This window comes from Medicago sativa, chromosome 8 (genome assembly GCF_051527215.1).
Source record: "Medicago sativa cultivar Bolivia chromosome 8, Bolivia_mono, whole genome shotgun sequence".
Lineage (NCBI taxonomy): Eukaryota > Viridiplantae > Streptophyta > Magnoliopsida > Fabales > Fabaceae > Medicago > Medicago sativa.
Genome location: NC_140756.1, coordinates 51624885 through 51696973, shown reverse-complemented (window position 1 = coordinate 51696973; position 72089 = coordinate 51624885). Strand labels below are relative to the sequence as shown.

The window sequence follows — 72089 nt, the reverse complement described above, 5'->3', positions numbered from 1 at the left end:
TTGTGCATGCATCGATTAGTAGTTACTCGTTAAGCTTTGCGCATAATCGAATTCCTCTATAAAATAAAATGTTACTATAAGTTTATAAACCGAATGAAAAGTTTGATGAAGCTGTTTCTACGGGTTCTTCGAATTGTGAGAAGGAGGATGAGAAGAGGAGTGAGCGGCGGACGGCGACGATGAAGGAGAGAGGGGGCGATGATGGTGGAGGAGAGAACATGAGTTGTATGTTGCAGATGCTGAGTTTTTTTTTAACGAGGTTTATATGGGTTTTGACAAAACTATCCTTCATCAAAAGATGAAATACCAAAACTATCCCGCCACATAAGGGGTGTACAAGAGTGTGTTTCCGGCTAGAGTAATGATATTTTGACATCCATTTGATGACAACTTTGTTGACAACCTTGTTTTTCTCACTTCTTATTGGTCAAAAACAATGGAGAGAGAAAAAGGAAGAGAGAGGATAACAACATCTTGTGAGTATGAGAGAGAAAGTTGTCCAAAAGTTGTCAAAAAGTGGTTGTCAAAATATCATTTCTCTTCCGGCTATGGGTGTTCACTTACCGAAACTTGTTTCTAGATTAATTAAATCATCATGTGACTAGTTATTTACAAGAATCTTAATCAATTACAGGTGTAGTACCTTGGACTTTTGAGCAGAAGCTTGGTGAAGCGGTATTTATACCTCGCTGGATGCCCTCACCAAGTTCGAAATGCGAAGGTGAAACATCTCTTATCATATAATCCTCTTTACCTAAATTTAAGTTTAAAAGCACATGTATCTTTTGATTATTTGACTGAATTTAAAGTTAATAACTTTAATCACTATATTGTAAAATCTTAGAGTCATGCACAAAAGTTGCGGTAGACTTTGTGTCGCCTTCCTAAGAATCACGGGGCAAGAGAAGACAAACTTGAGGTGATTTTAATATTCCTTTTTGTCTTCCTTTCTTTTGATGTGAATTTCAAACTAAGAAAGTTGAAAAGGAGAACATAATTGTAGATAACTTTGCTTTATTTTTGGGATTAATTTTGATATTTTTCATGAAACAGATAAAAAAGATGATAATCCATGTTGTTGATCAAGTTGTTCAAGATTTGGAAGCTTTCATTAGATGCTCATCACTGGACTAAATGTTGCTTCAATCAAGCCGATTCATTTTTCCATGACATAGGTCTGCTGTTTTTATCGTCGAACATGGTAGTTCTAATTTATTTGGAGTGAAAAATAGAGGATTATTGGTATCATTATTATTATACATTTATTCTCTTGGTATTCGGTCAAATATTTGTGTATTTTCTTTTTTACACACATTATTTATTTCATGTCACAGAACTCGTTAATGGTGCTTAGATGGACCATGACTCCTATGAAATACAAATTGCCTCCCTCAAACTCCATATGTCCTTATAGAATATTGTCAACGACAACAAATAAAAATGCCAACACGAATTCCACAACAACAGCCAACACTTATCCGTCGAAATGCGAGACTTGGATTAGGCCACCAATCCAAAAATGCCGGCTAAATAACGCAAATTGGAATCCCACGATATTTTCACGTGTTTTCCATCAAAAGCGACATTTATTGAATACCATTATGTAAACCAACTTCCCGTGAATTCCACTCACCCTTGATATTCATTGGTTTAGTTACTATTCACAATGTTAAGATAGTTTTGGGACCATAAATTCTTACGTTGTCAAATTTTTATAAGATCTAAACAAAGTTGCAATTATTAACTATCGTCGCCTTTCCAAAGCCAAAGCTGTCTTTGCGGCTTTTGAAATTGCGGCTTTTAACAATTGGAATCATCTTTGGCTTGAATTGGATTCTGCTTTGGTTGTTAGGGCTTTTAAATCCAATATTGACATTCCTTGGAACTTAAGAAACCGCTGGAAGAATTGCTTATATTTGATTAGTTTCATGAACTTTTTTGTATCACACATATATTTAGAGAATGTAATCGGTGTGCCGATGGTCTAGCAAACTTAGGTTTAAATTTGGATCAGTTTTGTTGTTGGCATACGAGTTCCTCGGACCATCGGTACGGTTTATGTTCAAAACAAAATAGCTAGGCTGCCCTAATTTTAGGTTTATTTTTTACTAAGGAGGTTTGGTTTGGCCCCCTCCTCTTGTTTGTTGTTTCCTTTCTTTTCTTTTATGGTATATATTTTGGGTGGTAGTAGCTTCCTCGCTACTCCACTTTTGTCAACAAGAGCATCTACTTTAAATGGAGCCTTTCGAAAAGTTCCAGGTTGGTTATTTTAATTTTTTTCTTTAAATGGAGCAAAATCATCTATCAAACTTTTGAATAACCAAATTTAGATCAGCAAACATCCTTAGCATATAGTTTTAGGTCCTTAGTTATATCCTCCTACATGCACTTATTTACGCTCGGCCAATGCTTCCAAGTCTCTTATCTATTATTATATGCTTACGGTCCCCTTTCTTATTTGAATACGGTCCTCACTTGCCCTTTCTTTATGTTAATTTGTTGTGTTATTGCTACTCTCGTTGATTTATCATTTTAATCTTGAACTATTTTGAAATTCATATATGTTGTATCAGTTTATAAGTTTTTGCATACGTTCCTTGTTTTTTAATTCAAATGTTGTTTTTATAATTCATAATAAGATTTGATTTACGAGTTATAAAATAGTTCCTTTGATTCATGATTTGAAAACCTTAGCTATGCCGAATCATTATTTAATGAATGGACAAAAGAAGATATGCATAGATCTTGGGTGGATCGATTATAGAAAAAAGATCTTGAGTGGATAGACTATAGAGAGAAAAAAAGATCTAGAGTGGATGGATCAATATACGGTCTCAAGAATAATGACTAAAAAATTATTGTGCATTGAATTTATTCAAGAAAGTGCTTTTTCCCGATTAAGTATGTTCATAAGGTTTGATGTTTAACATTATTATGATTTATTGTTTAATATTTCTTTGATCCATTTTTGAATGTATCAAGTGCTAGATTTCTAGGAAAATCAAATGCACCGTGTTAAATTTTGGCTTGCACCCAAGAATCAAGTCAATAACTTAACATGCTCAAATTTTCCTAATAATCAACAAAGAAGTCTTCCATATCACATATATGTTTCTTCTCCTTCTTCTTCAGGTGATGAAAGTAACATCTATAATGATGACACACCTAAGAAGTTAGTCCTTTATGACTATGTGACAAATGGAGACAACCACTACTACGAAATGACATTTCACATCAGTTGAAATCGACATTTCACATCGGGTCCCAACCGATGTAACTAAAGGTGAGGTTGTATGTCAGTAACATTTAACATCGGGTAAGGAGCCGTTGTGAAAAGCAGTTTTCCACATCGGGTTTTGGTTCAACTGAAGCGAAACTGCTTTTTTCCAAATCTGAACATGCATTTCACAACGGCAGATTTGACATCCCCGAAGTGAAATCTACATATTCCACATCAGCTTTAATTGAACCCGATGTGAAATCCGTTTTTATTTAAAATTATAAATTTTTATTCATTGACTTCATTCATTTTCCCGATGCGACAAAATTCATATAACAAAATAACTTAAATTCAATGAAAAACAAGAAAAATGTCTTATATACACACTCACAAATGCAAACTCCTAATGAGTTCATATCACAAATGTCGGCAAATATCAAAATTTTGAAATTTAAGTATTCTATTTCTACAGTTCCAATCTTTACAACAGAATAAGCGAGGCACAATCCAATCTCTACAACGAATAAGCAGCACAACCTCGATTTCCATTAACATGTTTGGAAACCAAAGAGGAACTATTTTTCCTCTTTTGACATTCTTTAATGGCAAATTCTATGGTACACCCAATATATTTGAGTGTACCGGTACACTCACTCTTTAAATTAATAGTTAAATGAGTTGTTTTTTATCACTTGTAAATTATAATAACTAAATCTTATTCATCAAAAGTGTCAACGAAATAAAATTAATTTTTTTTAATTTTTATCACTCATGATTGAGAACATTGATTATTTTTTACGATAATATGTAAAAAAAAATTACTATGATTCTTATAAACAATGAAATAATGTTTTTTCTTACGAAATGATGTTCTATAAAATATAAATATTGAAAAATAGCTATTTCTTACATGAAAAATGATCGTAAATTTATAAAATTATGAAGCGAGGGTATCAATACACCTCACTTTGTGAGTGTACCGTAGAAGTTCCCTTCTTTAATATCTTAATTAACACCGTTAACACGAGGCTTGGTCAAACACACCTTATCGGAGCCCTCACTCTTCCTCTACGTTGCAAGAATAGTATTGAGATCCTTAAGTGTCGTCACCGACATCCCCGCCAACTATCGTACGAAATTAAACAGGGAAGACAACTAATCAAACTCAACACTAAGGGCTACTAAAACCACCATTTATTTAACTTCTAAAAAACAAGTACAATGACAACAACAAAATGAATTTAAAACATAAAACAAAACTCTTAAGTCAAGATCTGCAGTCAACAACAAAGACCATGTCTCTCCAAATTACGATTGCAAGACATTGCTCTTATTTACCGGTTCTAATTTGAGTTATCACAAACACGAGCACGCACATATACCGGATTTACAATAAAATCAATGACTGCAAAAGCCAATTCAAATTAAAATTGAGCCTCCAATTCAAAGACAACAATCTCAAGTCAAGATTTGAATTCAACAACAAAGAAACAATCCCGAAAATAATTTTTACAAGCCACAAAACAAAAAATACTCTACTCACTCATGGTTTTCTATATCTCTCCAAATCACAATTATACTACCATTGCTCTTATTTCCTAGTTCATAATCTCAAATATCGCAAACACAAATATATATTGAACTTCTAATAAAATCAATAATTGCAAAAGTCAATTCCAATCTTAGAATTGAACTTCCGTTTCAAACACAACACTAAAACCAATACACTTCAATTCACTGCACACAACTCTCAAGGAACAAAAATAAGGAAGCAAAATTACAAGCATTATTACACATGATCAACATAATTTCAACTAAAAAAAATCAAAGCGATTCAATCACAAAGTAAAGAGTCTAGTTATTAACAAAGTGATTCTGAATTTAGATCTTATATAAATAATAGTATTAATATTTTATTTAATTATTATAAATTAAATTAATATGTGTGTAGCGGTGTCGGTGTCCAAAGTTTTTTACATTAACAGTGTCGATGTGTCCGTATCCATGTCGTATCGTGTGTGCGTGTTGGAGTTCAGCTTCATAGCATATAACGAGAAGATGATGTAACAATTGCTACTTGATAATATTGTTATTACGTTAAAATTTTAAAATATAGCAATCATGATGGTTCCATACCTTTAGTGAAGGTTCCTCCAAATTGCCATTTCTACATTTTCCATGATCATTTTCTGCATATCTGCTACATCAAATGTGTAGAAGTGAGTGATAGTAGGCCAAAATTCTAAAGTAGAATCTCTATAGACCTCATATATCTTGTTTAGGAGTCTTGTAGTGGTAGCTTTTGGTTCTTTAAGGCCACAACAATAACCTACATCAAACAATAATAGTTAATTGATTTACTTCTCATTAATCAATAAGATGATTGGATAATAATTACAAAGACCTGAACAATGCTCAAAATGGGGCTTTGACCAAGAATTTTGATACAATAAAACTATTTACCAACCCTCTTCAAAAAAAATATATATTCACCAAGAGCATATGACAATTAGTAACTAGATAACAATACTGAGCATGATTTTTTTTCTTTTATTAAAAACAAGGCAGTAGCATATGACATACATACTTTGCAAGATATATAAGTACTTATTTGAATAAGAGATCACTTTATTAATTGATCAAATCCAATTAGTGAAAAAAACAATGGTTAATAGAAGCAACAATAGTTGACTCAAAATACAGAAAAGAATATTAGTGAAAAAAGAGACTTTAATAAAAGGGAACTAAATTCATTTAATACCTTTTGGCTAGGTCTCAACAAGGACCAAGTATTAGAGCACTAAACCAGCCACTACACGTGCAAAAATAACACCCAAACAACCATGTGACATAAACAGAACTTGCTTCAATAATATATCAAAAACCAGCCCCAAATTGCTCAAAAACTTTTAATATATCCAAGTAGCCATGAGCAAACTACCTGAGAAGCATTGTAATGTCTCCAAATTCACAAACACTACCATCAAGGATAAAAATGCTTCGATGAGACAATTGCTAACCGAAGAAGATCTAGAATTGAAAGAACGCGGACCGAAAAGAATGAAGAACCATATTATGGGACTATAGGCAGTATTTTCTTTTAAACCATACAAGGAATGAAGCATATGAGTGGATAACACACTACTTGCCCAAGTCACAGAAACATACAAGGAATAAATGCAACGTGGAGAAGTCTAACTAATACACGGTACGCTCTACAAATAAAGAATAAAAGAGCACATGAGTGGTGTTGGGAACATAGCAAAGCTGCTACATGGACCTCCACCAAGCAAGGAACAAACAAAAGATAAAATTCAAAGTGGGTGCTCAAGCTGCACAGGCATTTGACTCGCTACTTTTTGATCAATTGCTATTCAATTTTACACAATCAACGACACTAAAACCATACTACCAAAGATATAGCTTACAATAACTATAAGATATTAAGTCTACAGCTAGAATGAACTCAAGGGATTTAATGGCCAGGATAAAGTAAACCTTATAGCAGTACAACACTAGGAAAACATAGTACTAACATAGCAAAAAAACATATATCGGGGTGGCCATTATAATTTAACCTAACGTTATGAAAATGACTACCATAAAGGCACTTGTATTACCATGTAAAACAAGACTCTTTCTACCAACTAAAAGTAGATTCATATAGTGTGGTTAACTAAAGTTTGAATCCCGGCTAAAAGTTTCACATTTAGTGTCGAACACCATCTTTAAAAAAGCAAAGACCAGCCTCATCTCCGTGACGATCCGCCCATTTCATTCTTCTTTCCCAAACCACTCATCCATTTTCCATTATTTTCCCAAACTACCATCTCTACTTTGCCTCTCTTACCTTATATACCCAAACCAACCTATCGGTGGCCACATTCTCACAAAACACTACATGTCCCACCCACTCTTAATCTATCAATGAAATTAACTACCATCACTTCATCTCGTGTATTATCCCAAGGGCGAATCATCACTAGCCACTCACATTATTAATAAAACACGAAGACTAGAGTGAACTCTATGTAAATTGAAAAATGTAATTGCAAAATTTTAATAAAACATGTACATTTGTTAGCATTTGTGTACTCTATGCAACGAGAAAAACAAACCCTATATGAGAAATAAGCAATTAACAAATTCAAACATCTATATTCAAAGTGTAAACAAGCAAATTACTAGAGTGAAATTGCAATTTAGAGATGACCAGATTATAAGGCTTTTTTTAACGTAAGATTGTTTTTAAGTTTTTGTATTGTTTGAAGAGAAATTTATTCATTTTTACCCGAAATTGAAAATTATCATTACATCACATATCACGAATTAGCTAGGAGTCATTTTATTGAACAACAACGTTATTGCAATTAGATATGAAGACTCACTGTTTCGAGAGCGAGGGAGAACGACCCGACAAGATTCGAGCTAGCGAGTGAGAGAAATCCAAAACGAGTGAGTGAGAGAAAGAAAAACAACGACCGAGTTCGCGATTCACGATTCAAATCGACCATGAGTGATAGAATCAGATTGGGATGGTGATTTTTGAGATGAAGAGCGATTCAAATTGATTTCGATTTTTGGGAAAGGGTTTGGGGGAAGGGTTTGATGTTCGATTTTTGAGGGAAGAGGGAAAACGAAAACGAAATTGTTTATGTGTTTGTGCGATTCACGATTGAGTGATTGTAAAATGGGTTTGTGGTTAGGGTTTCTCGTGTGAAGGGGAGAACGTACGAATGTGAAAGGGAAAGTGAAAATTGTAAAAAGTGACACACCTATTTTCCCTACGGGTGTAATGAGACTATGTCAAATATAGTTCATCAAAATTACAAATCTGCCACCGCGTTTATCTTTCCCTACGGGTATAATTTCCACCGATGTGAAAAAGGTTCGGTGACTAATTTTCCCCTCGGACATTTATTCAACCGATGTGATATTACCACCGTGTTACTTTTCACCTCGGGTTTTGACCACCGATGTGGATACCCCGATGTCAAATGTATATTTTCTAGTAGTGAACCGAAATCAACTCCCCGATCCTCTTTGGTGTAAACCTCCAAGTTCATCTCTTAGAATTTTTTTAATAGTTGGCGCATTCACTATTCAATGTGATTCCTATTCGAAATGGAGGTTGATTCCAACAAAGAAAAAATATGAATAAATATGTGAACATATCCTTCAAAATCTTTTTGTTTTTGATAAAGCTCGGGAGTGGCGATGCGATATATTCATGTTCCATATTTCCATTTATTAGTCATAACTTCGAGACAATGATGTATATATTATTCATGATATAACAACCACATTCCCACCCTCCTTCTAGTCTTATGCACGTACAAAGTTAAGTAAATGGATTAAATAAGATAGAATATTAGCTGATATAACTTATAAATTAATATTAATTAGTTGTTTTTTAAAACAAAGGGAATGTAGCCAGAGAGGCTACAACCCAAAAATATATTATAAAGATGAGAAAACAAAGATACAAAAAAAGAAGAGTGGGGACATAAAACCAAAAACCCTCAACAAAATTAGTAGAACATATAATTAGGAAACCCAGCCTTATTCCTTACAAATTCAACATTAACACAGGGGAGGAACATTGTTGAACCAAGAATAAGAAGGAGTAGCTAAGCCTAGATTAGCAAGTTGGTCCGCACAATGATTACCCTCCCGATAAATATGAGAGACATTGAAATTAAACATAGACTAGAGAAACAAACAGTTATCCCATCTATTCCTTAAAGACCAAGGAACAATCTTTGAAGACTTGAATGCCAAGAAAGCCAACATGGAATCAGTTTCCAACCATAAATTATACCATTCTTTGACATGAGCTATCTCTATTGCTACCATAGCTGCTATAAGTTCGGAATTCAATGCAGATGTGACTCCAAGATTGATTGAGAAGGCCCCCGAGAAATGAACATCCGAATTTCTAAAAATTCCCCCGTAAGCCGCGAGACCCGGATTACCATGAGCTGCACCATCGGTGTTACACTTCACCCGATTGAAGATAGGAGGTAACCAAAGCACCTCTTTGATATCATGATGTTTAGGTGGATTAATTGTAACGTTAAATCTCTTGAGGATGACAAACTCGGCCATTGAGGAGCTAGTGCGAGTTTTGATGAGTTTCTAGATAGATAAGTACCCGAAATAATAAGATTGATAGCCGAGGAGACTTGAATTCTTTTGTCACCGAACCTTCTTTGATTCTTGCAATGCCAAATGGTATGGAAACAATGTAAAACTGCAGCTAGGTTGACAAGTGAACGGTGAGGTGACCGGCTTCTTGATAGGCCAAACCGCAAGTGCACGGTCTATCGAAGTAATAGTAGTAAGAGAGTATCGTTCCGCTAGGGAGTTGTTCAACTTAATTAACTTTTAAAGAATGATTAGAGGAGAAGAAAAATTATAAAAGAGGAGGTTCAGTTGGTTGAAGTAAATAATAATAAAAAAGAGCCTTGGGATTCTTGGTTCATCGTAATAATGAATCTTTTCACAATCAAGCCTTAAACTTATAATTCTACGTTAGTCCCAATTTCTAAAGACAAGTTTCTCTTAAGCGTATCAAAGCTTCTCTCGAAGTCAGGTGAGTGTATCCCTCCAACAATCACACCTATTCTCATGGGTGATTGCCTTTGGGACCCTTGAAGATCGAAACTTTATATGTCTCAAGGTTTACTAGACTATTCTCATGTTTCGCAATCCTTGTCTAAATTCACTTGTTCGAATATCAAAGCTCCGCGTTTGCTTTATGAATTGATATTTGAGATAATGAATTAACAATTATCAAACCCTCCACGTTCGCTTCCACAGTTTGATAATGGTTAATTCATGTTAAAGCGGTGAATTTAGATTAGAAATTAGGGTTACATAAAATTAAGGTTTAAGGCTTGACTTGATCCGGATTACGTCATTAGACTTATCCAACAATCCCAAGACAAAGAGAAGTCTACTCACTCTTGTTCATCGTAGACATGGGGAAGAAGAGAGAAAGCATAAAAATAAATAACAAGAAAGTAAAATAAATAAAAGGTGAACTTTATTAAGAAATCAATTGTCACTATTGATTCCAAGAATAAAGATGAATATTTGTGATGGAGAGCTACTCTATTTATAGCTTTACAATTGACTTAAAATCTAAGCAACTACAAGGGCTTTTCGGTAAAACTAAAACAGAGTAGCTTGGGCCCAAAGAAAAAGCAGCAAAAGGCATCTCGAGAGGTGGCACCGCCGTGCCACATGTTGGCACGGGCCGTGCCAAGCTTCGACTAGGGGGACTCTATATTTTTGTTCCGAATCTTCGTATTTTTGCTCCAAATCAGCTCCGGACTCCTTTCCTTTGCTCCAAGACACCTTCCATCCAATATTCATTCATGAAATATAAAATATACAATTGAAGTAAAAAGATTCAAAAAGGAAATAATATTGCAATAAAATAAATTCAAATCTAAATAAAACTAAACTAAATAATGCATAAAAATAGACTAAATATTGACTCATCAAACTCCCCCACACTTGAATCTTTGCTTGTCCTCAAGCAAAAGGCAATAGACATAGCAGCAACAAAAAGATTTAACATGGCAATACAATTGAAAAACTCAAGTCTCTCTTAAGGCTTAATTTCAAAGTACACTAATCACAATCTCAAGCATTCCTTACGAACCTATTCAACCCAACATCAAGTCTCAAGTGAGTGTGTGTGTGCAGTTCAACCCTTTTCTTGCTCCCGTATAAGACATATATTATGAGGAACAGGTTCTAACCTTAACACTAAAGTAACCGAGAAAAGTCCTTTCTTTATTTCATATAAGAGAGATGGGAATTTAGTTTGGATTAATTTAACAATTTAAGCGAAGGGGCTGCATTGCTTAGGGGCTATCTATCCTCGTAGGAAGTCTTTACGGAGGGGATGTCCTTTCCCCCTAGATTCAAGATCACCCTAAGTAGTGCTGCAAAATTTTTGTTCATCTCCGCGTAGGAAGTCTTTTTGGAGGGGGTGTCCTTTCCCCCTAGCTTTGATGAATCTATTTCCTCATTTGAGGGATTTGGAACTTAAGTTCAATTAGGGAGTCACCACCACAATTAGGAAGTTAGGGAGTATCCTTTCCCCCACATGTTGGTGCCATCCTTCCACCCCATTTTAGTTAACGCATTATAACAATAACAATAAAGCACATTATTTTCCCACACAAACTTATACTACTTTTACTCTAAAGAGTTTTAAGGGTCTAAGTTAACATTAAAGCTAGAACGTGCTCCTTAAAATACCTACTCATACACTTGCTCAAAGATTTCAACCGAGTGCTTTTCTCATTGGAGAATTTTTCACAATAAAACAAGATGTGGGTAGAGCAAGAACACTAAAAACACAAGAAATCGATTTCATGTACAAGAAACAACCTTTTTAAGTGAAGACAACAAAAAAATTTATGACATGATTTACATTAAAAACAAGCTACATAATCATGCCTTTCGCCATAAAAACAAAACAAAAGAATAAAGTTTAAGGGAGTTTGGAAACACTACGACTCTAGACACTTTATCCCCCCCCCTCCACCCTCACACACACACACACTTAGGGGAAGCATTGTCCTCAATGATTTAAAAGAAAAAGTGAAGTTAAATGAGAAGAAGAAGTAGAGGAAGAAGAATAAGAGAAGAAAGGAAGAGGAAAGCTCACAATTTATTGAGGTCCTAAGGAGGACCTTGGAGATTGAAGTGGTCCATCATCCTTCGGAGCATTTCATTATTTTCTTCCGTCATGCGGTTGCCCCTTTGGACATCATTTCTTAGCCGTGAAAGTTCAACACCTTGCCTTTGTTGTTCGGTGCTCATCCTCTCAACCTCGGTGTGCATCCATGCCCATATTTCATTGTCATTTAGCTCTCCGGCTTCTTGGTCATGGTGTTCTCTCTCATGGTGCAAGTTAGCACCTTCTCCTTCATCATGGTGCAAGTTAGCACCTTCTCCCTCATCATGATCTTGCTCAAGAACCTGCACATCATCACCATACAACAAATTTTCCTCCACCTCGGTGGTAGTCCGAGATGGGTTAGGAAGTAAAAACATGATAGGAACATTTAGCTTGAGTTGGTATTACATTGGTGGATGAAATTTTATGAAATTCATAGCAATGAGGGTGTCTATGTTTAGCCTATTGTTTCCCTCAATTGGTTTTATCCCCTCATCTTCACCTACTCCAAAACTCCTAGCTATGTATGTAATGATGCCACCCACCACTATGTCTCCTTTTTCGGCCGGTCTAGTACCAACGAAGTCTAAGTAATCAATCAAGTAGAAACAAGTGTTGACGGGGTGGTTATTAAGCATCGACCACAACATGAATAGCTCATCGTTTCGAGTGTTTCCTAGCTCGGTTCTACCCCAAATAGTGCAAGCCATTACCCTCCGAAGGTACCTAAGTACGGGGTTGTGAATATTGCTAGCTTTGTTGGCTCTAGTGATGAATTTGCTAAGACCGGTGATATGTTCCCAAAAGACGGCGGGTTGATAGTCAACGAGGCTTTAGACTAAGATCCCAAGAATCATGGATATACCCCTCGTTTGCAAAGCCTAAGGCATCACAAAAGTTCTGTAGAAACATGTCATAATTAATGTTCATTAGACGGAAAGAGACTCTATGATTGGGATTATCAAAATTCAACTTATCTTTAGTAAAAACAATTGAGCTTAAAAATTCATAAGTGAAATTCTCATAACCCCTCATAGGTTTCAATATATCAGTCCAACCTAGCTTTCCTATCAACCTATAAACATCATCTCTAAGCTCTAACTCATCCAAAGTATGAGAATCGGGATATCTAGAAGGATGCAAGGGCTTAGAGATTAGAATTTTGTACCTATCCCTTTGCTTGTTGTCTTTGAACTTGATGCCCGCATTCTTTTCCCGTGCTTGCCTCTTTGATGGAGGTCCTCTCGGAAGATCTCGCTGGTTCATTACCACTTCTCCTTGAATCCATTGACTCCGAGGTTGACTTTTGTGTGGTTTGGTGAAGGTTAGGGTTTGGGAAAGAATTTGGTGGAAAAGGTTGGTTTATGTTTGGGTTTGATTTTTGAATAAGGCTTCGTGAGTTTGGTTGTGGGGATGGGTTAAGAATTTGTGTTTTTTGGTTTAGGTTTAGGGGAATAGGGTTTTGGTGAATTATGGGTTTGGGTGGATGAAAGTTGTTTTTGATTGGTGGGGTTTGTTTAGAATGAAACTTAGAGTGATTTGGTGAAAGAATTGAGTGAATTGGTGAAGATTTGATGGAGATATGAAGGTATGAAGGTGGATGGTTATGGAGGTTTTTAAGAGATGTTTAGAAGATGAGAGAGGTTTGTGGTTGAGAATGAATGAAGAAGAAGAGAAAAATTGAGGTTATAGGAGGGAGAGATCGGGCACGGCCGTGCCACCTATTGGCACGAGCCGTGCCAACCTTCCGGAGTTGGGTTGGTTTTTGGCTTGAATATCGGCACGGCCGTGCCAACCTTAGCACGGGCCGTGCCAACCTTAGCACGGGCCGTGCCAACCTTCCGGACATAGGGGCTTTAAAATTTTCAGTTTTTCTCGAATCACACTTGGACAATTACCTACAAAACACTTAAAACAACGGAAAACAAACAAAATAAAGCAATTAAATGCGTGGGTTTCCTCCCACGAAGCGCTCGTTTAAAGTCATTAGCTTGACGGTTAGAAAGAGTCCTTAAAATGGATCGAAAAGATCATGTTGTGTAGATGACGCTATGAAGCGTTCTTTCACATCATGATCCTTAAATAATGCACAAGAGTAAAGAGCGGGACCTTTCATAACATTTTCCAACTCAAAGCCTACCATTTTATCACTCACTTGAAAGACAATCCTACCATTTTTAACATCAACAAGAGCTCCCACGGTCGCGAGGAAAGGTCTACGTAGGATTATAGGGACGTCATCGTCCTCTTCAATGTCAACTACCACAAAATCAGTTGGGATGTATATTCCTTCTATCTTAACGGGTATCTCATCAACAAAACCAATCTGGATTTATAATAGAGCGATCAACTAACTTTAAGAGCAACTCGGTAGGTTTCAACTCTCCTATTCCCATCATCTTAAAGAGGGACAAGGGTAACAAACTAACACTAGCTCCTAAGTCACACAAGGCTTCGTCAACGGTCTCACTCCCTATTATACAAGGTATGGCAAAGCTACCTGGATCTCTAAGTTTAGGGGGTGTCTTTTGGATAAGTGCACTAGTGTCCTTAGCTAAAACTATTGTCTTACTATGCTCTATAGCCCTTTTCTTTGAAAAAATTTCCTTTAAAAACCTAGCATATAGAGGCGTCCTAGACAAAGCTTCCGCAAAGGGGATCTTAATGCAAATTTTCTTAAGGATGTTGACAAATTTATTAAATTGACCCTCTAAGTTGAGCTTAGCTAGTTTTAAAGGGGAAGGAGCTTGGGTCACATCTAGCGGTTTCATAGTTTTCTCACCTAAAAGCTTGACACTTTCCTTCTCAATATTTTTAACCTTAGCAATAGTTTCTCCTAACTTACTACCCTCAACAGTAAATAGCATTAACATGAGCTTTAGGGTTGGCTTCGGTTTAACCAGGAAAACTCCCGGTGTTTGAGAAAGGGTGGCCACCTATTGGGCTATTTGGGAGATTTGTGTTTCAAGCATTTTAGAATGAGTGGAAATAGAATCAACCTTGGTATTGAGCTTGGAAAGAGAATCGTTCGTAAATCCGGTTTGGTTTTTAAGTTCTTGAAGTTGTTTATTTTGGTTGGCAATAGAATTTTCCAAAGAAAATTTCCAAATTAGATTTACGAGCGACTCTCCGGTTGATTGTATAGCCAGTGGTGCTACTTGACCATAGGGATTTTGATTTTTATAAAAGTTTTGATTTTGTCTCATCTCTTAGTTGTATTGAGCGTAGTTCATTTGCTCAACACCATTAATAGCACTACCTAGTTGGCAATCAACACCAACATGACCAGCTATACCACAAATTTCACAAGAAGGAGATGTAGGAGCAGAAGTGACAGCACTAACATTTAGTTTTTCAAATTTTTGGGTTAGTGCATCAAGCTTAGAAGCAAGGTGATCATAGTTAGAGACTTCGTACATACCGCCTCCTTTTTGGAGGATGAAAAACTAGCGATGGCTCTCTCGTCGGTCCATTTGTAATGATTTTGAGCCATGTCTTCAATCAAGGCATATGCCTCCGTGTAGTTCTTGTTCATTAGAGCTCCACCGGCAATTTGCATCAACGGACATCTTAGTGGTATAAGATAATGACATCTTGTCATTACGTAATTTCTTATGTATTTTTGATCACAAATGGAGTTAACAAGGAGACTTATGCAGCAAAAAGAGCCGAAAACCGAAGAAAATGCAAAGTATGAAAACGTGTCACGATTTGCTAAAAATGTGACACGATTTGGGAAGCATCGAAGCATGATTCGACATTCAAGAAACGTGTCACGATTGGTAAAACGTGACACGATTTGGTGAAGCCCTAATTCGGTTTCTTGCTCTACAAGGTAAAAACGAGTCACGATTCACTTAAAACGTGACACGATTTGGGCGATATTCCGTGCCTATTTATGCCGAAGTCTATTCCAAAAACAAGGGTTACGAATTCAAGAGAGCAAAGTGCGATTTTTTGACCGCAAGACGGCCAAGGAGGACGATTTCTTCATCCTTCCATCACTTTGCGTATGTTTTAATTCCTCTAATGATTACGTTATTTGTAAACACCATTATGAGTAGCTAAATCCATTAGAGGTTAGGTCCGAGATGATTCTTTGTAACCCTAATTGATACCTTATGTTGTGAAACTCTATTTATTGAGAATGATATTCTAGTTTTTATTCAATTCGGTTGTTCCTAATGCTTTTTATATCCCGATCAAATATAAACATGATTTTGTGAGAACGAATGACTACCGACCATAGCTTTCGACTTAGACCTATTGAATTGTTCTAATAAACATGGTTAGTCTAGGAATAGATAATCATTTGTTAGTGATATAAGGTTAACGTGCTTAAACCTTTAAAGATTATTAGACCACCTAAGGAATTAGGGGCTGTAGTTTGAGAAGAGGGTCCTAACTCAAGGGATTGATTAGGACTATTTTGTTAACTATCGTGGGATTAGAAAATCATTCATAAGAATAGGTGCATCATAACAATTAGGGGAAACATAGATGATTCGAAAGACCTAAACTCATCTCTCTCTTATTCTTAAAAACCAATTTTACTTTCGGCAATTATTTTTATGCAATCAAACGAACTTATCGCCTAGTGGAAAAACAAAACAACTTTTATACATCCTAAAGTACAACGTAATTGAATTATTGAGATCAAAACGGTCCTCGTGGGATCGATATTTTTACTACTTCGATAGTATTTGGTGCACTTGCCAAATGTCTATCAAGTTTTTAGCGCCGTTGCGGAGATCGTTGATTTATTTCAACAAGGCAATTACATTATAATTTAGGATTTACGCAATTTAATTTTCTGTTTTTAAAATTTTTGTTTTTGTATTCATTAATTATTTTTTATCGTGCGGTGGTACTAAGGTATTTTGCTGTTTATGCGAGGTAAACAGAGCGCCGATGACTTAGAGTACGATCCGGAGATAGAAAGGACTGCTAGAGCACTTCGGAAAGCTGTTCGGTTGCAAAGGTTGTCTCACTCTGTCCCACCTAGTGTACGAGAACCGATACCGGAGCCTATAACCGTTGAATCCGAAACAAGCTCTTCTCCTAAATGTTTGTCATAATGGGAGATCCTCAACTAGAGAGACCTAAGTTGGGAGACTATGGTTTGGCTAATAATCATGGTCGCCCGACTCACACTTTTCAGCCCGCTAATCCCGTGGCTTTTGATATCAAGACATCCGTTTAGAATGGGTTGAAGGAGAGGCAATTTGATGGGACCGACCTCATGAGTCCTCACCGGCACTTGAGTCACTTTGCCGAAACTTGCGAGTTTTGTGTACCTCCGGCTAATGTTACGGAGAGTCGAAGAGACTTAGGTTGTTTCCTTTCACTTTAACGGGAAGAGCCAAAGATTGGCTGCTATCTCTACCAACGGGAACTATTCAAACTTGGGATGAACTGGAGCTGAAATTTACGGAGAAATACTTTCCTATGGCCATGTATCTTGACAAGAAACAAGAGATCTAAAACTTTAGGCAAGGGGAAAGTGAGTCACTATATGATGCTTGGGAGCGATTCAACTTGCTTCTAAAAAGATGTCCTAATCATGAGTTCACCGAAAAGCAGTACCTTCAAATCTTTACCGAGGGTTTGACACACAACAATAGGATGTTTCTCGATGCTTCACTCGGTGGTAGTCTAAAGTCTAAAACCGATCATGAAGTCCTATCTCCGATTGAAATCATGGTTGCAAACGAATACCGTACCGAAGCGAAAAAGAAAGAAAGAGGAGTATTTAGGGTGAGTGATCAACCTGCAATCTTAGCAAACCAAGCGGCAATGAACAAGCAATTGGAGAATCTAACTAAGGAGTTTCAAGGCTTCAGGTTGGCCCACAAGCAACAACAAGTGGCTGCAATTAGATGTGATATGTGTGGAGAAGGACATGCTAATGGTGAATGTGTACTGAAGGAACTAGTGAGGAAGCTAACTACATAGGGAATTATCAAAGGCAAAATCAATACTACAATCGGGGCATCAACAAGCATCCAAACTTAAGCTACTCAAATAACAATGCTTTGAACTCTCAAATGCTTGTTCCTCAACAACAACAACAACAACCAAGGAAGCCTTCAGCTCTTGAGGAAACTATGATCAACTTCATGAAGATGACGCAAGGAAACTTTGAAGAGATGAAGAAAAGTCAAGAAGCTGAAAGGAAGAACAATGAAGCCTCCAGGAAGATGCTTAAAACTCAGCTGGGGTAATTAGCTAAGCAATTGGCTGAACAAAACAAAGGCGGATTCTCATGTAACACTAAAGAAAATCCTAAGAACGAGTCTTGTAATGCTATTGAGTTGAGGAGCAAAAAGGTACTCACACCTATAGTTCCAAAAGTTCCAAAGAAAGTTGATGAAGTAGTAGGGGAGGATGGTGAAGTTGAAAAAGAAAATGAACAGGGTGTAGTTTAAAAGGAGAATGATCAAGGAGTAGTTGAAAATGAAGAGAAGAAAAAAATAGAGGGAGAAAAAAGTGAGAAATTGATAGATGAAGATTCAATCTTGAGGAAGTCTAAGAGCCAAATATTGAAGGATGGAGATAAACCACAAGTTATTCCATCATATGTAAAGCTCTCATATCCTCATCTCGAAAAGAAGAAGAAGAAGGAGGAAGGACAATTCAAGAAGTTTATGCAACTTATCTCACAACTCCAAGAGAACATTCCTTTCGGTGAAGCTCTTGATCAAATGCCTTTGTACGCAAAGTTCATGAAAGATTTGTTAACGGGAAGAAGAAAGCCAAAAGATGATGAAAACATTTCTCTTTCCGAGAATTGTAGTGCTATTCTCCAAAAGAAGCTACCACCTAAGCTAAAAGATCCTGGTGCTTTTACTATCCCTTGTTCTATTGGACCGGTAGACATTGGTAGAGCCTTATGTGATTTAGGGGCAAGTATCAACTTGATGTCCCTCTCAATGATGAAGAAGCTTGGATGTGGTGAGCCAAAGCCAACAAGAATGACCATTACTCTAGCTGATCGGTCAATCTCTTATCCTTTCGGTGTACTTGAAGATGTGCTAGTCAAGGTCAATGACTTAATATTTCTAGCAGATTTTGTGATTTTAGATATGGCTGAAGATGAAGAAATACCACTCATCTTAGAAAGACCCTTTCTTGCAACTGATCGTGCTTTGATTGACATTGAGATGGGGGACCTAATGTTGAGATTCCATAATGAGCAAGTGGTGTTCAATATCTTTGAAGCGATGAAGCACCGAGATGAAAACCCCAAGTGTTACCGGATTGATGTTGTTGAAGAAATAGTAGAAGACAACTCTCGTGAACCTCAACCCCCACAACCTCTTGAAAGAGCAATTGTGAATTCAATTGAGAGTTGTGAGCTTGATGAAGATCGTGAGGTGAGTGAATGTGTCAAGCAACTTGAGGCAAGCAAGCAAGAATTAGGACCGGTAAAAATTGAAGAACTAGTTGGTAAAGACTCGACAAATACACCTACTTTGAGTGAAGAAAGAGAGAAAAATCTAGAATTAAAAGAACTTCCTTCTCACTTGAATTATGTTTTTCTTAGAAAAGATGCCTCTAAGCCAGCAATCATCACAATACCTTGACACCTTTAGAAGAAGAAAAATTGATGAGGGTGTTGAGGGACAATCAAGGAGCTTTGGGGTGGAACATTTCGATTTGAAGGGTATTAGTCCGGCTTATTGCATGCGGAAGATACATATGAAGGCTGAATATAAACTCTGTGGTTCAACCTCAAAGAAGACTAAACCCAACAATGAAGGAAGTGGTAAAGAAAGAGGTGCTCAAGTTACTCGATGCGGGTATGATTTACCCTATCTCTCGATTGTTCATGGGTAAGTCCGGTTCATGTAGTGCCAAAGAAAGGAGGAATGACGGTGGTGGCTAATGAGAAAAATGAATTGATACCCACCCGTACCGTCACCGGGTTGGAGAATGTGTATAGACTACCGGAGGTTTAATACCGCAACAAGGAAGGATCATTTTCCGTTACCATTCATGGATCAAATGATTGAGAGGTTGGCTGGTCAAGCCTTTTATTACTTTTTGGATGGGTATTCGGGGTACAATCAGATTGCGGTGGCTCCGGAAGATCAAGAGAAGACCGCCTTCACTTGTCCGTTTGGTATATTTGCTTATAGGAGGATGCCCTTTGGGCTGTGTAATGCGCCGGCGACCTTTCAAAGGTGTATGCTCTCCATCTTCTCGGACATGATAGAGAAGAACATAGAGGTATTTATGGACGACTTTTCCGTGTTTGGTAAGTCTTTTGATCAATGTTTGTTCCACCTAGATGTTGTCCTTAAACAATGCACCGAAACTAACCTTGTTTTAAACTGGGAAAAATGCCATTTCATGGTAACCGAAGGTATAGTTTTGGGGCATAAAATAAGTGCTAAAGGCATAAAGGTGGACCAAGCCAAGATAGAGGTTATAGAAAAACTTCCCCCACTGTTAATGTTAAGGGAGTTAGAAGTTTCTTGGGGCATGCTTGGTTTCTATCGGCGTTTTATAAAAGATTTTTCTAAAATTTCAAAGCCCCTCGTAACCTCTTTTCAAAGAAAATGAGTTTAATTTTGATTACGAATGTTTAAATGCTTTTTCTTTGATTAAAACCAAGTTGGTGATTGCACCAATAATCATTGCACCCGATTGGGATTTACCTTTTGAACTTATGTGTGATGCAAGTGATTATGCTATTGGTGCAGTCCTAGGCCAACACAAGAACAAATTTTTCCATGCAATCTACTATGCAAGCAAGGTTTTAAATGAAAATCAAATTAACTATTCCACAACCGAAAAGGAGTTGCTTGCGGTAATCTTTGCATTGGAAAAATTTCGTTCTTATCTAATAGGCTCCAAAGTCATTGTTTTTTCAGCATCATGGAGCTCTAAAATATCTCCTAACTAAAGTGGATTCAAAGCCTCGGCTATTGAGGTGGATCCTTTTGTTGCAAGAATTTGATCTTGAGATTCGTGACAAGAAGGGAGTGGAGAACGTAGTAGCCGATCACCTCTCAAGGTTCGAGAATGATGAGGTGACAAAGAAAGAGAAGGCCATCAAGGCCGAGTTTCTGTTGAACAATTGTTTGCTATCGGAGAAAGGCCATGGTTTGCCGACATTGCGAACTTTAAGGCCGGTAACATTGTTCCCGATGACATAAGTTATCATCGAGGAAAAAGTTCTTCAAAGATGCAAACAACTACATGTGGGATGACCCTTATCTCGTTTAAGTTAGGCACCGACGGTTTTATGAGACGTTGTGTTGCATGTGAGGAAGCTCATAGTATCATGTGGCACCGCCATAGCTCGGCTTATGGGGGCCACCATAGTGGAGAAAGAACAGCTGCAAAAATCTTGCAAAGTGGATTACGGTGGCCCACCCTTTTCAAGGATTGCCAAGACTTTGTTGCACGATGTGATAAATGTCAAAGGACAGTAACATCTCAAAGAGGAATGAGATGCCCCTATCGGGAATCATTGAAGTTGAACCATTTGGTTGTTGGGGCATCGACTTTATGGGACCTTTCCCTTCCTCTTACTCTTTTCTCCATATTCTTGTTTGTGTTGACTATGTCACAAAGTGGGTTGAAGCGATACCATGTGTCGCTAATGATGCCAAAATTGTTGTTAACTTCCTACGAGAAGAACATTTTCACTAGGTTTGGAACACCTAGAGTCTTAATTAGTGATGGGGGAAGCACTTTTGCAATAATTTTCTTGACAATGTGCTCAAAAAGTATAACATCGGGCACAAAGTTGCAACTCCCTATCACCCACAAACAAGTGGTCAAGCGGAGGTTTCAAACTGTCACCGAAACAGATTTTAGAGAAGACGGTTGCGTCAAATAGGAAAGATTGTTCTAAGAAATTAGATGACGCATTGTGGGCATATATGATTAAGACTCATCTAGGGCTTTCACCCTATCGGTTAGTCTATGGGAAGGCATGTCATCTTCCGGTTGAGCTAGAACATAAAGCATACCGGGCCATTAAGGCCTTAAATTTTGATCAAGAAGCCGCCGGTAAGAAAAGACTCTTGACACTTAATGAACTTGAGGAGATGAGGCTTAGAGCGTATGAAAATGCGCTCATCTATAAAGCCATGACTAAAAGGTATCATGACAAAAACTTAGTGTCTAGGGATATTAACTGTGGGCAACTAGTTTTGTTGTATAATTCCGGAGTTGAAGCCGTTTCTGGAAAGCTCAAGTTAAAATGATCTCGGACAGGTTCGTGGTAAAAAGTGTGTCACCTCATGGAGCCGTTGAGTTAATGACACCTGAAGGTGACCGAAGTTTCAAGGTGAATGGGCAGAGAGTTAAGCCATATCCGGTGGCGACCTACCGAAAGCAAGGGTAGGACTTATTCTAACAGACCTCTAAGGGTCGTCGTCGGTCAAGCTAGTGACGGTAAAGAAGCGCTTGGTGGGAGACAACCCACATTTTATTGTTCGTGTAGTATTTTAACTTTTATTGCTTTCAAAAAAAAAATTCAAAAACACAAAAAGATTTTAGCCGAAACGAACAGAGGAACAAAAAATTTTCAAGTCCAATATTTGGGCAAATCGTGACACGTTTTGGGTAAAACGTGACACGATTTTGCCTCCCCGAAGCTCTTCAAAAAAATTTCTAAGTTAAAATTGGTGCCATTCGACATTTTCAAAAACGTGTCACGATACCGAAATCGTGACACAATTTTGGCACTTAAAAAATTTTCTAAGTCTCAAATTTTTTCGAGCGAGAAAATTTTCAAAATCGAGCAATGGTGACACGTTTTGCCCAAACGTGACACGATTTCGCAGCTTTTAAAATTTTACCTTTACAAAACCAAATCGTGACACGTTTTTGGCCAAACGTGACACGATTTCCCCACCTATAAATAAACCCAACACGATTTTCATTCCATTCACTTCCAAAAGTAGCTAAACTACGCCAAAATTTTCCCGAACCCTAACCTACGATTTTCTAACCCTTTTCTACCACAAACCTTCATATTTTCATCCTCTAATCACCAAACAATCATCATCTACCTCCATAATCACCAACAAACACCCAAACTTCATCATATTCTTCATCTCCACCCTAACCCTAACCCTAATATTCATCTTTTTCCACAAACCCTAACTTTCATCAACAAACCACCCAACCTTAACAATGGTGGAAACACGCAACAAAGGTAAATCCCAAACCCCATCCCAACCATCCAAAAAGCCCAAAATCGCCCCTAAACGAAAACAACCCATTAAACCTAACCCTAACACCGCACCACCACCATCCGTCAACCATAGGTTTTACAACAATGCCGCTAGAGGCCGCTTCAAGGACATATGTGGCTATCGGGTTATTCCCGAAAGAGGTTTTGATTTCACCAAACTCATCTCCAACCTCGAGTTCCACCAAGTTATCACCGAGAGAGGGTGGGAGTCCCTTGTGAGTATGATATTCGAGCGAGGCAAACAAGACGGTGGGTATTGAGTTTTATTCTAATGCTCGGTACATGGGAAGGAAGTATGTGGCCTATGTGAGGGGGAAGGAGATTGATTATAGCCCGGAAAGGATCAATGACTTGTTGGAGATAGTGCCACCGGAGAATTATGATGTGAATATGAGGATGGAGGGGTGCAAGAATTGGGATGATGAGAGGTGGGAAGAATTCTTTATTCTGATTTATGTAGAGGGTGCGAAGTGGCATGGGGGTTCGCACATGCCGTTGAGGGCTGATTTCAAGCCTCATGCTAAGGCGTGGGCATCTTTTGTGGTGCGGACTTTGGAGAGCACCTCTTGTACTTCGTAGATTCCGTCGCTCCGCTTGCTTACCTTGTCACTATTCTTGATGGTGCACCCATTAATGTTGGTGAGTTGATTGCCAACAATATATATATATATATATATATATATATATATATGTTTGCTTCGGGTACTAAGAAGGTGCTCCCTCACTTAAGCCTAATCAATTGGCTTTGTGAGGAGGAGGAGTGCGATTTGTTTGCTAATGACTTGAGTGCGGCAATGATGAAGCCCATCACCGACACTTACATGGATGGCTTCGTCAAGGATTATCGGGATAGGATGCATGTTATTCATGTTGCCAAGGCGACGACGGGACAGCCACGGCCACCGCCACTACGTCGGTCTCGGCCACCACCTCGTAGTCGGACTTTATGCGGAGAGGGTAGTAGTCGGCGGGGTGCCTATGCACCTATTCATCCTATGATGCCGGACTACATGTTCGGTCATGCCGATAGGGCCAAACCGCAAGTGCACGGCCTATCGAAGTAATAGTAGTAAGTAAGAGTATCGTTCCGCTAGGGAGTTGTTCAACTTAATTAACTTTCTAAAGAATGATTAGAGGAGTGAAAGTTTAGTAAAGAGGAGTTTGATTGCTTAAGGTAAATAACAATATTAATAAAGAGCCTTAGGATTATTGGTTTGTCATAATAACAAACCCTTCACTATGTTATACCCTAATTTTGGACCTAAGAATACTAACTCATTTCTTCTTATCTTTCATTTGATATGTCTCGATCAATTACATCTTTCTCTCGCATTTTATTTCGGTGTTATTTGCAAAATTCATGAAAAAGGGTATTTTAGTCATTTCCTGCATTCAACTCATTTTAATCCTTGAAAATTGTTTGAGTCTTTTAAATTGATTTGTATAAATCCTTGTTTCAATATCATGTCAAAATCCATTTCAAAAACATCGGTTGAGTCATTTTTTAGTCGAGTTTAGCCCCTAGGGGCATTTTAGTCATTTCCTATGCTAAAATTTCTTTCAGTCTTTTAAAAATTTGATTGAGTCCTTTCAAATAGTTCGAATAAGTCTTCATTTCAATTCTATGTCAAAGTCCATTTTAAAATTGCATTTGAAGTCATTTTGAGTCGCTTTGCCCCTAGGGGCATTTTAGTCTTTTCAAGTGTCAAAACTCTGTTCAAATCTTAAAAATTGCCTCTGAGTCTTTCAAGTTGGTTTAAATAAACTTTTGTTTCAATTCCTGTTAAAAATCCATTTTTAAATTGCATACGAGGCATTTTTTTAGTCGTTTTAGCCCTAGGGGCATTTTGGTCATTTCACACGAAATTTCGGCGAGAGAGAGGTTACTTTAAAGTACCTCATTTAGGCCATTGGTTCGTTTTAGTCCGTTTTGTCAATTTTAATCGTTTCACTTTACTTTATTTTCCAAATTACCAATTTTAATTCATTTTATTTTTACTTTTTATTTTTTAGTCCTAAATTCTTAAAATTTGCATTTTAAGTCCTTAATTGTCCAAGTCATTAGTCCAAGTGCCACGTGTCGGTCTTTTATTTGTCCAAAAGTTAGTTACGCCACATGGCAGTTTGTTATTGGTCCGAGCATTACGGTCATCGGCTATATAAGCCACATCACGATCAATGGTCAAGATCACCATTCATCCCTTTACACATCATCGAAACAGAATCTTCATTCTCTCTCCATCACAAAATCGATCAAAAATCCCAAAACCCAGAAAATCACATGAACACCATGAATGTTCATCCACCTTCAAACCCTAACCGAATTTCTTGAACTCAAATCAACATCAATTCTTCAAATTCGTGTCAATATTCATCACAAACAGATCAAATCCGTCAACAAATTCACAAAATCATTTCGAATTTCATAGATTCTCAGATTCCATAGGGAATCATCATCATCGAATCTTCATCTCTTTCCTGCAATTCGAACCGCAAGGTGATCACAAGAAAGAGCGTGAGAGAGAAGAGAAGAAGACGCATCGAATTCGAAACCGAATCGCAGAAGAAGAAGATCGAAGAAACCAAAGACGAATCACAAGCAAAATCGAAACCCTAGGATTTCAAATCAAGAATCGAAGCATCAACGTAAAAGCACAGAGAAAGGAAGCAAATCAAGAATCAAACAGTTCACGAAGTCAAAAGAAGAAGAACATTCGAAGAAGTTCATCCTCTCTTTCGTCCAGTACCAAATCTTCCTTCCCGTCCTTTCTTCGTTTTTTTCCTTTGCAAATCATGTTAGTTCATCTCATATTCATGCCGTTTCTTCGCAAATCAACGTAGATGGTTTTAGGAGATCTTTCTCCAAAACGCCGCTTAAAAAAAAGAGTTTAAGAACGAAAAAACATCAACGTAGCGTTAAACCTTTCTCCGATCTACGTTGATTTGTAAGTCTTTTGAAAAAACGAGCCTCGAATCGAAGAGAGGAGGTCATGAGCGTCAAGAACATGTAATTAGGTTTCCGTTTAGGGTTCCGACGCGGCGGCGCCACCACCGGCCACCGCGTCGGAGAAGTGAGGAAGATGACCGTCGGAGAAGTGAGGAAGATCACTTGGAAATTTCTACAATTTTTTGTGTATATTCTTGATAATTCTTGTGATGTTTGTGAGCAATTTGTTTGCGAAAATGTTGATAAAAAATATCCTTGTATTTTCTTGCATTATTTCTTGATTTTATGTGAAAATTCTCATGGAAAATGGTCTAAATTCGATTTCAAATTCTTGATATGATTGATGATATATGTTGATTGATTTTGTGAATACTTTGCTACTGTTTTGCTGCATGTGTGTGATTTTTAATTGTTTACTTGCTTTACAAGTTACCTTTGTGTATAAATAAATGCAAGAAATACCTAGATTTACTTTGTAAATGTTGAAATCATCATGTGGCCTTAATTCTCGCATTAAAACCTGATTCTAAATCTTGAAAAAATTACATTGGAATGTGGGAATTATAGGTTGCATGATTCTTGCATTTTATGAGTGAATTTTGGTATAGTTTTGCACTTGTTTAGTTTTATTCTTGTAAAGTTTCCCATGCTTTTATCATGATATCTTGCTTGCTTTATTGTACCCTACGCTACTAACACTCTCTTATTTCATGTCTCATACTTTCATAAGCATTCTCATGTCATTTCATATCCATCTTATTTCTTGCATTTTAAGTTTCACCAAAATTAGAATGTAACACTTAGGAGTTTTGTAATATTTTCCTTTATACCTTTTAATTTCTTGCAAGACCATGTAAAGGACAATGGACTCTAATGATGTACACCGACACAAGCACCGACACATGCACACACACCACTTTAGATATAGCTAGAATATGCATGTTTAGATGTATGTTTAGATGAATGTTTAGGCTTTATACTTAGAAAAATCATTTTCCCAAAAAAATATGAACAAACTTCACTCAAATCTTTTTCCTAATAAACCTTGGGATCAAAATCCCATTGTATTTTCCCTTTTATTTTCTTAATCAAAAATTCAATGAAAATAATCATATTTGACTTCTTTTGAAAATGGCTAATTCAACCCCACTTTTTACAATCTCATGCCCTTGAGGCCTCTTTCTATTCTTCAAAATCCCATTTTCAAACTTAAAATCAACCAACAAAACAAAAACTTTTTTTGGAAGAGAACTACGGTGGATTTGATCCCTTAAACGGGTACGTAGGCAAGGAACAAAATTCCTTCAATTCAACTAAAATAAAAATCCAAAAACATTCTTCTCCCTCCAATTCTTCATTTAGTAACTCTTAGGTGTAAATATCATTTCAAAATAGCATTTAAAAATAAAGCGCGCGCGTAGAAATTAAAGACGGTTCCTATAGGATACTATAGTCGTTATGGGTGCCTAACACCTTCCCGTAGCGAAAACTACTCCCGGACCTCGATTCTCAAGGGTTTTGCTTACTTTTTCCCTTCCCAAGAAAAAATAAGATATCACCGGTTAGAAAGGTTCAAACGTAATCAATGTTTGACACCCGAAAACCAAGATAAAACAAATTTGGCGACTTCACCGGGGAGATTCGAGAGTTACGCCTAGTCTTTATTTCCACGCTTGCGCTCTTTTTACTTGCTTCTTTTACTTGCTTTCCTATGTGAATAAATGTTTAATTTCTTGCAAACGTGTGGGGTGAGAATATCAAAAGTCCCGCACCCGGCCGAGTGAACTTAGGATTTAGGAGGGATATAATCGACAATTCATTCCGGGGTTGCCTCGTGTTTTGGATTATGCGATCAATCCCACATAGCCGAGGCATTTTGGGGGTGATGTTGTCGGCGCATGTTGTCGCGTTTAGGCACTTTAATTCTAATTGTTCTATGACGCTATGAACCGTAGATAACCGAACCCATCCATGGCCATTTTCTAGGATGTAGTGCGGAGGCTAAACCGAGTGTTGTCTCTAGTTTTAGCCGTCACGCGATACTACACTCAAGTTAGATCTTCCACGGATAATCATGGAGCGGGTGTTGTCTCGCGACACCGTGATATACGTCGGAGAGGTTGCAACTTGGGAACCTTTTTAGAACCCGGTTACTATTTCCTAAAGCCCTAGTTTCACCGGACACCGTGTCCACCCATGACTCCGAACTTGAACATAATCATGCATACATGCATAAACTTTTTCCCATGCATTTATCGGAGGACTTTGACAAGTCATCTTTTGAACATAACGGATGTGAACACCAGGTGATACCATCTCAACTAAACTTTTAGTCTTGCTCAAGATCTTCAAATAAAACCGTGTTTCTCCGTGATGTTCACAACCACTTTGACAAGTCTTCTCGACAAAAAAAAGAGTCTTTTTGCATTTGCATATCATGCATCATATGCATCATTCATCGATCACAAATGGCTTCCCGTGCTCATTGTCTCCTCGGTTCCTCTCGCCGCGGTCGAAAGGTGGCTCGTGCTCGCAAGATTCACCAACCAGATAGAGTTTATCGACAAAATTGTACAAGAGAAGAAACATGGCTAACCTTGAGGAAGAGAATGCCGGTCCCTCGGGCCAACCCATTAAAGAGTCTAATCTGGACGAGATTTTGAGGCTCATCAAGAAGAGCGATTATAAAATTGTTGACCAACTGCTGCAAGCTCCATCAAAGATATCCATCTTGTCTCTGCTCTTGAGTTCGAAGCTCACGGGAAAATGTTGATGAAAGTCTTGGAACAGGCCTATGTTGATCATGAAGTCTCTGTGGATCAATTTGATGGAATAGTGGGTAACATTACCGCTTGCAATAACTTGGGATTTGGTGACGATGAACTCCCCGAAGCGGGAAACACCACAACTTGGCTCTGCATATCTCGGTACACCGCAAGTTCCGACATGATATCCAATGTCTTGGTGGACACCGGATCATCCTTGAATGTAATGCCCGAGTCTAAGCTAAGACAGTTGAGTCATCATGGAATTTCTCCGAGGGGAAGCGGCTATTTGGTTAAAGCTTTCGACGGATCTCGCAAAGATGTTCTTGGGGAAGTAGACTTGCCAATTACCATTGGCCCCGAGACATTTCAAATTACTTTTCAGGTCATGGGCATCAATGCTTCTTACGGTTGTCTCCTCGGAAGACCGTGGATTCACGACGTCGGGGGCAGGTAACTTCTACTTTGCATCGAAGCTCAAGTTTGTGAAGAACGGTAAGATTGTCACCGTACATGGTGAAGAAGCATATCCGGTTAGCCAAGTGTCATCTTTCTCTTGTGTTGAAAGTGGTCCGTTGAAGGGACGTCATTTCAAGGCTTGACCGTTGAAGGCGCGGAGCTTCGAAAAGCCGGTACCGCTATGGCCTCATTAAAAGATGCCCGGAAAATCGTTCAAGAAGGGCAAGCCGCCGGGCCGGGGCAAAGTGATTCAGATTTTGGAAAACAAGCGTAAAGAGGGCCTTGGATTCTCCCCGACCTCGGGCGTTTCAACGGGAACTTTCTACGGTCGGGTTTATCAATGCTATTGCCGAAGATGCCGCCGAGAGTAGTTATGTGCCTACGTTTGTTGTACCAGAGGCACCGTGAGAAATTGGGAGGCCATTGATGTTCCTTTAGTCATGCATGCTTCCATGTAATGTGTCTTGTTGCTCATGTTTTCTTTGTTTTCAAAATAACAATCCTTTCGCTCGCCCAAGGCGAAAGTGATATCATTGTAAGGGCATGTTTGTTTCGGCATTGCCGTTATCAATAAAAGTTGTCATCTTTTCCGCGACTCTTTTTTTTTTTTTACTTTTAGTGCCTTTTTCTTGGAAATAATGGTAATGCCGAAAAAACCAAAACATCCGTATTTTCTTATTAATTTTAAAAATGCATGAAAAAACATTTTTCTAAAATCATCCCAATCATATTATGCGAGATTGAACCATAATAAACCCGTTGAACACGGTGACCCTATGGTTCCTCCAAATTTTGAATTCCCTATATATGAAGCCGAAGATGAGGAGGATGATGAAGAGATACCGTATGAGATCACTCGTTCGCTTGAACAAGAAAGAAGAGCCATTCAGCCTCACCGGGAAGAGATTGAACTCATCAACTCCGGGTACCGAATCGAACAAGCGAGAGATCAAGATTGGTGCCGCACTTGAGCCGGCGGTGAAAAAGAAGATCACTCGGCTTCTTCATGATTATCCGGATGTCTTTGCATGGTCCTATGAAGATATGCCGGGTCTAGATCCCAAGATTGTGGAACATCGGATACCGACAAGACCTGAATGTCCTCCCGTCAAGCGAAATTGAGAAGGTCTCGTCCGTACATGGCTCTTAAGATCAAGGCCGAGGTGCGAAGCGGATTGATGCGGGATTCCTCATGACAACTCGAATATCCCGAGTGGATTGCCAACATTGTACCGGTACCAAAGAAAGATGGGAAAGTTCGAATGTGTGTTGATTACGTAGATCCGAACAAAGCGTCCGAAAGATAACTTCCCATTGCCTCATATTGATGTGCTTGTTGACGATCTTGCTCAATCCAAAGTGTTCTCTTTCATGGATGGTTTCTCCGGCTATAACCGGATACGGATGTCTCCGAAGATAGAGAAAAGACGTCCTTCATCACTCCATGGGGAACGTTTTGTTATAAAGTGATGCCGTTTGGCTTGATAAATGCCGGTGCTACCTATCAAAGGGGTATGACCACTCTGTTTCATGATATGATTCACAAAGAGATTGAAGTATATGTTGATGATATGATTGTGAAGTCAAGTGATGAAGAGCGGCATGTTGTGTATCCGAAAAAGATGTTTGAAAGATTGAGAAAGTACAAGCTGCGATTGAATCCTAACAAGTGCACATTCGGTGTAAGATCCGGGAAATTGCTAGGCTTCATTGTCGACGAGAGAGGCATTGAAGTTGATCCCGACAAAGTCCGAGCCATCGGAGAGATGCCGGCCCCTCAAACCGAAAAGAAAGTCGAGGTTTCCTCGGACGTCCGAATTATATTTCAAGATTTATATCTCACATGACTACTACCCGTGGACCAATTTTCAAATTGCTCGTAAAGAATCGACTGTTGTATGGAATGATGAATGCCAAGAAGCTTTTGATAGCATTAAAGAATACTGTTGGAACCACCTATCCTTGTCCCACCAAGTGGAAGGAAGGCCTTTGATTATGTATCTGTCGGTATTAGATGATTCGGTGGGATGTGTTCTCGGTCAACAAGATGAGACCGGTAAGAAAGAGCATGCTATCTACTATCCGAGCAAGAAGTTTACCGACCGTGAGACTCGGTATACAATGCTTGAAAAGACTTGTTGTGCTTTAGCTTGGGCCGCCAAACGCCCGCGTCATTATATGGTGAATCATACAACTTGGTTGATATCCCGAATGGATCCAATCAAATACATTTTTGAAAAGCTTCTGTTATCGGAAAGATTGCGCGTTGGCAAATGTTGTTGTACGAATATGATATTGTATACAAAGCTCGAGAAAGCAATCAAAGGAAGCGTCCTTGCCGAGCATCTTGCTTGTGAGCCTCTCGATGATTACCACCAATTAAGTTTGATTTCCCCGATGAAGAAATTATGTATCCGAAAGCAAAAGACCGTGAAGAGCCACCGATCAATGAGGGGCCGGACCCCAATAGCAAATGGGGATTGGTGTTTGATGGTGCCGTTAATGCTTATGGTAAAGGAATTGGGGCCATCATTGTAACTCCACGGGGCACCACATTCCTTTCAATCGCTCGAATAACTTTTGAATGCACAAACAACATAGCTGAATATGAAGCATGCATCTTGGGCATTGAAGAAGCCCTTGATCCGAGAATTAAGCACCTTAACATCTATGGAGATTCCGTACTTGTTATTAATCGGATAAAGGGTGAATGGGAGACTCATCATGAGAAGCCGATCCTATACCGTGACTATGCAAGACGTCTATTGACATACTTCACAAAGGTTGAGCTGCACCATATCCCTCGGGATGAAAATCGATGGCCGACGCTCTTGCTACTTTGTCTTCTATGTTCCGTGTGAACCATTGGAATGATGTGCCCGTAATCAAAGTGCAGCGTCTTGATAGACCCGCTCATGTGTTTACTATTGAAAATATGCCAAGTCAAGCCGACAGAGATGTGAATGATAAAAAGCCTTGGTATTACAACATCAAACAATTCTTGCGAGAACCATGAATATCCACTCGGTGCTTCCAACAGGGGATAAAAAGACTTTGAGAAGATGGGCCAGCAAATTCCTTACGGACGGAGAGATCCTATACAAGAGGAACTATGACATGGTCTTATTGAGATGTGTTGACAAACAAGAAGCCGAGAAATTGATGCATGATGTACATGATGGTACGTTTGGGACCCATGCTTTGGGCCACACTATGTCAAGGAAACCGTTGAGAGCCGGCTATTACCGAATAACTATGGAGCGTGATTGCCACAAACATGCGAAGAGATGCCACAAGTGTCAAATTTATGCCGATAAGATTCATGTGCCTCCACACGCTCTCAATGTTATATCTTCCCCATGGCCTTTCTCTATGTGGGGCATTGACATGATCGGAAGAATTGAACCAAAAGCTTCCAATGGACATCGTTTCATTCTAGTGGCAATTGACTATTTCACCAAGTGGGTTGAAGTCGCTTCCTATGCAAATGTGACCAAGCAAGTGGTTGTGAAGTTTATCAAGAATAACATCATCCGTCGATATGGTGTTCCCAATAAAATCATCACCGACAATGGTTCCAATCGAACAATAACATGATGCAAGCTCTATGTGAAGAATTCAAAATTGAACACAACTCTTCTCCTTATAGACCTCGGATGAATGGTGCAGTTGAGGCCGCTAACAAGAACATCAAGAAGATTATTCAGAAGATGGTCACTACTTACAAAGACCGGCACGAAATGCTACCTTTTGCCTTGCATGGTTACCGTACTACAAAGGCGTAGTTCAACCGGGGCAACTCCTTTCTCTCTTGTATATGGTATGGAAGCAGTTCTCCCTTCCGGAAGTGGAGATTCCATCTCTTCGAGTGATCATGGAAGCAAAATTAGCGAGGCTAAATGGTGTCAAAGTCGGTATGACCAATTGAATTTGATTGAAGAGAAACGTATGGATGCTATGGCTCATGGACAGTTGTATCAAGTGCGAATGAAGAATGCTTTTGACAAGAAAGTCCGACCTCGAGAATTCAAGGAAGGCGAACTTGTATTGAAAAGAAGGATAAGTCGGCAACCCGACCCAAGGGGCAAGTGGACACCTAACTATGAAGGTCCTTATGTTGTCAAGAGGGCTTTCTCTCGGTGGTGCTTTGATTCTTACACGCATGGATGGTGTTGAACTCCCAAATCCCGTCAATGCCGATATAGTCAAGAAATACTTTGTCTAAAAAGAAAAGAACAGCGTGGTAGGTCGAAAACCCGAAAGGGCGGCCTAGGCAAAAATGCGCTTCCGGTGGATCGAAAACCCGAAAGGGCGATCCGGGGAAAAAGTTAGGGACAAAAAATGAATATGAAAAAGCTCGGCGAGATTGTACGCAACTCGAGGCAAGAATGAGCGCCTCGATGAGCCGAAAACCCGAAAGGGCGGTTCATGCAAAAATGAGGTCAATAAAAGACAAGTAACTATATCCGGCAAACCACCATCACCCCTTGGGGCATCTACAACTCGTCAATGATCATCTTCATCGAAGCTTCGTACTTGCGAATTCAAAATTTCTATGAAATGTAGCGGTCATCGTGTTCAATGTACCACCAACCAATAAAATTACCATTTTCCAAGCTTTGTAAATCCGTGAAGTTATGCCTTTGGCTAAATTTCACTCTTCTACATCAATTTGAGCCCGTGCTATTGTTTGAAACTCTATTTTTCTTTCTACCTTCAATGCTATATACAAAATATTTTCTTTCCAATTTTATAATGCCAATGTACGGAACAAACATTTTTTTGAAAACTGAAAAATCTTTTCCTGTTTATTTTGAAAGCAAACCCGAGCAATAAGGTACATTTCAATGAAACATGCATGAACAAATGAATGTCAATGTCTATTTCAATACTTGTTACAAGCAGTGCTACTCCCGGGATGATATGTGGTCAATGGCAAGAATGAAAAAACAGAATGAAAATGAAAATGAAAATGAAAAATGCAAATGAAAAGCTCGCTAAGTCGAAAACCCGAAAGGGCGGCTTAGGCAAAAATGAGCACCCCGCTGATCGACAACCTATGAAGGCAATTCAGGCAAAAATGGGGCAATGAAAAGAACTTTATTCCCGGTGAATCGAAAACCCGAAAGGGCGGTTCGAGCAAAAATGGGGTTTGAAAATGAAAAATAAAATATTATAAAAGCATTGACCACGGATGCGAACATCCAATGTTTACCCAAAGACCGACACGCCTAGCAACGGCGACCTGTATCCAAGAACCTTCCAAGGGTCCCTCCTTTACAAGTTTTATTGCCCTCGGCCATGGTTTTGATACGTCTCTCAACGACGGTCTCTCCAAAGAGGTTTTTCCCCTGTGAATATGTTGCGGCACGAGCCACTACGTGCCCAACCTTCCAATGTTTTGTCCGCCTTTGTGAAACTTCTCCGTCAAAATACAAACCAATCATGCATTTCAAACATTCATACATGCATGATCATGCATTTTATGTGCTCATACATTCAATAATCTTGTTATGCCATACATACATGTTGCATATCCAAACTCTCAACCGTCAAATTCAATCCAAATGTCAATCGTCAAACTCAATCCCAATCTCAATTTCTAATCATTGCAACCGTCAAATTCGATGCAATCTAAACTCTCAATTCCAATGTCAATTTCAAATGTCAAATTCGATGCAATCTAAACTCTCAATTCCGATGTCAATTTCAAATGTCAAATTCGAAGCAATTCAATGTCAAATTCGAAGCAATCTCAATTTCGATTCAATGTCAAATTCGAAGCAATCTCAATGTCAATTCAATGTCAATTCGAAGCAATTTCCAATCTCAATGTCAATTCAATGTCAATTCGAAGCAATTTCCAATCCCAATTTCAATTCAATGTCAAATTCGAAGCAATGTCAACTTCGATCTTCAATCCAATCTCAATCCAATGTCAATGTCAATGTCAATCTCAATTTTCAATTCTATTTCAATCCAATCTCAATGTCAATGTCGATGTCAATTTTCAATTCAATTCCAATCCAATCTCAATGTCCATTGCAACTCTCCAATCCAATGTCTATGTCTATGTCTCTATTCAATCTCAATTCTCAATGTCTCTTTCAATGTCAACTTTCAATTCAATTCAAATCAATGTCAATTCACTCTCAATTTGCTTTTGGGCCAACAAAAATGGTCATGTCTATTTTCAAATCAAGTTAATGACAAGTTACCCTCAATTGGTATCTTGTTAAACCGGACTTTCAATTTGTATCTTGTTCTTGGTCAAGTGGCTAGTTCGATCAAAAAAGAACAACTTGTACCCGCATATATACCTATGCTTCCGGACAAACGACAAGTTTGATACGAGGAACGATTTGTACCCGACTTATGCTTTGTTAATCGGTCAAACGGCAAGTTCGATCTAAAAAGGACGGTTTGCACCTACCCACTTGATGTGGTGATAATCCAACGGCAAGTTCGATCCAAAGAGCGCTTGTATCTACCCTTTTGTCTATATTTCCACCAAACGGCCGATTCGATCCCAAAGAACGGTTTGTGTCCGCCTATCCGTTTGTATTTTCAATCAAGTGTCAAGTTCGATCCAAAGAACGGCTTGTATCCGCCTATATGTCTATGTTTCCGGTCAAGTGCCCAGTTCGATCCCAAGAACAGCTTGCACCTATCTCTTGCTTTGTATTCCCCGGTCAAGTGGCTAGTTCGATCCAAAGAACGGCTTGTACCCTTTTTCTATCCCCCGGTTTGTCCACCCCGTCAATGTCCATCGAATCCCAGGTGACATGACATGTTCCATGGACTCCGGTTGTTTGTCTTGCATTCATAATCGAAGTATTGCATGGCATTCATATTTTTGAAAACACGAAAACGTATTTTTATGTCCAAAAGCAATTGCAAATGTTAATATTTAAGTATCTTCGTCCCGTCAACTCTAAGACTTCGTCTCTTGACTCTCCGGACAAAGAAACTTAAATAGGGGCAGCTGTTATACCCTAATTTTGGACCTAAGAATACTAACTCATTTCTTCTTATCTTTCATTTGATATGTCTACGATCAATTACATCTTTCTCTCGCATTTTATTTCGGTGTTATTTGCAAAATTCATGAAAAAGGGTATTTTAGTCATTTCCTGCATTCAACTCATTTTAATCCTTGAAAATTGTTTGAGTCTTTTAAATTGATTTGTATAAATCCTTGTTTCAATATCATGTCAAAATCCATTTCAAAAACATCGGTTGAGTCATTTTTTAGTCAATTTAGCCCCTAGGGGCATTTTAGTCATTTCCTATGCTAAAATTTCTTTCAGTCTTTTAAAAATTTGATTGAGTCCTTTCAAATAGTTCGAATAAGTCTTCATTTCAATTCTATGTCAAAGTCCATTTTAAAATTGCATTTGAAGTCATTTTGAGTCGGTTTTGCCCCTAGGGGCATTTTAGTCTTTTCAAGTGTCAAAACTCTGTTCAAATCTTAAAAATTGCCTCTGAGTCTTTCAAGTTGGTTTAAATAAACTTTTGTTTCAATTCCCTGTTAAAAATCCATTTTTAAATTGCATACGAGGCATTTTTTTAGTCGTTTTAGCCCTAGGGGCATTTTGGTCATTTCACACGAAATTTCGGCAGAGAGAGGTTACTTTAAAGTACCTCATTTAGGCCATTGGTTCGTTTTAGTCCGTTTTGTCAATTTTAATCGTTTCACTTTACTTTATTTTCCAAATTACCAATTTTAATTCATTTTATTTTTACTTTTTATTTTTTAGTCCTAAATTCTTAAAATTTGCATTTTAAGTCCTTAATTGTCCAAGTCATTAGTCCAAGTGCCACGTGTCGGTCTTTTATTTGTCCAAAAGTTAGTTACGCCACATGGCAGTTTGTTATTGGTCCAGGGCATTACGGTCATCGGCTATATAAGCCACATCACGGTCAATGGTCAAGATCACCATTCATCCCTTTACACATCATCGAAACAGAATCTTCATTCTCTCTCCATCACAAAATCGATCAAAAATCCCAAAACCCAGAAAATCACATGAACACCATGAATGTTCATCCACCTTCAAACCCTAACCGAATTTCTTGAACTCAAATCAACATCAATTCTTCAAATTCGTGTCAATATTCATCACAAACGAGATCAAATTCGTCAACAAATTCACAAAATCATTTCGAATTTCGTAGATTCTCGGATTCCATAGGGAATCATCATCATCGAATCTTCATCTCTTTCCCGCAATTCGAACCGCAAGGTGATCACAAGAAAGAGCGTGAGAGAGAAGAGAAGAAGACAGATCGAATTCGAAACCGAATCGAAGAAGAAGAAGATCGAAGAAACCAAGACAGAATCACAAAGAAAAATGCGAAACCCTAGGATTTCAAATCAAGAATCGAAGCATCAACGTAAAAGCACGAGAGAAAGGAAGCAAATCAAGAATCAAACAGGTTCACGAAGTCAAAAGAAGAAGAACATTCGAAGAAGTTCACCCTCTCTTTCGTCCAGTACCGAATCTTCCTTCCGTCCTTTCTTCGTTTTTTTCCTTTGCAAATCATGTTAGTTCATCTCATATTCATGCCGTTTCTTCGCAAATCAACGTAGATGGTTTTAGGAGATCTTTCTCCAAAACGCCGCTTAAAAAAAAGAGTTTAAGAACGAAAAAACATCAACGTAGCGTTAAACCTTTCTCCGATCTACATTGATTTGTAAGTTTTTTGAAAAACGAGCCTCAAAATCGAAGAGAGGAGGTCATGAGGGTCAAGAACATGTAATTAGGTTTCCGTTTAGGGTTCCGACGCGGCGGCGCCACCTCCGGCCACCGCGTCGGAGAAGTGAGGAAGATGACCGGCGTTAGGTCGGAGAAGAAAGAGTTCCAGACTCTCTCTCTCTAAGAACATTGTAGAGAGAGAAAGGAGTGAGGATTGTGAGGGTTTCCTTTGAATCTTGCTTTTATACCCGCCTATTGATCCCACGCGCGCGTCTGCGCCATACCGTGCTCTCTCATGCTTTTTTGGCCATTAGATCTAGGGTTAAGAGGATCGGATCAATCCAACGCCGGTGCGTTTGGATGATCCAGATCCATCTCTCGTTTGGGCTCGAACCTCCTTTTTGTGCGAGATCTTCGTCTTCCCTTCTATTTTTGCTATTTCCTACATTTTTTTACTTTCTACACCTTCGTATATGCTCAAAATCACTTGGAAATTTCTACAATTTTTTGTGTATATTCTTGATAATTCTTGTGATGTTTGTGAGCAATTTGTTTATCGAAAATGTTGATAAAAAATATCCTTGTATTTTCTTGCATTATTTCTTAATTTTATGTGAAAATTCTCATGGAAAATGGTCTAAATTCGATTTCAAATTCTTGATATGATTGATGATATATGTTGATTGATTTTGTGAATACTTTGCTACCGTTTTGCTGCATGTGTGTGATTTTTAATTGTTTACTTGCTTTACAAGTTACCTCTCGTGTATAAATAAATGCAAGAAATACGTAGATTTACTTTGTAAATGTTGAAATCATCATGTGGCCTTAATTCTCGCATTAAAACCTGATTCTAAATCTTGAAAAAATTACATTGGAATGTGGGAATTATAGGTTGCATGATTCTTGCATTTTATGAGTGAATTTTGGTATAGTTTTGCACTTGTTTAGTTTTATTCTTGTGAAGTTTCCCATGCTTTTATCATGATATCTTGCTTGCTTTATTGTACCCTACGCTACTAACACTCTCTTATTTCATGTCTCATACTTTCATAAGCATTCTCATGTCATTTCATATCCATCTTATTTCTTGCATTTTAAGTTTCACCAAAATTAGAATGTAACACTTAGGAGTTTTGTAATATTTTCCTTTATACCTTTTAATTTCTTGCAAGACCATAGAATGTATCTAGGCCAATGATGTAAAGGACAATGGACTCTAATGATGTACACCGACACAAGCACCGACACATGCACACACACCACTTTAGATATAGCTAGAATAGCATGTTTAGATGTATGTTTAGGATTGTATGTTTAGATGAATGTTTAGGCTTTATACTTAGAAAAATCATTTTCCCAAAAAAATATGAACAAACTTCACTCAAATCTTTTTCCTAATAAACCTTGGGATCAAAATCCCATTGTATTTTCCCTTTTGTTTTCTTAATCAAAAATTCAATGAAAATAATCATATTTGACTTCTTTTGCAAATGGCTAATTCAACCCCACTTTTTACAATCTCATGCCCTTGAGGCCTCTTTCTATTCTTCAAAATCCCATTTTCAAACTTAAAATCAACCAACAAAAACAAAAACTTTTTTTGGAAGAGAACTACGGTGGATTTGATCCCTTAAACGGGTACGTAGGCAAGGAACAAAATTCCTTCAATTCAACTAAAATAAAAATCCAAAAACATTCTTCTCCCTCCAATTCTTCATTTAGTAACTCTTAGGTGTAAATATCATTTCAAAATAGCATTTAAAAATAAAGCGCGCGCGTAGAAATTAAAGACGGTTCCTATAGGATACTATAGTCGTTATGGGTGCCTAACACCTTCCCGTAGCGAAAACTACTCCCGGACCTCGATTCTCAAGGGTTTTGATTACTTTTTCCCTTCCCAAGAAAAAATAAGATATCACCGGTTAGAAAGGTTCAAACGTAATCAATGTTTGACACCCGAAAACCAAGATAAAACACACTAGACAAGACTTAAACATCTAATTTCATGGTTTACACACTAATTTCTAAAGACCGGTTTCCCTTAGCCCCTCACCTTTCCGATGAAAGTATGGTGAGAGTTTACTTCTAGTAACCAAGCCTATTTCGCCGACTTGATTACTAGAAGATGCATAGAGGATTGAAACTACTCTTTGTCTCAATAATTGCAAAGACTATTTCACTGTTTTGCAATTATTGTCTAGATTCACTTGTTCCAACATCAAAACTCCGCTGTTGCTTTATGAATTGATGTTTGGGATGATGGATTAACGATTATCAAACCCTCCGCTTTCGCTTCCACAGCTTGATAATTGTTAATCCACGTTAAGACGGTGAATCTAGATTAGAAATTAGGGTTACATAGAAATTAGGGTTTAAGCTTGGTTTGTTTAGGATTATGTCATTTAGACTCCCCAACAATCCTAAGACGAAGAAGTCTACTCACTCATGTTCATCGTAGACATGGGGGAAGAAGAGAGAAAATAACGGTAAAGTAAAATTGCGAGAAAGAAAATAAAGAAATAAAGACTTTTGTTGAAAATAGAAATATTGTAAGCAAAGTAAAAGATGAATGTTTATGGTGGAGAGCTACTCTATTTATAGCTTTACAATCGACATAGAAACTAAGCAACTAAAAGGATAAAACGGTAAAGCCGCAACAGGGTAACTTGAGCTTGAAGAAAAGCAGCAAAAGTGGACTGCGGGGACGGGCACGGCCGTGCCACGTGTTGGTACGGGCCGTGCCAAGCTTCGACTATGTGGGAACATATTTTTGTCCCGTATCTTCGTATTTTCGCACCGTATTTGCTCCGGTCCTCTTTCTTTTGCTCCAAGACACCTTCCACCATATATTCGTTCCTAAAATATAATAAAAAGCAATTTAAAGTAAAATATTCTAAAAGGAAATAAAATGCAATAAAATAAAACTAAATCTTTAATAAAACTAAATTAAATAAAGCATTAAATTAGACTAATCTATGACTCATCAAACTCCCCCACACTTGAATCTTTGCTTGTCCTCAAGCAAAAGGCAATAGACATAGAAGCAACAAAAGATTTATTCATGGCAATATTAAGAACACATGTCTCAAAAGAAAGGTTTTGCTTCAAGTACACTAATTACAATTTCAAATACTTCTCATGAACCTATTCTACCCAACATCAAGTCTCAAGTGAGTGTGTGTGTGCAGTCCAACCCTTTTCTTTCTCCCGTATAAGACAGATATTATGAGGAATAGGTTCTATCCTTAGTGCTAAAGTAACCGAGAAAAGTCCTTTCTTCATTTCATATAAGAGTGATGGGAATTTAAGTTAAAATTAGATTAGATTAACAATTAAGCATAAGGGGCTGCAGATGCTTAGGGGCTATCTATCCTCGTAGGAAGTCTTCTCGGATGTAATTGTCCTTTCCCCCTAGATTCAAAATCACCCTAAGCAGTGCTGCAAAATTATTATTTGTTTCATCTCCGCGTAGGAAGTCTTTTTGGATGTAATTTTCCTTTCCCCTAGCATTGATGAATTTGTTTCACTTTAAGTTCAAATTAGGGAGTCACCACCACAATTAGGAAGTTAGGGATTGTCCTTTCCCCCACATGTTGGTGCCATTCTCCCGCCCCATTTTAACTTTAACAATTTAAGAATATAACAATTAAGAACATTTGATTAATTTCCCACACAAACTTATACGACTTTTACTCTTAAGACTTTAAAGGTTCTAAGTTAACACTAAAGATAGAACGTGTTCCTTAAAATACCTATTCATACATTTGCTCAAGGATTGCAACCGGGTGCTTTTCTCATTGGAGAATTTTCACAATAAAACAAGACATGGGTATAGCAAGAACATAAGAAACACAAGAAACTACTTTCATGTACAAGAAACAACCTAAAGAAGAGACAAAACAAAAATTTTCATGCCATTTTTTACATTAAAAACAAGTTACTAGTCATGCCTTTTACTATAAAAACAAAACAAAAAGAATAAAGTTCAAGGGAGTTTGGGAACACTACGACTCTAGACACTTTATTAGGCCCCCACACTTAGGGGAAGCATTGTCCTCAATGATTCAAAAGAAAAAAGAAATTAAAAGAGAAGAAGAAGAAGTATAAGAAGAAGAAAGAAGGGGTAGAAGAAGAGTAGTAGAGAGAGAGAGGAGAGAAGGGAAGATAGAAGGGAAGAGAGGAAGAGGAAAGCTCACATTTTATTAAGGTCCATAAGGAGGACCTTGGAGATTGAATTGGTGCATCATTCTTTGGAGCATTTCATTGTTTTCTTCCGACAAGCGGTTGCCCCTTTGGACATCATTTCTCAGCCCCAAAAGTTCTACACCTTGCCTTTGTTGTTCGGTGCTTATCCTCTCTACCTCGGTTCGCATCCATGCCCATCTTTCATCATCATTGAGCTCTCCGGCATCATGGTCATGGTGCTCCTCCTCGGGTGCAAGTTAGCACCTTCTCCTTCGTCATGTTGCTCATGTACCTATTCATTATCAACATACAACCAATTCTCCTCCACCTCGGTGTTAGTCCGAGATGGGTTAGGAAGCAAAAACAGAATAGGCACATTGAGTTTAAGGGCATATTGCATTGGTGGATGATGTGTAATGAATTTCATAAAGATTAATGTCTCTATGTTAAGCCTATTGTTGCCATGAATTTCATTTATCCATTCCTCCTCGCTCACTCCAAACTTCCTAGCAATGAATGTGATAACACCCCCTACTACTATGTCGGCTACAAGATTAGGCTTAGTTCCTATTGAAGCAAGGTAGTCAAGCATGTAAAAACAAGTATTCACGGGATTATTAGTAAGCATAGCCCAAAGCATAAAGATTTCATCCGTCCTACATGTTCCTACTTCTTTTCTACCCCAAATGGTACAAGCCATTACTCTACGAAGGTACCTAAGAACCGGGTTGTGGATGTTACTAGCCTTGTTGGATCGTGAAACATATTGGTCTCGACCGGTGATGCGTGTCCAAAAGGCAGCGGGGTTATAGTCTTCCGGTTTTAAAGCTTGATTCCAAATGTCATGGATGAACCCCGCATTCGCGAAGCCCATTTCAAAGTGCAAAAGTTTTCAAGGGACATCTCGTAATCAATATTCAAAAGCCGGAAGGAGGCTCTACGATCGGGGTCATCTAAACTCAACTTATCTTTCGTGAATTTGATAGAACTTAAAATCTCATAAGTAAAATTTTCATACCCCCTCATAGGACTAAGCATCTCACCCCATCCTAATCTATTCAAGAATTCAAAAGCATTGTCCCTAATCCCTAAGGTATTCATAGTATGAGAATGAGGGTACCTACAAGGATGCAAAGGTTTAGTGATAAGGATTTTGTACCTTTCTTTTTGGTTGTTATCCTTGAAGGTGATGCCATGATTCTTTGCCGGTGCCCTTTTCTTTGATGGTGGTCCTCCGAAGATGTTTCCGGTTCCTTGCCACTCCTTCTTGAAGCCATTAGACCTTTGACCTTGGTTTGAATTTGGGGTCTTGGTGAAGGTTAGGGTTTTGATGATAATTTTAGTGGGAAGGGTTGGTTTTGGATTGGGGTTGATGTTTAAGTGAGGTTTATGGTTTTAGATGTGGAGATTGGCTAAGTTTTTGTGGTTTTTGGGTCGGGGTTAATGGAGATAAGGGTTTGGTGAATTATGTGTTTGAGTGGGTGAAAGATGTTTTTGATTGGTGGTTTTTGTTTTGGATGAAGTTTAGAAATGATTGGTGAAAGAATTGAGTTGATTGGTTGAGTTTTGAAGGAGATATGATGTTTTGAAGTTATGGAGGTTTAGAGAGAAGTTTGAAGGTAGAGAGAGGGTTGTTGTTTGTGAATGAGGAAGAAGAAAGAAAATTTTATGTATATATGCCAAGAGGTGCGGCACGGCCGTGCCACCTATTGGCACGGCCGTGCCATCTTTCCGACTTCAACCTTCATGTTTTTCTTTAAAAACTTGGCACGGCCGTGCCATGCCTAGCACGGGCCGTGCCACCTCTCTCGGTCCCGGGGGCTTCGAATTTTTCAATTACTTGATTTTTTCGAATCACACTTGGACAATTACCTACAAAACAACTTAAAACAAAGAAAAACAAAACAAAAGCGATTAAATGCGTGGGTTACCTCCCACGAAGCGCTCTTTTAATGTCATTAGCTTCGACGGTTAGAAAGAGTCCTTAGAATGGATCAAAGATATCATATTGTGTAGATGATGCTATAAAACGTTCTTTCACAACATGATCATTAAGCATACAACAAGAGTAGAGAGCGGGACCCTTCATAACATTTTCCAACTCAAATCCTACCATCTTATCACTCACTTGAAAGACTATCCTACCGTTCTTGACATCTATGAGAGCTCCCGCAAAGGGCTAGGAAAGGTCTACCTAGGATTATGGGGACGTCTTCGTCCTCCGCAATGTCAACGACTACAAAATCAGTTGGGATATATATCCCTTCTATCTTAACCGGTATGTCCTCAACAAATCCTACAAGTTTCATGGTAGAACGATCGGCTAGCTCTAATTCCATTTCGGTAGGTTTCAACTCTCCTATCCCTATCCTTTTAAGAAGAGACAAAGGCAGCAAACTAACACTAGCTCCTAAGTCACATAAGGCTTTGTTTATGGTTTCATTCCCAATTTCACATGGTATGGCAAAGCTACCTGGATCTCTAAGCTTAGGGGGTGCTTCTTGAATGATTGCACTAGTTTCCTTGGCCAAGGCTATTGTCTCACTATGCTCTATAGGCCTTTTCTTTGAAAAAATTTCCTTTAAAAACTTGGCATATAGAGGCATCCTAGACAAAGCTTCAGCAAAGGGGAGTTTAATGCAAATCTTCCTAAGTATGTTGACAAATTTTTCAAACTTACCCTTTAGTTTAAGCTTATCAAGATTTAAGGGGGATGGAGTTTTGTTTTCTTCAAGCGGTTTTGCTTCTTCTATCACATTTTTATCACCTAAAGGCTTGACATTTTCTTCCCCAATGTTTTTAACCTTAGCAAAAGTTTCGTCTAACTTACTACCCCCAAAAGATATGACATTAACTTGGGCTTTGGGATTGGCTTTGGTTTGACCAGGAAATACTCCGGTGTTTGGGAAGAGGTAGCCACTTGTTGGGCTATTTGAGCGATTTGAGTTTCAAGCATTTTAGAGTGAGTAGCAATAGAATCAACCTTGGTATTGAGCTTGGAAAGAGAATCATTCATAAATCCGGTTTGGTTTTTAAGTTCTTGAAGTTGTTTGGTTTGGTTGGCAATAGAATTTTCCAATAAAATTTCCAAATTGGATTTACGAGTGAATCTTTGGTTGTTTGCATAACTTGGGTGGTGCTACTTGTCCATAGGGATTTTGGTTTTTATAAAAATTTTGATTTTGTCTCATCCCTTGGTTGTATTGAGCATAATTCATTTGCTCAACACCGTTAATAACACTACCTAGTTGGCAATCAACACCGGCATGACCGGTTATACCACAAATTTCATAAGAAGGAGTAGAAGCGAATTGATAGCACTAACATTGAGTTTTTCAAGTTTTTCAGGTTAGTGTATCAATTTTAGAAGCGAGGTGGTCATAGTTAGAGACTTCGTACATACCGCCTCCTTTTTGGAGGATGAAGAACTAGTGATGGCTCTCTCGTCGGTCCATTTGTAATGATTTTGAGCCATGTCTTCCATCGGGGCATACGCCTCCGTGTAGTTCTTGTTCATAAGTGCTCCACTGCAACCGCATCAACAGACATCTTAGTGGTATAAGACAAGCCACTATAAAAAGTGTGGACTATAAGCCACTTCTCTAGGCCATGGTGGGGACAAAGTCTTAGCATTTCTTTGAAACACTCCCACACATCGTTGAGAGATTCCCCATCTTTTTGGTTGAACCGCGTGATTTGGTCTCTAAGTTTAGCGGTTTTAGATGGTGGAAAGAATCGGGCAAGGAATTCTTGCCTCATCTGTTCCCATGAAGTAATGGAACCGACTTCGAGGGAATGGAACCAAGCGCTAGCTCTATCCCTTAAGGAAAAGGGAAAGAGATGAAGTCTTACAGCCTCTTGGTTCTCCTTCATGGTTCCACTAATTTGTAGGAAAACAGAGATGTGGAGATTGGGATCCTCGGTGGGGGATCCCGAGAATTGGTTTTGCCGCACCAAGTTAAGTAGGGCGGGCTTAATTTCGAAGTTGTCATCCTCAACCGTTGGGTACACAATAACGGCTTGTGGCTCGGCCGTAGATGGCGTTGCATACTCTTTGAGAGTGCGATTGGCCATGGCGGTGTTATTTCGTGCGCCTCTCTTTCGTTTATGCAAATACCTTTCGATCTCGTTGATTATTACAACTCGATTTACGGTTTTTCGCATAAAAAATTGATAACCCAAGAAGTTAACAATAACAGAAAAATAAAAAGTTAAAAATAAAAACGAAAAAGAAAAGAGAAAGAAGAGAGAATTCTAATCACTAAAAAAAAGTTAATCAAATTAGTTAACTCCCCGCAACGGCGCCAAAAACTTGATAGGGCCAAACCGCAAGTGCACGGCCTATCGAAGTAATAGTAGTAAGTAAGAGTATCGTTCCGCTAGGGAGTTGTTCAACTTAATTAACTTTTTAAAGAATGATTAGAGGAGAGAAAGTTTAGTAAAGAGGAGTTTGATTGCTTTGAAGGTAAATAACAATATTAATAAAGAGCCTTAGGATTATTGGTTTGTCATAATAACAAACCCTTCACTATACAAGACTTAAACATCTAATTTCATGGTTTACACACTAATTTCTAAAGACCGGTTTCCCTTAGCCCCTCACCTTTCGGATGAAAGTCCGGTGAGAGTTTACTTCTAGTAACCAAGCCTATTTCGCCGACTTGATTACTAGAAGATGCATAGAGGATTGAAACTACTCTTTGTCTCAATAATTGCAAAGACTATTTCACTGTTTTGCAATTATTGTCTAGATTCACTTGTTCCAACATCAAAACTCCGCTCTCTCTTTATGAATTGATGTTTGGGATGATGGATTAACGATTATCAAACCCTCCGCTTTCGCTTCCACGGTTTGATAATTGTTAATCCACGTTAAGACGGTGAATCTAGATTAGAATTTAGGGTTACATAGAAATTAGGGTTTAAGCTTGGTTTGTTTAGGATTATGTCATTTAGACTCCCCAACAATCCTAAGACGAAGAAGTCTACTCACTCATGTTCATCGTAGACATGGGGGAAGAAGAGAGAAAATAACAAGGTAAAGTAAAATTGCAAGAAAGAAAGTAAAGAAATAAAGACTTTTGTTGAAAATAGAATTATTCTAAGCAAAGTAAAAGGTGAATGTTTATGGTGGAGAGCTACTCTATTTATAGCTTTACAATCGACTTAGAAACTAAGCAACTAAAAGGATAAAACGGTAAAGCCGCAACGGGGTAACATGGGCTTGAAGAAAAGCGAGAAAAAGTGTACTGCGGGGACGGGCACGGCCGTGCCACATGTTGGCACGGGCCGTGCCAAGCTTCGACTATGCGGGAACATATTTTTGTCCCGTATCTTCGTATTTTCGCACCGTATTTGCTCCAGTCCTCTTTCTTTTTCTCCAAGACACCTTCCACCATATATTCGTTCCCAAAATATAATAAAAAGCAATTTAAAGTAAAATATTCTAAAAGGAAATAAAATGCAATAAAATAAAACTAAATCTTTAATAAAACTAAATTAAATAAAGCATTAAATTAGACTAATCTATGACTCATAACATGTCAATTGGATGAATGAGGTGTCGGATCGGGAGTATTGGAACCGTCCGTGGTTCGGTCAAGAGTTCATTGAGGCGGTACGCCTCAACGGAAGGAAGATGACGGGCTCTTTTGCACGTTTTGATGGGTCCGAGGAGGCTATGGACCATTACTTTGATGTCACCGAGAGGTCGAGCTCGGGATAGAGAGCGGGAGATCGGGCGGACTTTGCCGCTAGTGGCGCCCGGTCTAAACGGCACTTTGGGGAGGATACCTATGCGAGAGGAGGACCCCAACACTTGGATTACGGAGGACAAGATGCAGGATTGAGTGGCCTACCGATGGCCCATATTTTTTTCTTTTTCTCGTTTTTATTTCGGCACTTTGGTTATGTACTTTTAATTTCATGTTTGAACAATTTTATTCGCTTTGGTTAAGTTTAACTCGGTTGTACCCCCCATTTTTGTAATTATTTCGCACTTGTTTATTATTGATGAATTTGCTGTTTAGTTGATTTTTTCCGGTTTAGTAACAAATGTTTGTTCAAGTGGTATTACAAAAGTTCAAAAGGAGGGGTGACTTGTGTTTCAAAGGCGAAGTGCACGGCAGATAAAGATAGGTAGTCATAACTCCCGTAAATCTAAACAATGTAAGGTTCATGGCCAAATTTTATTTTTCCAATTTACTTATATAGAGTGTTCCATGCTTTTACATTTCTAGAACTTGCATTGTTTCTCTATGTCGATTGATCTTTGTCATTAGCACACCGAGGTAAAAGTGCTTGGTCTGTGAGCCTTTTTGAAGCCTACCATGATTTTAATTGTTATATTTTATCCTTTTCTTAGCCACTTTGAGCCGGTAGGATTAGAACTTTTTGTTCGGTGACAAACTACATTACAAGCTTAGAGACTTTTAGGACTTGTCACTTATTGTTTTTACCGAGTTAGGCATTGTAGTATGTTGCTAAAGATTAAGTTTGGGGTTGCTATTGGAATTTGCAACCAACTAAGTTTGGGTGGGGGTACTAGAGAATAAGAGAACAAAGAATGAACTTTATCATTAAAAATACACACAAAAAAATGGCGTATCAAAAAAAATGAAAATAGAATGAAAAAGGGACAAAACATTGAAAATCCGAGTAACTTCAAACTCGATTGTCCCAACTCGTTATATATATATTCTCTAGTACCTTTGTAATTGTTGTTCTATAAGGTGAATGAATGTTGGATTGAATTTTGTGCTTAACTTCCGTAGGAATGCCTAACTTAAATTTTGTGTAGCCTACTTATCCAAATATTATCCCACCTTCACCTAAGCCCCGTTATAACCCTTAAAGACCTCAAAGTGTGCATTGACATTGATTTTGATTGACATTTAGAAACTTTTCAAGCGTATGGAAATATGTAGATTGCATGTCGACCGTGTGTGAACCCTTTTCAATTTGTTGCGTGGAGTTGTGAATTGGTGGATGCTTTGTCGCGTCATTTTCGGAGATCAAGGCTATTTGATTAGCTTTTGACTCACTAATTTATTTCACGACCGAACATTTAATTTTTAATAAAAAGGGGAAAAAAGTTCAAACACCCTATTTTGAAAAGATTTAGGGTTCGGGGTTAGTTACATAAAGGGAAGGTGTTAGCACCCTTTATGTCCGTAGTACTCTACGGGAACCTCTTGATTTTATTTAATTAATGTGCTATAACTTGCTTATTTTTTTGAAAAAAAGAATTTGAAATGATTAAAAAAGGGAAGACCTAATTATCTACATTTTATTGATTTGGAAGGACGAGTGTCCTCTCGCCTACGTACCCGTGAGGGATCAAAACCTCGTAGTTCGGGGTTAAAAAGCGACGTTTGATTGGTTGTGTGTTTTTTATTAGTTTGAAAAAGGTTTTAAAATGGAAAAGCGAAATGGCAAAATGAATTTGTTTGTATTTTTTATATTAAAGAAAAAAATGACTTGCAATATGATTAAATTGATTGAACTTTGATTAAGGAAAGAAAATAAAAAAGACGTCACTTGATCTAGGATCAAGGTTTATTTAAGAAAATATTTTTGTGATTTTTGGTTATTTGCATGTTTTTGTTGTTTTCAAATAGTTGGAATGAAATTAAACTAATGGAGCAGAAAAATAAAACGCGTGGGCACTCTGTAGTGACATTGGATCACCACAAAGACCATTAACCTAAACTAGAAAGAGAGATAAAGACATGCACACACGCACGCACACACCTAAGCTATTACAAAAAAAGCCTATTATACATTCTAAGGTCTGCGAAGAAAATAAACAAATTACATTAAGCCTATATTTACATTCTAAATTATGTGCAATAGAAAAATAAATTACATTAAGGCCTATTTTATACATTCTAATAATTTAAAAATGCATAACGATAAAATAAAATATCCAAATGCAAACTAAAATGATATTAGATGCAGCAAAATAAAATGTAATTAGAAATAAAAATGCATGTATGATAAAAATAAAGTAAAAAATGAATGCAGGTGGGGGTGCAGAAGTAACATGGGGGTGTAGTAATTAAAAGCTGGAATTGGGCTTAAAGGAACTAGTCAGAGGACCGGTTCGGGTAGATGCCGGGTCGGTTTTAATGAACCGCCCGGTTGGGAGGAACATATATGGGTTGTGAACCCATTTTTTCTCATTTGCTCTTAGCTTCTCTCTCTCTCTTCAAACACAAACACATAGAACACTCCCTCTTCCCTAATCTACTCTCGTCTCTCTCCTAAACCTTCTTGTTTTTCTTGTTTTTGTTTTACAATTTTTAATTCTCCCTACTCCTTCCTCTTGTACTTCGTCTTTCTTTTATTTCCTCACTGCTATATTTCTAAAAAACTAAAAAGCTTAAAACCAAATCTTAGATCCAAGAATGTAGAAATATTACCTCTTTGTGTTTGAATGGTTCCTGTGTTGTGGTGCTTGCGTCCGATTTGAATGGTGTTGAATTCGTCGGTGGTTTTGGGGAGTTGGTGTTGATGATGTTGCAGTTGTTGGTGACTGGAGCTGGTCTGCCTCGCCGTTTAGTTCGATGTCTGAAGCCGGTCTCGCGTCCTCGTGTTGCTAGATCGGTTTTGTGGTGTTCGTCGGATTCGGCTGCTGCAACAGTGGTCTAGGGTGTATTGTTTCAATGTTCAGATGTGTAGATTCACGATCCAAAACGGTTTTGTGATTGCGGTTGTGCGGTGGTACGATTTGATGTGCAGGTTTCGATGTCGAGGCAGATTGTGATGGGTTTGGTTCGATGGTTGAATGGTTTGTGTGTGAGGCTCGTTGATGACGGTTTGTGAACCGTTGTTGTGTTGTGACTGTGGATGATAGTTTTTGTGATTCGAATTGGTGTTATGTGATGAGCTTGAGAGATTATTTGGTTTGGTATACGATTTTGGGCGTGTACGTTGTGGCTGTGAATTGTTGTTTCTTTGTGATTTTAAATTGGCCCCCTTACCTTGTGTCTCTGCAGGTTTATTTATAGTGAAAGGTTTCAGACTTGGGGTTTGTTAAAAACCGCAGAAAGCTTGTGGCTTGAGGAGCAGGAAGAGCAAAGTCTGTTGCTGGATTTACAACTTGCATCTGGATTGGGATGGAGAAAGGATAAGACGCGCATGAGGATTGGGATGACAGACTATTGGGCAAAATTTTGGATTTGAACAAAAATAAAAAAAAATGAACTTGGACCTATTTTTTGACTTAAACACTTAATAATGAAAATAAGTAAATAAAATGAAAGGTAAAAAATAAACGAAGAGATAACTATGCATATTTTTGGGATTTTTTACTTATCTTAAAAAAGAGTAATTAATTAAAAAAAGAAATGAATGACTAATTAAAATAAAAATAGACTAATTAAAATTAATTGATTAAAAAATAAAAGATGGAAATGAAGACTAAAAAAAGAAAAAGAGAGAAGACGGCCCGACTCGGAACTAAAAACGAGGTATTTTAAAATACCTCTCTCGCCGAATTTTTTACCGAAATGTTAGAGACTATTCGGGATTAAACGACGCGTGTCGAGTGGGGCCTTAGATCAAAAATTGGGGTATGACAGATGCCTATTTAAGTTTCTTCGTCCGGAGATTCGAAGATGGAATCTTTGATTCGATCGGACCGAAGAGACTTAAATACAAAGTACACCAATTTTGGACCTAAGATGCTATGAATGCTCGTGAAATGCTTGTATGAATGCGGGACAACAAAGTTGACTTGGCGAGACGAGAAACAACGACGGGATACCCAAATTCGTTGAAGAATGGGATTCGACTCGCTAGGGAATGTAGTTTTACCGGGGAAAAGATTGTCTACTACCGTATTAGTTTGAGACGATAGCTTAATGAAGACAACACTTTTAGCGACATCTCTAGAATGCCTAACGCCGGGATGACACTTTTGAAAATAAGATGTGATTCCAAACCGAAACATGACGAAAGGTAAACTCAAGCGGTCGTTGTTTCAGATCGGCAAATGGAAACAAGATAAAGGTAAACTCAAGCCGTCCGTTGTTTAGGACTTGCCACTTGAAACAAGATAAAGGTATACTCAAGTTGTCCGTTGTTTAGGACTCGCCACTTGAAACAAGATAAAGTGTAGACTCAAGTCGTCGTTGTTTAGGACTTGCCACTTGAAACAAGATAAAATGTAGACTCAAGCCGTCCGTTGTTTAGGACTTGCCACTTGAAACAAGATAAAGATGGACTCAAGCCGTCCGTTGTTTAGGACTTGCCACTTGAAACAAGATAAAGGTAGACTCAGTCCGTTGTTTAGGACTTGCCACTTGAAACAAGATAAAATGTAGACTCAAGATAGACTCAAGCCGTCCGTTGTTTAGGACTTGCCACTTGAAACAAGATAAAGATAGACTCAAGTCGTCCGTTTGTTTAGGACTTGCCACTTGAAACAAGATAAAGGTAGACTCGAAGCCGTCCGTTGTTTAGGACTTGCCACTTGAAACAAGATAAAGGTATACTCAAGCCGTCCGTTGTTTAGGACTTGCCACTTGAAAGAAGATAAAGATAGACTCGAAATTTGTTCGTTGTTTAGGACTTGCCACTTGAAATAAGATAAAGATAGACTCAAGTCGTCCGTTGTTTAGGACTTGCCACTTGAAACAAGATAAAAGTAGACTCGAAAGCCGCCCGTTGTTTAGGACTTGCCACTTGAAAGAAGATAAAGATAGACTCAAGCCGTCCGTTGTTTAGGACTTGCCACTTGACACCGACGGGTGACATCTCTAGACCGCACACACCGGGGATGACACTCTCGATGATAATAAGATGATTGCCAACCGCTCGTTTGTAGAACTCGCCGTTTGGCACAATGATAAGTAAGGACCGAACCGAAGGGGTGTGGCCAAACAAAACTCGGGGTGACCGATGCAACCATGTATGAATTGATATTATGCATATGTTGTGTATGAATAGGTGAAAGTATTAAGGTATGAATATATGAATGTATGAATGTGTGAATATGTGAAAGTATTTATGTATGATTGTATGGATGTATGAATGTAACTCGTATGATTGTATGAACCGTATATGACGACGACTCGATGAAACGAGACAAGACGGGTAAGATGGGAGGCATCGACATCGCAAGTACAAACACGGAAAACTTCCTTGGAGATGATACTATTGTGAACAAATCGAGCCGTTGATGGTGTAAAACCCGCACAAGGTAGCAACCGATGAATAGCAATCGATGAATCTTGGGAGAAAGCCCATTGTTTAACCAAAAGTTTGGAAGAAGCCGTCATTTGTAAACCGACGCGAGTGCTCTTTACCCCGGCATGCTTCACAAATATGTTTTTTTTTATGTTTTTTTTTTTGAAAAATCCCTAACTTTTGCTGGACCGCCCTTTCGGGTTTTCGATCCACGGGAGTATATTCCTTTTGTGCCCCTAATTTTTGCATGGACCGCCCTTTCGGGTTTTCGGTCCACCGAACGCTCTCTATTGCCTAAGCCACCTTTTCGTTTTTCGACTTAGCGAGCATTGATTTTTTGTATCATTTTTTGTATATATTTTTTGACCGTGAAAGCATCTTGCTTGAAGCAGAGGTCCCCTCCATTGTGTTTAGACATGTTTCTCTTCCGAATGTAGCCGTTCTCGAGGCGGATGCCGATGTACGCTTCGACTACTTACAAGTTCAAAGAGAGTGCGTTTGTTGTTCACACTTTTCAAAAGATGTAAAAAGTTTTGTATTTTGAAAAATTTTGCTTCGAGTATTGCCATCAAAAATAGAAGAAATTTTGCAAATAGAATAAATGAGAGTTCCAAATAATTGGGCACGAGCTCAAATTTGATGAATTGAGTGGGACTCGCCAATGGCATGGCTCCACGGATCTTTGAAATTTTTTTGGAAAATGGTAAATATATGGGGAGGTACATTGAACACAATAACCGTTATACTCTCTAAAAACTTTGAATGCCCCAGCTTCGAGTCTTTGATCCGAGATGCTTCGAATCGGAGGTCTTTTGATAGTTTGGATGCCCCAAATGGATTGTCTTGATGATGCGGTTACTTGTCATGATCCTTAACTTTTGCATAGATCGCCCTTTTCGGGTTTTCAATCTATCGTGGATAATCATCATTTTTTTTTGTCTCTAATTTTTGCTCGGACCGCCCTTTCGGGTTTTTAGTCCACCGAGACGCTCATTTTTGCCTAAGCCGCCCTTTCGGGTTTGCGACTTACCGAGCTTGTATTTTTTGACGGAGTATTTCTTGACCGCACCGACATTCATAGGATGTGTGAGTTTGTCACCATCCATAGTTGTAAGAGTCATTGCACATGGGCCTTCATAATTAGGCTTCCACTTGCTCGGAGTCCGGTTGGAAAGTAATACAAAATTCCCTTCTTGAAATTCATGGGGACGAACCTTTTTGTTAGAAGCTTGTTTCAAACCTCTTTTGATATGTTTGCACAAGGTCGTCATGTGTTTAAATTCGATCGAAGCTTGGATTTTGGCGTAACTCCTATTGACGGGACTTCGATCTCCGCGGGAGGCATGACCTCCATGTTGTATATTTGGGAAGGAGGGGGTTTGCCCTCGTTGAAATGTGTACTGAAGTACGATAAATGAGCAAAGCGAATGGTAGCACCCCGAGGTCTTTTCCAATGAATGCCATCTTGGACAATCTTCTTGATATTTTGTTTGCGGCTTTGACGGCTAAGATTCCCCGGTATGTGAGAGATCTTATCGTGAGTCTCTTCATTCTTGTATTCTTCGGCTTCGGACACGGGGAACTCAAAGTTGGAAAAGAGTACATGGTTAATGTGTTCAACAGTTTATTAATGCATGATTTGATTATTGATTTTGACAAGTATAAGTTATGATTATGCGAGATATTTGAGAATGACTAAAGAATTTTTTGGTTTTTTGTATTACCATTTTTCCGTAAAAGCACAAGATAAGATGAAAGTCGGGATCAAAACGACCTTTTTATTAATGATGGAAAATATGTGAAGCAAAAGCCCTACACAAGTTCACTTTCGTCTCGGGCGGGACGAAAGGATGTTTTTTGAAAAGCGAAAAGCAACATACAAACATTATCCGAACAAAAACGGCGGAAGGAACGTCAACGGCGACCCAATTACGGCTAACCATTCCTTGTGTTAAGTTTTAGAAGGTCGGGCGGTTGGTTCGGATCAAATTTTGAATCGCCTTCTTCATTGCATTACAATGTTCAATATCATGGCCAGTGCCCCTTGATGGAAGGTACGAAGGTCGGTCTATACCATGCCGGCAATCTTGTTGGTACGGAGGAGGCGCCTTGGTACGGACTAGATTCCTTTCGAGCAACCGTGGAAGCAAAACCTCATATTTTATAGGAATTGGATCATCTTGCGGTGTTTTTTGAGTACGGTGATGTGGATTGACTAGCCGACCTTTCACCATATTCACTCCCTGGTCTTGCTCTTTTGAGCGCTAGCGGGGACACTTTCATTGACCGGTCGTCCTTCTCGGACTCCTTCTTCCATTGTACACCTATGGCAACCATCTCAAAGAAAGTCCTTGGGCGTACTTCCGACCATATTCACGTAATAGAACCGATTAAGAGTCTTTAAGAAAAGTTTGGTCATCTCCTTCCCTTCCACACGTGGTGACTTGGGCGATATTTCTCCACCGCCGAGCATATTCCTTGAATGTTTCTTTGTCTCCACGAGTCATAGCCCGAAGATCGCTTCGGTACGGGGCCATATCCACATTGTAATCGTATTGTTCCACAAAAGCATCACACGTATCATGGAAAGTTCGGATCTTTGTTTTGTCAAGATTCATGTACCATTTTGAGGCAGACTAGCCAAACTCTCTTGAAAGAAATAGATAAGGACCGGATCATCCTTGGCATAGGCGGACATCTTTATCACATACATTGTTAGATGTTCCTCGGGACATGAGTTCCCTTTATACTTCTCGAAATGCGGGACCTTGAACTTGTGGGGTATCCGGACGTTCGGCACCAAACAGAGATCATAAGCGGTCTTCCCAAACACTTTCTTCCCATAAAGGGCTCTCATATCTCGCCGAATTTCATCATATTTTTGCCGTAAGTCATTCACTCTATCATAGGCCCCCACACTCCCGGAATGGAAGATGGGTTCCTCTTGTTGTGGGACAATATGAACGGCGGGCGCCGAGTAGGTCACGGCAGTGGAGGAACTGTCGTAACTTGCCGAGGAACATGAGTTGCACGTTGAAAAGTAGGCATCCGAGCTTCACAAGCAATGGGACGAGTATTTCGCCGGCGGTAAGAGGCGGGAACCAAGGTGCGGAACGTTGCGGTGTAGAGTACTCCGAGTATCGGCACAAAACGTCCATTCGGGGCCCGTAGAAACAGCTTTCGGCTAGAGTCCCGGTAGGAGGAGGAGGAGGAGGTGCTCCTACTTGAGCAACCGTCGGTGTCTTCATCAATTCGGTCATTTCGTCCATCTTAGTACGCATGGCGCTATTTCCTCCGGAGCAATTGATTTTCTTGCTCGAGAAAATCCATCTTTTCTTTATGATTGCTCGAGTGTTGTACATGCGAGTTGGATGAGGACGCCATGACTTTTTTTTTTGAGATGGGTTGACCCTTTCATGGATAAGGAAAATTTGTGAGACTCGATTAAGACTATGAAATGCAAACATGATGCAAGATGCTTATGCAAAAATAGACACACATTTTTTTTATCGAAGGACTCGTCAAAGTAATTGTAAACATCATAAGGAACATTGCTTCATTTGATAATTTGGGATATTACAAACAGCTTCGTTAAGAGCAAAAGCAAGGTCAAGGACAATAGCCCCTAACAAAAGCTAAGGTTTAGTTAAAACTTTTGAAAATGTATTTCTTGGTGTCCCTCGGATGTTTACAAGAACATATCTAAGTCTTTCAATGTTTAATGAGAAAAAAGTTTTTTCTTTTTTTTTTTATGAATGAATGCATGTATGCATGATTATGCTAACACAAACGGTGAAAACATGGTGAAGTTAGGCCCATAATGATGGAGTCAAGGGTAAAAACGCCATTCGTAAGGACTATGGTTTTCAAATGTACCCGTATCACGGGTTCTACCAAGTTCCCGAGTTATCAACCACTTCCGATAAGGTTCGTAAGAAAGTCTCGTACGAGTGTGGTATCGCGTGTCAACTAAACCAAGATTACTCATGATTAGCCACCGCACCACGTCCTAAAAGGCCAAGAGGGGTTAAAGGTAACTAAAGGTCCTCAACTTTCGACGGTCACTTGAAAATAACATGCCAAACACGAATACTCATGCCAACATAGTATACTTCCAAGATCCCTCGGTTGAGAGGGGTTATCACATGTGTCACAAACCAAAATTCACTCTTGGCAAGGCACTATGATTATACCACCGTCCTATCTTAAATTTCTCTCAAGTCCGGTGTAGGACTTATCTCACCACTCACGTTAGAAGAAGGAAGAAAGCGAAAGGAGAGAATATACATACACGTATTTCCATCTTTTAATTTTTTAGCAAGTTATAGCACAAAAATTAAATAAGACCAAGTTAGGCTCAACCCTCTTAGGGGGTCCCCGGTGAAGTCGCCATTTCTGTCGCGTCATTTTTCGGAGATCAAGGCTATTTGATTAGCTTTTGACTCACTAATTTATTTCACGACCGAACATTTAATTTTTTATAAAAAGGGGAAAAAAAGTTCAAACACCCTATTTTGAAAAGATTTAGGGTTCGGGGGGTTAGTTACATAAAGGGAAGGTGTTAGCACCCTTTATGTCCGTAGTACTCTACGGGAACCTCTTGATTTTATTTAATTAATGTGCTATAACTTGCTTATTTTTTGAAAAAAAGAATTTGAAATGATTAAAAAAGGGAAGACCTAATTATCTACATTTTATTGATTTGGAAGGACGAGTGTCCTCTCGCCTACGTACCCGAGGGATCAAAACCTCGTAGTTCGGGGTTAAAAACCGACGTTTGATTGGTTGTGTGTTTTTTATTAGTTTGAAAAAAGGTTTTAAAATGGAAAAGCCAAATGGCAAAATGAATTTGTTTGTATTTTTTATATTAAAGAAAAAAATGACTTGCAATATGATTAAATTGATTGAACTTTGATTAAGGAAAGAAAATAAAAAAGACGTCACTTGATCTAGGATCAAGGTTTATTTAAGAAAATATTTTTGTGATTTTTGGTTATTTGCATGTTTTTGATGTTTTCAAATAGTTGGAATGAAATTAAACTAACGGAGCGAGAAAAATAAAACGCGTGGGCACTCTGTAGTGACATTGGATCACCACAAAGACCATTAACCTAAACTAGAAAGAGAGATAAAGACATGCACACACGCACGCACACACCTAAGCTATTACAAAAAAGCCTATTATACATTCTAAGGTCTGCGAAGAAAATAAACAAATTACATTAAGCCTATATTTACATTCTAAATTATGTGCAATAGAAAAATAAATTACATTAAGGCCTATTTTATACATTCTAATAATTTAAAAATGCATAACGATAAAATAAAATATCCAAATGCAAACTAAAATGATATTAGATGCAGCAAAATAAAATGTAATTAGAAATAAAAATGCATGTATGATAAAAATAAAGTAAAAAATGAATGCAGGTGGGGGTGCAGAAGTAACAAGGGGGTGTAGTAATTAAAAGCTGGAATTGGGCTTAAAGGAACTAGTCAGAGGACCGGTTCGGGTAGATGCCGGGTCGGTTTTAATGAACCGCCCGGTTGGGAGGAACATATATGGGTTGTGAACCCATTTTTTCTCATTTGCTCTTAGCTTCTCTCTCTCTCTTCAAACACAAACACATAGAACACTCCCTCTTCCATAATCTACTCTCGTCTCTCTCCTAAACCTTCTTCTTTTTCTTGTTTTTGTTTTACAATTTTAAATTCTCCCTACTCCTTCCTCTTGTACTTCGTCTTTCTTTTCTTTCCTCACTGCTATATTTCTAAAAAACTAAAAAGCTTAAAACCAAATCTTAGATCCAAGAATGTAGAAATATTACCTCTTTGTGTTTGAATGGTTCCTGTGTTGTGGTGCTTGCGTCCGATTTGAATGGTGTTGAATTCGTTGGTGGTTTTGGGGAGTTGGTGTTGATGATGTTGCAGTTGTTGGTGACTGGAGCTGGTCTGCCTCGCCGTTTAGTTCGATGTCTGAATCCGGTCTCGCGTCCTCGTGTTGCTGGATCGGTTTTGTGGTGTTCGTCGGATTCGGCTGCTGCAACAGTGGTCTAGGGTGTATTGTTTCAATGTTCAGATGTGTAGATTCACGATCCAAAACGGTTTTGTGATTGCGGTTGTGCGGTGGTACGATTTGATGTGCAGGTTTCGATGTCGAGGCAGATTGTGATGGGTTTGGTTCGATGGTTGAATGGTTTGTGTGTGAGGCTCGTTGATGACGGTTTGTGAACCGTTGTTGTGTTGTGACTGTGGATGATAGTTTTTGTGATTCGAATTGGTGTTATGTGATGAGCTTGAGAGATTTTTTGGTTTGGTATACGATTTTGGGTGTGTACGTTGTGGCTGTGAATTGTTGTTTCTTTGTGATTTTAAATTGGCCCCCTTACCTTGTGTCTCTGCAGGTTTATTTATAGTGAAAGGTTTCAGACTTGGGGTTTGTTAAAAACCGCAGAAAGTTTGTGGCTTCGAGGAGCAGGAAGAGCAAAGTCTGTTGCTGGATTTACAACTTGCATCTGGATTGGGATGGAGAAAGGATAAGACGCGCATGAGGATTGGGATGACAGACTATTGGGCAAAATTTTGGATTTGAACAAAAATAAAAAAAAATGAACTTGGACCTATTTTTTGACTTAAACACTTAATAATGAAAATAAGTAAATAAAATGAAAGGTAAAAAAAGTAAACGAAGAGATAACTATGCATATTTTTGGGATTTTTTACTTATCTTAAAAAAGAGTAATTAATTAAAAAAAGAAATGAATGACTAATTAAAATAAAAATAGACTAATTAAAATTAATTGATTAAAAAATAAAAGATGGAAATGAAGACTAAAAAAAGAAAAAGAGAGAAGACGGCCCGACTCGGAACTAAAAACGAGGTATTTTAAAATACCTCTCTCGCCGAATTTTTTTACCGAAATGTTAGAGACTATTCATGATTAAACGACGCGTGTCGGTGGGGCCTTAGGTCAAAAATTGGGGTATGACGGATGCGTACAAGTCGAAGCTAGCTCATCTTTAGCTAGTAAGGTGTGAACTTTTGGGGTACTATCGCTTGATCGGGTAATTGTTATTTCTTGTCGATTGTCGGCTTTGCAAGTAAATTCCTTGAGGACAAGGAATGGTTTAAGTTTGGTGTTGTGATGACATCTTGTCATTACATAATTTCTTATGTATTTTTGATCACAAATGGAGTTAACAAGGAGACTTATACAAAAAAGAGCGAGAAAAACCGAAGAAAATGCAAAGTATGAAAACGTGTCACGATTTGCTAAAAACGTGACACGATTTGGGAAGCATCGAAGCATGATTCGACATTCAAGAAACGTGTCACGATTGGTAAAACGTTACACGATTTGGTGAAGCCCTAATTCGGTTTCTTGCTCTACAAGGTAAAAACGTGTCACGATTCACTTAAAACGTGACACGATTTGGGAGATATTCGTGCCTATTTATGCTGAAGTCTATTCCAAAAACAAGGGTTACGAATTCCGAGAGCAAAGTGAGATTTTGTGACCGCAAGACGCCTAAGGAGGACGATTTCTTCATCCTTCCATCACTTAGTGTATGTTTTAATTCCTCTAATGATTATGTTATTTGTAAACACCATTATGAGTAGCTAAATCCATTAGAGGTTAGGTACGAGATGATTCTTTGTAACCCTAATTGATATCTTATGTTGTGAAACTCTATTTATTGTGAATGATATTCTAGTTTTTATTCAATTCAATTGTTCTTAATGCTTTTTATATCCCGATCAAATATAAACATGATTTTGTGAGAACGAATGACTACTAACCATAGCTTTCGACTTAGACCTATTGAATTGTTCTAATAAACATGGTTAGTCTAGGAATAGATAATCGTTTGTTAGTGATATAAGGTTAACGTGCTTAAACCTTTAAAGAGTATTAGACCACCTAAGGAATTAGGGGCCGTAGTTTGAGAAGAGGGTCCTAACTCAAGGGATTGATTAGGACTATTTTGTTAACTATCGTGGGATTAGAAAATCATTCATAAGAATAGGTGCAACATAACAATTAGGGGAAACATAGATGATTCGAAAGACCTAAACTCATCTCTCTCTTATTCTTAAAAACCAATTTTACTTTCGGCAATTATTTTTATGCAATCAAACCAACCTATCGCCTAGTGGCAAAACAAAACAACTTTTATACATCCTAAATTACAACGTAATTGAATTATTGAGATCAAAACAAATTCCTTGTGGGATCGATATTTTTACTACTTCGATAGTATTTGGTGCACTTGCCAAACGTCTATCTTAAGACAAGCCATTATAAAAGGTGTGGACTATGAGCCACTTTTCTAAACCATGGTAGGGACAAAGTCTAAGCAATTCTTTGAACCGCTCCCACGCATCATAGAGAGATTCCCCATCTTGTTGATTGAACCATGTAATTTGGTCCCTTAGTTTAGCGATTTTAGAGGGGGAAAGAATCGGGCAAGGAATGCTTGCCTCATTTGATCCCATGAAGTAATGGAACCGACTTCAAGGGAATGGAACCAAGCGCTAGCTCTATCCCTTAAGGAAAAGGGAAAGAGATGAAGTTTTACGGCCTCTTGGTTCTCATTTAGGGTTCCACTAATTCGTAGGAAAACGAGAGATGTGAAGATTGGGATCCTCGGTGGGGGATCCCGAAAATCGATTTTGCTGCACCAAGTTACGTAGGGCAGGCTTGATTTCAAAGTTTTCATCCTCAATCGTTGGGTACACAATAACGGCTTGTGGCTCGGCCGTAGACGGCGTTGCATACTCTTTGAGAGTGCGATCAGCCATGGCGGTGTTATTTCGTGCGTCTCTCTTTCTTCTATGTAAAAACCTTTCGATCTCGGGAATAAATAGCACTCGATTTACGGTTTTTCGCATAAAAAATTGAGAACCCTAGAAGTTAACGATAACAAAAAGAAAAGAAAAGAGTAAAAGAAGAAAAAGAAAAGAAGAGGAAGAGAATTTTAATCACTAAGAAAAAGTTAATTAAATTAGTTAACTCCACGGCAACGGCGCCAAAAACTTGATAGGCCAAACCGCAAGTGCACGGTCTATCGAAGTAGTATTAGTAAGAGAGTATTGTTCCGCTAGGGAGTTGTTCAACTTAATTAACTTTAAAAGAATGATTAGAGGAGAAGAAAGATTATAAAAGAGGAGGTTCAGTTGGTTGAAGTAAATAATAATAAAAAGAGCTTTGGGATTATTGGTTCATCGTAATAACGAATCTTTTCACAATCAAGCCTTAAACTTATAATTCTACGTTAGTCCCAATTTCTAAAGACAAGTTTCTCTTAAGCGTATCAAAGCTTCTCTCGAAGTCGGTGAGTGTATCCCTCCAACAATCACACCTATTCTCATGGGTGATTGCCTTTGGGACCCTTGAAGATCGAAACTTTATATGTCTCAAGGTTTTCTAGACTATTCTCATGTTTCGCAATCCTTGTCTAAATTCACTTGTTCGAATATCAAAGCTCCGCGTTGGCTTTATGAATTGATATTTGAGATAATGAATTAACAATTATCAAACCCTCCGTGTTCGCTTCCACAGTTTGATAATGGTTAATTCATGTTAAAGCGGTGAATTTAGATTAAAAATTAGGGTTACATAAAATTAAGGTCTAAGGCTTGGCTTGATCAGGATTAAGTCATTAGACTTATCCAACAATCCCAAGACAAAGAGAAGTCTACTCACTCAAGTTCATCGTAGACATGGGGAAGAAGAGAGAAAGCATAAAAATAAATAACAAGAAAGTAAAAGAAATAAAAGGTGAACTTTATTAAGAAAAAAATTGTCACTATTGATTCCAAGAATAAAGATGAATGTTTGTGATGGAGAGCTACTCTATTTATAGCTTTACAATTGACTTAAAATCTAAGCAACTACAAGGGCTTTTCGGTAAAACTAAAACGAGTAGCTTAGGCCCGAAGAAAAACGGCAAAAGCCATCGTGAGAGGTGGCACGGCCGTGCCAAGCTTCGACTTGGGGGACTCTATATTTTTGTTACGAATCTTCGTATTTTTGCTCCAAATCGCTCCAGACTCCTTTCTTTTGCTCCAAGACACCTTCCATCCAATATTCATTCCCGAAATATAAAATATGAAATTGAAGTAAAAAGATTCAAAAAGGAAATAATATTGCAATAAAATAAATTCAAATCTAAATAAAACTAAACTAAATAATGCATAAAAATAGACTAAATATTGACTCATCACTTCTTTCAGATATTTTGATGATGTCTAGGAAGGAGGTTAATTTGCAATTGAGATTGAGGATGGAGCCTAGCCGGTGCCATATATCGGTTGCAAACGGACGATAAATGAAAAAATGGCTTGATGTTTCTGTGAAGCACCACAAAGGTTACAAACGGGAGGTAAACAACATCCCCTCTTGATGAGATTATCATCGGTGGGGAGTTTATCATGAAGTAATCTCCAAACTAAGAAGGATTTGGATGGAGGGATGGCTCTATGCCGGATAGTTTTAGCCCAGCTGATGTGTTAAGCTTGAATGGAGGCTTGAAACAAATATGCATCTTTAAAAGACAATGAACCAACATTAGTACCTTTCCAAATGATTTTGTCTTCTTTGGGAACAAGAGGAATGACCGAAAGAGATAGCTTACGATGTAATGTAGGGTAGGCGAGATAAAAAGGCTTGAGGAACACACCATCTAGAGTCTCGATGTAAGTAGCTAGATTAGATTGCGGCGGATGATGAATGTTTACCGAGAATATGTAGAGCAATGGTTAGAGGATCCCCACACTGTGAGTCCGTCGAGAATTTGATTGTTTGTCCATCACCAATTTTCCAAGAAATATTGTCTTTAAGAATATTGAACTTGTGTTTAGCACTGCTCCAAATAGATGAAGATACATGATAGCTCACGGGGATGTTATTTCTTAAAACTCTACTTCGAGAAGTTGAGCCCATCGGAGGTAAGATTGCAAGATGTACCAGCAATTTTTCAGGTTACCCGCTTCATTTATGTCCCCTAGATTCCCGACACCAAAGCCTCCTTCTTTGTAAGGCTTGCAAACTTTATTCCAAGCCACGAGTTACCAACTTTCTTTGATTAATATCTCCACTCCAGATAAAATTTCTCATCCATTTTTCCAGGTCTTTTAACAATTTGACTGGCCATGAATAAATGGAAAGGCAATGAAGAAGCATGCTGCGAATAACACTCTTAACTAGCACTCTACCAACAATAGAGAGGCGGGAAGCCTTCCATGCCGACAACTTGCTCTTGACTTTATCCGCAATAGGTTTAAAATGAAAATATTTTGGCTTGCCTTTGAAAATTGGAACTCCTTAATAAGTAAATGGGAGAGTTCCAATTTTAAAGCCAATTTGATTAGCAATCCGATTCAATCTTGAATTGGAGATGGATCCTGCATAGATAGAAGTTTTTTGTGGATTTATTATACGACTTGAAGCCTCGGCATATCTCAAAAACACATTTTTGAGGACATTGATGTTAGACATGGTTCCTTTGCAAAAAATCATCATGTCATCTGCATACAAGATATGTGAAGGAATTTGGAGATCCCTAGTACCATGAATAAGAGTCGGCTTCTTCTCTCTAACCAATTTAGTCAAACTCTTGCCGATTACTTCCTCTGCAAGGCAAAAAAGAAGAGGTGAGAGGGGGTCAACTTTGTCTCACTCCTCTAGAACAATTAAAGTAGCCATGAAGCCTTCCATTGATAGATATTGATAACTTAGCGAGATAAGAGAATGGCATGAATCCGGTTGCAAAATTTATCACATAATCCAACTCTTAAGCACTCGAGAAGAAACTGCCGGTCAAGAGTGTCAAAGGCTTTGGCAATGTGAATTTTCATAGCAAGGTTTCCTCCGTGAGATTTCTTGTTCAAGACATTAATTGCTTCAGATTTCAAACAAATACAGTCCTTTATACTTCTTCCTTTGATAAATTCTCTTTGTTGAGTTGAGACAATGGCCGGCATGAATATGGATAGCCTATCTACCAGAATCTTAAAGATTAGCTTGAATTTGAAATCCGCAATGGCTATTGGCCCGTAATCAGTCACCTTATCTCGCATGGTTAGTCTTAGGAATAAGCACACTATTATTTGAATTAAAATTTGGGAGAATCCATCCATTTTTGAAAAAGTCTAAAACAGCATTTGAAACATCTTTTTTGATGATTTCCCAAAAAGTTTGATAGAATAGTGCTCCAAATCCATCAATACCTGGGCACTATCCTTATTTAAGGAAAAAACAGCTTGATGAATCTCCTATTGAGAAGGAATCAAAGTAAGAATGTTGTTGATTCTATCGGTTATCAAAGAAGGAATTACATCCTCCATCATTCCATTATCAATGGTAGTTGAGCTATGATTAAATAAATTTCTATAGTGATTGACAAAATGCTGCGAGATATCAGGCAAGATCAGTTAATATTGCATCACCATTGGTTATGGATGAGATGAGGTTAGAGGCATTTCTGATTTTGGTAATCCTATGGAAGTATGATGTGTTTCTATCACCTTGTGTATGCCATTGCACTTTAGACTTCATCGCCGGTATGTTTCCTCAATGTCAAGAGCTTTCTCTAACTCAATCTGTGCATTCTTTTCTTGTTCTAAGATGTCATCACTAACACCAGAGATGTCTAATTCTTCTTGAATAAGATCAACTTTTTGAATGGCATTCTTCACTTGCGCATGAACATCTCCAAAAGTATTTTTATTCCAAGTTTTCAAGGCTAATTTTAGGTGCTTGAGCTTTTGGTTGAGGACAAACATTGGGCATCCTACAAAGGGTTGGTTCCAGCTATTGGTAACTATGTTGATATAGTGGGTGAGATAACCATACTTTTAAAAATTTAAACCGAGAAACAAAAGTACTTACAAAGATTTGATTAATTAGTTTTTTTTTTTGAGGAAAGATTTGATTAATTAGTTGTAAAAATACTTACATCAGTAATAATATACTTTTTCCTTAAAAAAAGTAATAATATACTTTTGTTGATTTTTGTACACATTTCCTCCTCCAATATTGGGTCAAAAATTTGATTAAAACCTTTAAATACTGCCATCGCGTAACTACAAGATCATATCACATGAATATGGGAAGTCTTTTAATGTCTCACATGGAAATTATATTTCATCGCATGGATAAGACACATTTCCAATTACATTATGCTCACGGTGCGAGCTAAGGTCATTGCACGGCGAGAATGATAGAATGTAATATCCCGCTCTTTCATATTACAATATAATACACGATAACGATAAAAATGCGCGTGACTAAGGCTAAGGGTATATTTGGAATTGCAAGTGAGGGAGTATATAAGGACTTTAAGTCCAAATTCTTCATAATTTTCTTCACTTCCTCTCTTTAGGGTTTGACATAAGTTTACTCTCCCTTCTCTCTAGAAATTTGATCTTCTCCCTCCCTCTTTACACTTAATCTTCACTCAATCTTTCATTAAGACTAAAATCTAAGCAAGGTTTGATACTAAGAGTGTTGGCTAGAAGTTCTTCAAGCAAGCTACAACAACTTGATCTCTTCTCTTTAGAAATTGTTTCACTAGGGTTTGGTGCTAGGCTTAGAGTTCTTGAGCTCAACTGCAGATTTTATAAGGTGAGTTCTTAGATAGATTCCACCCATGGGATTGTGTGTTTACTCTTGTAGAAAATCATGAAATTTTAGGGTTTATTCATAGAGTTATGTTACCCCTTTTCAAGCGATGCTTGCTTAACTTGTGAATACTTGCTAAGTTAAGGTTTTACAGGTTTCCTATGACCCTTAGAGTTATATTACACATGGAGATACTTGGTTTTGAGGTTTTTGGGTCAAAAATACCATTTTTGAAGGTGCCGGACTGTCATAACTCGCCGGGCGAGCTAGGCCACGAACGGGGGTCCTCCTCGCCCCCAACTCGCCACGGCGAGCAGCTACTCACCTCCCACACACAATCACTCGCCTAGTCGAGTAGATAGTGAGGAAACTCACCGTTTTGATCGCTTTAGGTAGTTTTGGTGTTTCACAAGGCGGTTTTCTCTGTCTTTGTCTTTTTACAAAAGTGAACCCCTCAAACCAAGATCCCATTGGATTAATATTGAAATGATTTTCTTGAAAGTGAAGCAAGTATTTAACTAATTGAGTAATGCATGGTATGCGAGAGAAATAGTAGGCTTATAATTGGATTAAGAATGGGATTGAAACTAGAGCCTCGATATAGTTTATCGAGAATTAGAAAGTTAAGCATGAATACTTATACATATATATGTTAAGACGTGAGACGATTAGTTTAATCTTTTCACTAAGAAAGTATAAGTAATAAGTAGGTGTCGTGCCACTTGCGATTCACACTAGGTTGAGTCTCATGGGGTTTCCATTAGGTGAAACGGGATAAGCTTCGCAAGAGGGGCCCGTACGACACTAAGGAGTACCGATGTTACCTTAGATAGGTTTCCATCGGTTAGATAGGGATTGTGCTCGGGTTTACTCCACCCCGAGGCTCTCGTAAAATTTGAGCTCGAGATAATGTATTGTTCAACGCTAACTTCTAACTTAATGAATACGATTATGCATGTTATGATGTTAGACTTGAGTAAGATATGAATATTACCGACGACGGTCTTAGGTTTTTCCTATTCGTCCGGTTTAGAAACGTGTCATGTAAAAGCTAGTATTAAGCCTTGATGCATTAGCGTATCTCGGTTTAGCGATCTTAGTTCCCCTCGATCGCCTTGACATGTAAGATGTGAGCAAAACCTTTGTTTTATACAAAGTAACTATGAAGGTTCTAGCATGCACCACCGTCTAGGCAAGCATATCCACACATGTATAATCAACCGTCGGTTGTATTGTAGACACGTGGTAACCGTAGGTTTCCCCGAGGTAACTTATAGCTTAGGAATAGGTAGAGCTCACTGAGACATTATGTCTCATCCCTCTCCTTATTTGTTCAGGTTCACAGTCTCTCGTGGCCAAGGTAAAGAGAAAGCTTTGGATTGATCGTGCTTCCGTGGATCCAATTTGTGTCTTTTTAGTTGAAGCATATGTTATATTATGAGATGTGTTGTAATGAACTTTGTATTTAAGTTTCGTTCGACTATCCTTAGGAAAATAATGTAACATAAGACACATGTGGCTTTGTATACTAAACTCTCGACCGTTGTCATTTCGGTATTGTATACCAAGTGAATTCAATAAGACATAGGTTAAATACCCTTAAACCTCTTAATTAAACTCCTAGTACTTCTAGTTTTGAGGTTTGGAAATATTCAATAGGTTTTGGATTGACTTAGAAACGGTTATGCTGGATTTTCATAAAAAGTTACCAAGACCTGCTTGGGGTAATTCCACCATATCTCAAAATCTAAAAATCATTTTTACGTCAAACCAAAGCCATTGGAAAGCTAACAAAATTATCTAAAACTTTCATGTTTATACCAAAACCCAGTTCAGAGCTGAAAGGGGTGAAAAATAGCAAAATATGAAGGATGCGGTTCATAAAAATCGTGTCACGATTTCGAAATCGCAGCGCGTTTTATGTCAATTACCGAACATTCTGCAATCAAAAATCGCGGCACGGCTGCAAAAATTGTGGCACGGTTTTGAGAGTATCGAGTCCAGACTCGGCTTTTCAAAAAGTGCGTTTTTCACCATTTCGCGCGTAAAGTTCAAACCGTTAACCCGTTTTCAATGCTGTTTTCGCCTACGCACTTCCGACACTTAACTCTATCATAATCTACATAAATTCAAGTTGCAACCATCCCCAAAATCGTTTTCCAAAACCTCACATACGCTTATTTGTAAAAACTCTTAAACGGTAGAATATAATAATAACGGTCACTTACCGGTTATAAAATAATTCACTACAACTCCCTAGTACTTAGTAAAATAATAACAGCTCTCACTAAGCACTAAAATACCCTTCTAACACCGAATTCTACAATTCCCAACAAAAATACACACAGAGGCAATTAATCACATATGAGCACATATAAACACACATAAATAAATAATAAAACAAATCTAGCGAAAATCGGGCTATTACATTAACACCGCTTCCATCTTTACCTTCCATAACCCAAAATCGTTATCTACTGGTAAACTTCTCAATATCCCACTTCAAACCCATGATACTTGATTATCTTTTGACCCTTTCCCCACGGTGGGCGCCAATTGTTGTGAATTCGATGAAAAATCACACCAATAACAAACTTGATGTGTGGAGCAAGTGATAATCGGGCAGCCAAAACAAAGTGTATGGAACAATTATAAACACAAGCCAAAAGTAGAAAACAACGAGTGAGAAAGGAAGAGAGAACACAAAAGAATTTGTTGACCCAATTCGGTCCAAATTGACCTAGTTTGGGGGAGAGAGCAGCCCTTTGTTTCACTATATGATGAGTAACTTTACAAAAGAGATATCAATGGGTTACAAGAATAAGTCTCCCGCCTAATTCTACCCAAAGCCCCAATCTCTTCCCGTAAACAAGAGACTCAATCCTAATAGTGTTTCCCAAGGTGAATCAACCCTCAAACCCTAGTTTTTGTTGCCAAAGGGACACACTCTATACAAACCCTAGTTTTGTTGTTGTCTTTCTAAACCCTTGTTCCAACCCCTCTATCTCAAAGTTTACTCGATACAATGTCTATATTTATAGTAAAAGTATTGCTTAAAATTTGGAACAACTCTGCACCCAAAAATATGTTTACGTTATTCGTCGCCGGCGCACCATCATGCCACGTTGTGATCCCATCGTGCCACGAAAAACAAAGTGACTTGCCCCAAAACCGAAACCTCCAATCGTGCCACGTTGCCCGGCCATCGTGCCACGATTTCTGTAACCCGATTTTAAGTTAACTCTCATAATGAGGACAGAGAGAGAGAGAGAGAGAGAGAGAGAGAGAGAGAGAGAGAGAGAGAGAGAGAGAGAGAGATAGAGAGAGTAAAAAGCACCATCCACCGGGGGTAAATTTTTTTTGCGAGATGTGAGAGGGTTCTTGACCAGCAAAATATTCTCCTCAATTGGTTCCCGTATGCGGTAAACATAAGGACAAACATTATAGTAGAATTTTGTGCCACCATCATCCGTAGCGAGGTTCCAACATCAATGAGACTACGACACATTGGGCAAAATATCATCATATTTTTGTTTCGGAAATCAAATTAACCATATAATGAAGGTTACAAAACAAAATTTGAGGTAAAAGAAAATAGAATATAAGTAGCATATGCTTGACTTAGAAACGGTTATGCTTTGAAATTTCATAAAAAGTTACCAAGACCTGCTTGGGGTAATTCCATCATATCTCAAAATCTAAAAATCATTTTTACGTCAAACCAAAGCCCTTTGGAAAGCTAACAAAATTATCTAAAACTTTCATGTTTAACCAAAACCCGATTCAGAGCGGAAAGGTGTGAAAAATAGCAAAATATGAAGGATCCGGTTCATAAAAATTGTGTCACGATTTTAGAAATCGCGGCGCGTTTTTATGTCGAATTATCGAACATTTTGCCATCAAAAATCGTGGCACGGAGGCAAAAATCGCGGCACGGTTTTGACAATATCGAGTCCGGACTCGGCTTTTGAAAATGTGCGTTTTTCACCATTTCGCGCGTAAAATTCAAACCGTTAACCCGTTTTCAATGTTGTTTTCGCCTACGCGCTCCCGATACTTAACTCTATGATAATCTACATAAAATTCAAGTTCCAACCATCCCCAAAATCGTTTTCCAAAGCCTAACATACGCTTATTTGTAAAAACACTTAAACACCGACTTCTCACACAAAAATCCCGTTTTCTCCCAAACGACTCGACTAACACAACCACCACATGAAAACGAAATCCTACTAGATCTAACTCATCCAACAACATCAAAATTTCCATCAACAACCGCACATATCAAAAGTTTATTTTAGTCCTCCACATGAACAACACAACACAAACTTCACCAATTCAAACAACAACTTCACAAAATGGAATACCCATGGTACAAATCAACAACAACAACATATCCAATTCAATAACAACTTCATTTGAACATGAATTCAACCACAAATCAACAACAACATAGCACAATTCATCGATTTAAGCACAATTCACAATATACCCATTTATACATATCATGAACATGTAATTTCAACAACAACAATTTCAATATCATCAAATTCATGTATATAATCTTATCATCAAAATTAAGCATGTATTTCTACTACTAAAATCAAGTTAACCACTTAACCACAATAAGCAATTATGAAAAGAGTTAGGGTAGAAATTAAGCAACATTTTATTATTAAAGTCTAACCCCTTACCTTAATTCTTCACAAACTCAAACTAGGGCTTCACTTTAGCTCCAATCCTTGAAGCTCTACCTTCCTCTAGCTCTCTCTAGCTTTCCTTCTTCAAACCATTCTCTTCTCTCTTGCTCTTTCTCTCCCTCTACCTCTTCTCTCAAAATTGTGAAATGATTATGTAAACCCTATTTTCTCTAAACACTAGAGTTTATATAGGCTCTACATAATTGGGCTCAACTCACAATGCCTTAATGGGCCTAACCCATTTACTAAACCAATTCAAAATGTTTCTACCCACTTAACGGTAAAATATAATAATAACGGTCACTTACCGGTTATAAAATAATTCACTACAACTCCCTAGTACTTAGTAAAATAATAACGGCTCTCACTAAGAA

The 72089-nt window shown here is 38.3% G+C and overlaps 1 long non-coding RNA gene and 2 other non-coding genes across 3 annotated transcripts; 2 read left to right on the top strand and 1 right to left on the bottom strand.

Annotated features, from left to right (window-relative positions):
• The first annotated feature begins 45801 nt into the window (after positions 1-45801).
• Positions 45802-45908, top strand: LOC146899408 (small nucleolar RNA R71). The gene has a single exon (XR_015024342.1). It is a non-coding gene; the product is annotated as a small nucleolar RNA R71 (small nucleolar RNA).
• A 9237-nt stretch (positions 45909-55145) lies between these two features.
• LOC146899407 (uncharacterized) lies at positions 55146-59983 on the bottom strand. The gene is made up of 2 exons (XR_015021526.1): positions 59219-59983; positions 55146-56801 (listed from the first exon to the last, which is right to left on the bottom strand). It is a non-coding gene; the product is annotated as an uncharacterized LOC146899407 (long non-coding RNA).
• A 1740-nt stretch (positions 59984-61723) lies between these two features.
• LOC146899406 (small nucleolar RNA R71) lies at positions 61724-61830 on the top strand. Its single transcript, XR_015024343.1, has one exon. It is a non-coding gene; the product is annotated as a small nucleolar RNA R71 (small nucleolar RNA).
• Positions 61831-72089: the final 10259 nt, after the last annotated feature.